Below are 72,089 nucleotides of genomic sequence, written 5' to 3'. Positions count from 1 at the left end.
TAAATTTGATTTTTTTATTCAAATTGATATTTTTATTACATATTTTCAACAAAACTAAGTTTATTTAAATTTGTTTCATATTCAATTTTACTTAAAATTGTTTTCAAATTTTAAATTTATTTGTTTTTTATTGTTACATAAACTAGTTAATTTTTCTTAAATTTATATAATTATTCTTTCTACAGCAACTAAAATATTTGTACAAAAATTATTGAATTTTACACATTTTAAAATATGCAATTATTTAAAATATAAATTCAAATAAAAAACAATATTAAAGTACGATGTAATAAAATATCAATATAATTTATGATTTTTTTTTGTTATTAGCATTATTTTCTATTAACAACTTTAAAATAATTTTAAATAAAGTTTAATGTAAAAATATAAATTAAAATAAAATTAATCTTGTTAAAAGTATCAACTTGAAATATCAATTTTGATAGGAATATTTGTGCACATTTATATACAAATTTAATTTGGTTTAAATTTGGAGAGGAACAAAATTACATCATTTTTACACAAAATGGGAATAAATTGAGATAAAAATTAAAATACTAGGACCAAATTGAGAATAGGGAAATGACACCTGGCATAATTGTGACACATGACACTATCACTACCATGTGGCACGATGTCAGTTTGACACGTGGCAAATTTTTAATTTTATTAAAAAAATTTAAAAAAATAAAAAAGAAATTCAAAAAAAATTAATAAAAAATTCAAAAAATTCAGAAACTGACACATAACACCCCATTTAACACCGTTACTACACCACTAACGGAAAAAAGTTGATTGCATCAAATTTCCCAAAATAGGGACCAAATTGAGATAAAAAAAATTGAGGGACCAAATTGATATTTTACTACGAAAATAGGGACCAAAGGAATAATTTAACCTAAAAGTTATAATACATCACTTGATCAAAATGCCGCAAAAGATCTTTTGAACTCCAATATATGTTGATGGTGATAAAAAATATTCATGGCAATTACATTAAATTTTTATATTGTAGTAAATAAAAGTTATTTATACAATTATAGTGAAAATATTATAGTATGATTGATAATGAGTTAAAAAATAAAAAATAATTAGATAAATATATCAAAAGAGTATTCTACATGATTAAAATAAACAACAATACAAGTATTAAAAAAATAACAAATGTCCGTCTTATAAACAATTTGAGAGTCTACTGAAAAAAATCGCACAAAGGAAAATAAATGTATAATTAAGGATATGATAAGATGAAAAATACCTTAGATAACTATTTTTTTTTTCAAATATCAACATATATACTCAATTGGTCAATAAATAACAAAAATTGTTTTAGCGAAACAAAAAAAATTATTTAAATGAAACAAAAATTATTAATAATAAGTAAAGATTTTTTTTATATTACCTTGTAAATGAAAGGTTTATGCTATTGAACACTTAAATTGAGAGTATTAAACATTCTCATGTGTAAGGAAAATATACAATAAATAAAAATATTAAAAAATAATATAAATATTGAAATGTGAGACATAAAGAATTTTAATTACATACATCATTTTAATATAATTACATAAAGATTTATGATAAGATGAAAAATATATTGGATACGAATGAGTTTCATACAAACCAAATAATTAGAAGAAATAAAAAAATATAAAGTATATATATATAGTTACTTAATTAATTATGAAAATTTTAATAATTTAAACGGGAATGGAGATATGGCGGGGACGGGTATTATGGCGGGGATATGTACATCCCCATACCCATCCCCATACCCAATTGAAAAAGTCGGGGATTCCCCATACCCATACCTAGTCAATGCGGGGATTCCCCGTCAAACCGGGGACGGATTCGGACAATACCCACGGGGACGGGTTTATTTGCCATCTCTAATTAAGAGTATGATAAGATAAAAAATACCTTAGAGATCTAAGAAAACTTTTCAAATATCAACATATATGCTCAATGGTTGAGAAATAACGAAAACTGTTTTAGCGAAACAAAAGTTCTTCAAATGAAACAAAAATTAATAATTATAAGTAAAGATTTTTTTTTTATATTACCTAGTGAATGAAAGGTTTATGCTATTAAACACTTAATTTGAGAGTATTAAACATTCTCATGTGAAAGGAAAATATACAATAAATAAAAATATTAAAAAATAATAAAAATATTCAAATGTGAGACATAATTTTTTTTAATTCAAATACATTATTTTAACATAATTACATAAAGGTTATGATAAAATGAAAAATATATTGGAGATGCGAATGAGTTTCATGACAAAACAAATAATTAGAAGAAATAAAAAAATAGGAAGTATATGTATATATATATATATATATATATATATATATATATATATATATATATATATATATATATATATATATGGTTACTTAATTAATTATTAATATTTTAATAATTTAAACACAGACTGAGATATGACGGAGATGAGTATTATGGCGGGGATATATACATCCCTATACCCATCCCCATACACAATTGAAAAAGTTGGGGATTTTCCACACTCATACTCAGTAAATGTGAAGATTTCCCGTCAAAACGAGAACGAGTTCGAATAATACCTACGAAGACGAATTTATTTGCCATCTCTAGTTGGGATGGCTTACTATTGAGAGAAGTGAAAATGAGAACCCTAAGGGTCTGCCACTTCTAAAGAAAAACATAATTAATGGGTCCAATGTTATTCTTTCCCTGCACCCCCAACTTTACTATTTCACACTTTCACATTTTCATAATTACTTCAGGCCATAATCTCTTTTTACACTCGCGTATTGAGCCATTGCACCCCACCCCTTATGTGGGTTTTGGATCTGTTTTCTTCGTGCACCCCCATCTTAACAACTACACGCCATTGTTTGGTAGAATAGATTGTGTCCCTTTTCCTGGGATAATTACTTCATACACCCCCATAATTCTTAATCCCACATTCCATGCGTTTGTTTTTGAACTTGTTTGTTATTACTGTTTTGCAACCCTTGTTTCACTCTACATACACTTCCCATTAATTGCCTACCGCACTACATTTTTACTATCTTACACACATTTTTTATTTTATTTTTCCTTTTGATCCTATTTTCGCTTTGGGTTTTCTATTTTTATTTTTATTTCTATTTAAAAACACTTTTCATACTTTCACCTCACTTGTCTTTTTAATAATAATTCACTTTCTCTCACACTAAATTTATGTTTTCATAATATAAAAAATAGTAAATTATAAAATTATAAAATTTTAAAAATGAAAAAATTGTTTTGTTTCCTTTCTCTTTTAGTGTTTGTTCGACCGCTCGCATCGTATGACACTGATTCTCAAATCATTTAAAAATACCAAAAAAATATAAAATTTTCAAAATATAAAAACAATAACATTTTCAAACAAAGAGTCTTTTTTAAGAACTACGTGATCCTTGATTCTCCACTGTGAGATACGTAGGAGCAAGATCAGTCCTTATTAGGTTCACTTCCAAAAATCAAATATTTTTCTAAATATCTCTAAAGAACTACGTATCCATGATTTCTCATTTTGAATGAGAATACGTAGGACCAAGGTCAATCCTTGTCGGACCCAGAAAAAACAAAAAAATATTTTATTTTCTTTTTAGTATTATTTGTCTTATTATTTTTGGGGAAGATGAACATTTTGAAAATCACATCAACTTTGCATATTTAATTAAAGGTCACGCCCTCGAGAGCGCGTTGTGTGGAAGAAGCATTTTGCAATGGAAGATAGAAGAGGATAGATGGAATAGAGGTTGGCTTCATCAAATCAGGGGGAGATTGTTGACATGAGAAGCCAAGGTGGTTTGCTTCTTGAAGATTTGATGAAGATTGAATGAAGCTCTTTTGAACTATCTTGAAGCCATAAACATTGGAATGAAGCCTACATTGATGAAGGAAAGGAGATTTGATGATATCCATGGTGATCAAGGCTGAAACATGTGCTCTCCATGTAATTACATCATTAAGAAAGTGTACTTGTAGTTTGTAATTCATGTTGTAGACCTTAAAGCATTAATTAGATGTTGTTTGGTCTTTGGTGTGTTTTTAATCTGTTGAATGGTTTTTCAACAGGTTAAAATGTCTCTTTTAATCTGTTGAATGACTTTTTAATAGGTTAAAAGGTTGGCTGCAGTAGTCTTAAACTGCAACAAATTCAATCAATTGATTTAGTTTTTAATCGACTGATTTCACTTAAGTTAAGTGAAATCAACCAATTGATTTGAAAATCAACCTGTTGAATTTCGTAACAGTTTGACTATAAAAGCTGTGATTTTCGAAAGAGAGGTCTGTTGATCATTTTAGAGCACGATTTGGTTCTGGAAACGTGTGGAAAATCTCTCCTTCGTGATCATAGGTGTTGCAGCTGTTGAAGATTGATCTTGGATCAATTCTTGAAGCTTTTGGCTTGGTTTGAAGCTTGGAGAAAGTAGTTTGTGGTAGGCAAGGCTGTGCTACCACTAAGGTTTGATCTTTCTCAAGCTTTGTGTGTGTGCTTGGTGGTTTTCCAAGTCTGCAAGAGGGTTCTTGCTGTGCTGGTGTGATTCAAGAGTCTTTTGTGGTGTTTTTGCATATTTTGGAAGTGTAAGGGTGGATTCTTTGTAAAAATTTTGAAATAGTGCAAAGTCAACCTCAGGTTGCCTTGACAAACTGGATGTAGCTCAGGTTTGAGTGAACCAGTATAAAAATTCGTGGTGTCCTCTCTTCTCTAACCTTTCTCTCTTGCATTTTCATTTTAAAGTTTCAAGAACTTGTGCTTTAATCATCTTTTTCATGTTCTTGCATGTTTTCAAGAACTTGAGCATTGTTTCTGGTTTAAAATTCAAATTCACATTTCTGCATTTTTCCTAGTATTTCAGTTGACTGTTTTTTAGTTTCAATCGATTGATTATACCAGAACAGAATTTGTTTAGTAAAATCAATCTGTTAACTCTGTTTTTGATCGACTGAAAGTGTATAGTCCAGTACTGTTTGCATCCTAACTTGGTGATCTATTTGATTCAATTAAAGGAGGTTTTTAGCTTGCAAAAATAGCCTAAAGTTTTTAACTAGCCAATTCAACCCCCCCTTCTTGGCTTTTCAACCATTTCAAAACTAACAATTGGTATCTAGAGCAAGGTACTTGAAATTTGATCAAGTAAGGTCCTAAATCTGTTTTGAACTACTTGAAATGGCTGAAAACAAGTTACCCTTTGGTGAAGGTGCCTCAATTCATAGACCCCCTATGTTTAGTGGCATTAACTACCAATTTTGGAAAATTAGGATGAAAATCTTTATTGAGTCAATAGATCAAGGGATATGGGATGCAATCATAAATGGACCATATACTCCTAAACATATTGTTGATGATGTGCAGGTTAATAAGCCATGGACTCAATGGGATGAGGAAGAAAGGAGGAGAGCCTAATATGATTGCAATGCAAAGAATATCCTCACTTCATCTCTCAACATGGATGAGTTTTTTCGTGTTTCACAATGCAAGAGTGCCAAGGAAATGTGGGAGGTTCTTGAAGTGACTCATGAAGGAACCAATGATGTTAAGAGAGCTAGAAAGCATGCCTTGATTCAAGAATATGAGCTATTCAAGATGAAACAAGGAGAATCCATAGCGGATGTGCAAAAGAGATTCACTCACATAGTCAACCATCTCATAGGCTTGGGTAAGGAATTTGACAAGGAAGAGTTAAACATCAAGGTGCTAAAATGTCTTGATAGATCTTGGCAACCAAAGGTCACGACTATCTCAGAAACAAGAGATCTATCCACTTTGACTACAGCCGCATTGTTTGGTAAGCTTAGGGAGCATGAGATTGAGATGCAAAGGCTTAATGAGCTTGAGTCAAGTGAGAAAAAGGTCAAGAACATAGCCTTGAAGACTAGCACCAAGAAAAATGAGGAAATTGAGGATGAGGTGGCTGATTCAAGTGAAAGTGAGAACTTGAATCTTCTTGTCAAGAGGTTTGGTAAGTATCCCAAAAGGAAAGGTATCAAAGGTAATCCCAAGAGGTATACTTCCAAACACAATGAATCAAACCCTTCTAATTTTACATGTTATAACTGTGGAAAACAAGGACATATCAAGATTGAATGTCCAAATGCTAACAAAGAAAAGGAGAAGAGTGTTGATAGGAAAAAGGAGAAGAAGCCAAAGGAGAAACGTGCATACATTGCATGGGAGGACAATGATGATTCAACAACAAGTGGCTCCTCACATGATGAGAGTGAAGAAGCCAACTTGTGTCTCATGGCCGGTTATGAGTCATCTTCCTCAAGCCAAGTAAGTTCTATAGACTTAAATGACTATAATCAATTGTTGCATGATTTTGAAGAGTTGCATAATGAAGCAAACAAGATTTCTGCATTAAACAATCGGTTGAAAGGCTTAAACAATTGGCTGGAAAATAAAGTCAGTCAACTGGAAAAAGAAACAACTGATTTAAAAACTGATTTTGAACATTTGGAAATTATTTACAGTAATTCAACCGACTGTTTTAGAAATCAGTCAGCTGAAAGATACTGTGAAAACTGCATAGTTTTGAAAAATCAAGTGAAATACCTTATAAAAACCTGTGCAAGGTTCACAAGAGGAGAAGCAAACTTAGAGGCTGTTCTTGGTTCACAGAATTGTGTGTTTGGCAAAGCTGGACTTGGTTTCAATCCTTCTTTTCAAAAGAAAACCAAGAAGTTCTCTAGTTTCTTTTCTAAAAGCATGCCAAGTGACATGTCATTCATTTCATGCAACTATTGTATGCAAAAAGGTCATGCTATTAAAAATTGTCATGCTAGAAAATATGATGTTCCTAAAGGGATTATGAAATGGATCCCAAAAGGATCTAGAAAGGCATAACCATGATGGACCCAACCTATCAAAGGGTACCAAATAATCCAAATCTGTTTTGCAGGTCATGAAAAGTGATAAGAAAGATTTGTGGTACCTTGATAGTGGCTGTTCAAAACATATGACAAGAGATAAAACCAAATTTGCAAAGTTGGAGTTGAAGGAGGAAGGGTTTGTAACCTATGGAGACAACAACAAAGGAAGAATCCTTGGAAATGGAGTCATAGGCAATGGATTCTCTTTCAACATCAAGAATATGCTGCTAGTTGAAGGACTCAAACACAATTTGATAAGTATAAGTCAACTATGTGATAAAGGTTTTAAAGTCATGTTTGAACCAAATAGTTGTTTGATATATGATGCACATGGTAGTATTGTTTTGATAGGCAAAATAGTCAATAATATATATCTACTTGACTTGCATCATGCATCATTTAACATCCATTGTTTGCTTACAAAAGAGGATGATACTTGGTTATGGCATAGAAGACTTTGTCACATACACATGCAGCATTTCAATCGGCTGAATAGAAAACAGTTGGTTGAAGGACTACCAAAACTCAAGTTTGATAAGGATAGAGTATGTGAAGCATGTCAAAAAGGAAAACAAACTAAGGTCTCTTTTAAACCCAAAAATGTTGTTTCAACTGAAAGACCTTTAGAGATGCTTCACATGGATCTATTTGGTCCATCTCGAACCATGAGTCTTGGTGGCAATCTTTATGCATAAGTCATTGTTGATGATTTCTACAGGTACACATGGTCTTTGTTCTTAGCTGCCAAAAATGACACTTTTCATGCTTTCAAAAGACTTGCCAAGATGCTTGAAAATGAAAAGAGCTCCAAGATAGTGTCTATTCGAAGTGATCATGGTGGGGAATTTCAAAATGAAAAGTTTGAACACTTTTGTGAAAAGCATGGTATCAACCATAATTTTTCTGCACCAAGAACACCACAACAAAATGGTGTTGTTGAGAGGAAAAATAGATCACTTGAGGAGCTAGCTAGAACTATGTTGAATGAAAACTCACTACCTAAGTACTTTTGGGCTGATGCAGTCAACACTGCTTGCTATGTCTTAAATAGAGTATTGATTAGGCCAATTTTGAAGAAAACCCCTTTATGAGCTTTTCAAAGGGAGAAGGCCTGTTTTAAGTCACCTAAAAGTATTTGGATGTAAGTGTTTCATCTTAAATAATGGCAAAGAAAGTCTTGGCAAATTTGATGCAAAAGCAGATGAAGGTGTTTTTCTAGGCTATGCTACACAAAGTCATGCATATAGAGTCTATAATAAGAGATTGATGACTGTTGAAGAGTCTATGCATGTTGTATTTGATGAAACTAACCCAAAATTTCAAGATCAAGTGTCAAAGAATGCAGATGAGGAAGATATACTGCAGGAGCAGATTTTTGCTGCAGAAAAGTGTGCTGCAGGAAATCAGTTGGCTGAAAAGGAAAAACAGTCGACTGAAAAAGCTGCAGACAGCAAATTGCCCAAGGATTGGATCCAGCCTAGAGGTTTATCAAAGGACAACATCATAGGTGATATCAAACAGGGAGTATCTACTAGACGTAGGATTGTATTTTGTGAACATGTTGCATTTGTATCTCAAATTGAACCTAAGAATGTGAATGATGCTTTGAATGATAGTAATTGGATTGTGGCTATGCAAGATGAACTCAATCAATTCACAAGAAATGATGTGAGGTTTCTAGTGCCTAAAACTAATGATATGAATATAATTGGAACCAAATGGGTTTTTAGAAACAAAATGGATGAAGATGGTAATATAGTAAGAAACAAAGCTAGACTAGTTGCTAAAGGTTATAATCAAGAAGAAGGCATTGATTTTGATGAAACTTATGCACCTGTAGCTAGGCTAGAAGCTGTGAGATTACTCTTAGCATATGCTTGCATGTGTAACTTTAAATTGCATCAAATGGATGTGAAAAGTGCATTCTTGAATGGTTTTCTAAATGAAGAAGTGTATATATCACAACCTCTTGGATTTGAGGATCATCTCTATCCTAACCATGTTTCCAAATTGAAAAAGGCCTTATATGGTTTAAAACAAGCACCAAGGCAATGGTATGAAAGGCTAAGCAATTTTCTCTTATCAAAAGGTTATGCTAGAGGTGCAGTGGATAAAACACTCTTCATTAGAAAACATGATAATGATGTTATACTTGTTCAAGTGTATGTTGATGATATCATCTTTGGTTCAAATAATAACACATTGTGTGAAGAGTTTGTTGCAGCAATGCAGGGAGAGTTTGTGATGTCCATGATGGGTGAGCTTGCCTACTTTCTAGGGTTGCAAGTCAAGCAACTCAAGCATGGAACATTTTTAAATCAATCAAAATACTGTTTTTGACTTGTTGAAAAAGTTCAAAATGGAGGATTGCAAAGAAGCTGCCACTCCAATTGCAACAAATTGCCTTATGGATGCAGATGAGGCTGGCCAACCAGTAGATTCAACCAAATATAGAGGGTTGATTGGGTCTTTGCTCTATCTTACAGAAAGTAGGCCAGACATTTAGTTTGGAGTATACTTATGTGCTAGATTTCAAGAAAATCCTAAGGAATCACACTTTAAGGCTGCAAAAAGGATTCTAAAGTACCTCAAAGGAACAACCAATGTTGGTTTATGGTATCCATGTGATTCTAACATATCTCTTAATGGTTTTTCAGATTCAGACTATGTAGGGTGCAAATTGGATAGGAAAAGCACAAGTGGTACTTGTCATTTGCTTGGATCAAGTCTAATCTCATGGAATAGTAAAAAGCAAGCTTGTGTGGCACTTTCCACAGCTGAAGCTGAATATATTGCTGCTGGACATGGTTGTGCACAAATCATATGGTTGAAACATCAACTTTTGGACTATGGTGTAAGCCTAAGTAAGGTACCTTTGTATTGTGATAATACTAGTGCAATCAACTTAACAAAGAATACAATACAACATTCTAAAACCAAGCATATAAAGATTAGGCATCATTTCATTCGTGATCATGTTCAAAAGGGAGATTGTGAAATCAAATTTGTTAAAACTGAAAATCAATTGGCGGATTTGTTTACAAAACCATTGGCTAGAGATAGGTTTAACAAGCTAAGAACTGAACTAGGTATTTTAGACATCAAGAATGTGGTCTGATGTGTTTGTAGCATGTTAATCTTATGTACTCATGCGTTGGTTTCATAAAAATCTGCTGCAGTATGCAAAAATTAAAAACTGTCATAGTCAACCTGTTGATTTTGCATTTCAACGTGTTGATTTCACTTAAATCTGCCTCTGTTTGCAAAATTCATGATCTGTCAATCTGCTGTTTCTGTATTTCAACATGTTTATTTCACTTAAACTGCCACTAGATTGTGAAAAATTGATCTGGTATGATTTTTGATCTGCTGTTTTCATAATTCAGTATGTTGATTTCATTAAAACTGAATCTGGAAAAATGAAGTTCAATTTCACGATTTTTAATCGATTGATTTTCAAAATTAGTCAGCTGATTTCACTTAACCAAATTATATTTTTAATCTCTGATACTCTGATGCTGTTTTAGTCGACTGATTTTATTTTCAACGTGTTGATTTCACTTAAACTGTGCTTTTACTCACGAATTGAATTGTTAAGCTGACTCAGTCAAAACAAGCATCTTTTTGTCAGGTACTATATGCTCTTAACTGCCCATTTCATCAGCCATGTGTTACTTTTACTGATTGTTTGACCAAAAAGCATTCTAGTGTACAAATTCCAATGTGCATGCAGCTCACATGATTTGAACTGATTGATTCTCTCATAAAAACACATTGAAAACATCATGAATGCACGAGATACTATTTTGGACTGCATTAAATTGATTTGGGTAACATAAAACGAATTAATTAGAAAAATCTGCACCATTTAATCAACTATTTCTGAAAATCAGTTTGTTGAATTATAAATACTGGACTTGTATTGCTGCATTTGCATCATACATCTCTTAGAAACAGCCATACCAATACTCATCATGCCTCGTCGTTCCCAAAGAGCTACCCAATCTGATGATGAGCACTCCACTCCTCCTACTCCAAGGTCTCCAAATCATGAAAGTCATGGGAGAATTGAAGCATGGTTTGAGGATCATGAGGACAACATTCAAGTGTTACTCATTGAGATGAACAAGAAGCAGATCAGTATTCCTAAGGTGCTGAGGTTCTCATGGCTAAGGACTGAAGGCTTTGAGAGCCTATTCCAACAACTAAAGCATCAAAAGTTGAAGTCCTTCCTTGAACTTTCAGGGAAAATATATCCAGACTTGGTGAAGGTGTTTTTCACTAACTTAGAGTTCAAAAATGATGTCCTACTGTCCAGCATCAAGGGTGTTCAAATGGAGATTAACAAGAGAGCTTGGAAAGATGTGGTTGGACTCAAACCAAGGGGTGTGCAAGTGAGAAAAGGTGAAACTGGGGCTGTTCCAGAATTCAACAAGATGTAATACTATGGCCAATGCTTGAGGAATCCTATTGCTGAAATCAAACACTTCCATGTTGGTGGTCTCAAGGTGGATCAAAGGTTACTTGGTATGATTGTCACAAAAATCCTTGTTCCACGTGGTAGCAACCATTCAACATTGAATGAGGGAGATTTGATACTCATGTACTGCATTCAACACAACATTCAAGTGGATTGGATCTATGTGTTTCGTGATCACATGCTCAAGGCCAAGAGGCTCAAGGCCAAGAGGCTCACGGATTTTAGACTTCCATATGTGGTTTTGGTGTCTAAATTCATTGAATACTTTGGTATTGATGTAGAAGATGAGCTAGAGGAGTCAACTGGACTATTGAACTATACCTCCAACCAAAATCTACACAAAATGGGCTTTATCAAGGTGGGAAATGGATGGACAACTGCTGGAGCTGTTGTTGGTTTCCAAAAAATGGAAGAAGCATTTTGCAATGGAAGATAGAAGAGGATAGATGGAATAGAGGTTGACTTCATCAAATCAGGGGGAGATTGTTGACCTGAGAAGCCAAGGTGGTTTGCTTCTTGAAGATTTGATGAAGATTGAATGAAGCTCTTTTGAACTATCTTGAAGCCATAAACATTGGAATGAAGCCTACATTGATGAAGGAAAGGAGATTTGATGATATCCATGGTGATCAAGGCTGAAACATGTGCTCTCCATGTAATTACATCATTAAGAAAGTGTACTTGTAGTTTGTAATTCATGTTGTAGACCTTAAAGCATTAATTAGATGTTGTTTGGTCTTTGGTGTGTTTTTAATCTGTTGAATGGTTTTTCAACAGGTTAAAATGTCTCTTTTAATCTGTTGAATGACTTTTTAATAGGTTAAAAGGTTGGCTGCAGTAGTCTTAAACTGCAACAAATTCAATCAGTTGATTTAGTTTTTAATCGACTGATTTCACTTAAGTTAAGTGAAATCAACCGATTGATTTGAAAATCAACCTGTTGAATTTCGTAACAGTTTGACTATAAAAGCTGTGATTTTCGAAAGAGAGGTTTGTTGATCATTTTAGAGCACGATTTGGTTCTGGAAACGTGTGGAAACTCTCTCCTTCGTGATCATAGGTGTTGCAGCTGTTGAAGATTGATCTTGGATCAATTCTTGAAGCTTTTGGTTTGGTTTGAAGCTTGGAGAAAATGGTTTGTGGTAGGCAAGGCTGTGCTACCACTAAGGTTTGATCTTTCTCAAGCTTTGTGTGTGTGCCTGGTGGTTTTCCAGGTCTGCAAGAGGGTTCTTGCTGTGCTGGTGTGATTCTTGTGTGATTCAAGAGTCTTTTGTGGTGTTTTTGCATATTTTGGAAGTGTAAGGGTGGATTCTTTGTAAAACTTTTGAAATAGTGCAAAGTCAAGCTCAGGTTGCCTTGACAAACTGGATGTAGCTCAAGTTTGAGTGAACCAGTATAAAAATTCGTGGTGTCCTCTCTTCTCTAACCTTTCTCTCTTGCATTTTCATTTTAAAGTTTCAAGAACTTGTGCTTTAATCATCTTTTTCATGTTCTTGCATGTTTTTATAGCATCTGAAGCATTGAGCATGTTTGTATAATCATTTAGAACTGATCTTGATCATTCTTGAGCATTGTTTCGGGTTTAAAATTCAAATTCACATTTCTGCATTTTTTCCAGTATTTCAGTCGACTGTTTTTCAGTTTCAATCGATTGATTATACCAGAACAGAATCTGTTTAGTAAAATCAATCTGTTAACTCTGTTTTTGATCGACTGAAAGTGTATAGTCCAGTACTGTTTGCATCCTAACTTGGTGATCTATTTGATTCAATTAAAGGAGGTTTTTAGCTTGCAAAAATATCCTAAAGTTTTTAACTAGCCAATTCAACCCCCCCTTCTTAGCTTTTCAACCATTTCAAAACTAACACTTACAACCTCGATTAGTTGTCCACCTTCAATTATGCACCGTACCTACCACACCATTCTCTGTTATGGTTGGAAATGGTGACTGCCTTCATTGCTCCACTTTTTTCCCTCAAGTTCTTGTTACCATTCAATCCCAACTTTCCAAAATTTCATTTTACCTACTATCTATTGAATGCGCTGACATAATGTTAGGAATGGATTGTTTACGCTCATTAGGTCCCATCCAAGCATATTTCTCCACTCCTCAACTATCTTTTACCCATGGTGGCTCCGACATTACCCTTAAAGGTACCACTGATACTGAACCTCATCCAACCTCTTTTCATTAACTTTCTTACCTTATACATACAAATGTCATTACATCCTTCCATATACTCATGATTCAAGATACACCTTCCACCCCCTCGCCTTTTATTGGTCAACCCATCCCCAAAGAAGTTCACCACCTTATCCAAAATTTTGACACTACTTTTTAATCCTTCACGGATTACCCCTAACCACCCCGAGAACCATCATATTCCTCTCTTTCCCAAGCCATACCAATTAACATCAAACCATATTGTTACCCTCATGCTCATAAACAAGCAATGACCTCCCTCTTCCCCACTATGTTGGATGAAAGCATCATTCAATCCAACACTAGCTCCTTTTCTTCCCTAGTGATTTTGATAAGAAAAAAAAAGGACGACACTTGGAGATTTCGTGTCAATTATAGGGCATTAAATTCCATTACCATTAAAGACAACTTCCCAATTCTTACTATTGAAGAGTTATTAGCTAACTACAACTCGTGTTTTCACAAAATGTTCTAGCTATCACCAAATCAGGGTGGCTCCTGAAGATAGTCATAAAACAGCCTTCCGCACCTTTGATTGTCATTATGAATTTCTAAGCAGCCATGAATGACTTGTTCAGACCTCACATTTGTCAATTTGTGCCTATTTTTTTATGACATCCTCATTTACAGTACATCAATGATGGATCATCTTCATTAGTTATTCTTTAGTTGCTCAAAGAAAATCAATTTTTTAAGGAATATAAGTGTTCATTTGGTCAATCTTCTATTTCCTATTTGGGCCATATTATTTATCAAGGCATAGTGTGCATCGTCCTAGATAAAAGTTAGATTATCTAGATTGGCCCACACCTAATTCATTCACCACTCTACGAGGGTTTTTAGGTATTACGGGATTTTATCACAAATTTATACGCGGTTATGCCACTCTTGCCTCTAACTTACGAATATCTTTAAATTATCAATTTTTACATGGTCTACAAAGGCATAAATATCATTTACAAAATCAAAAGAAGTTCTCATCCAAGCCCATATTCTTCAATTTCCAAATTTCTCCCTTCTGTTTATTGTAGAAACTAATGCCTCTAGAGGAGTCATTTGTGCAGTGTTATCCCAAAAGGGACATTCGTTGGCTTTCTTTAGTAAGAAGCTTTGCCCCAAAATTCAAGCTGCTTTTGTTTATGTTAGAGAATTTGTTATAACCTAAGCCACAAAGAAATGTTGTCAATATCTCATTGGTACACATTTTCAGATTTTAACAAACCAACAAAGCCTAAAAGGGATACTTACTAATGGATGCCATACCTTGAAAAAGGGCCACCAAGTTGTTGGGTTTCAATTTTGATATCCAATACAGATCAGGCTAACACAACCAAGCAACTGACACATTGTCCTGACCACCCCTGCTTCCTTTCTAATGACCATCTCCTCCCTTACACTTCAAATCATCCAAACTCTTCATTAATACTACACTAGTTCAGAAGGAAAAACTTTAATATCCAAATTAACTTCTTTATCTCAATCTCCATACACATTCCATCACAACTTGTTATACCATCACCAACATTTGTTCTTACCCAATATCTCCACTGTTCGTAAGACGACCTTAAGAGAATTCCATGGGGCTCCCATTACTAGTCACTCTAGCCTCAAAGCCACAATGGCTCATCTTGCAACGTCATTTTTTTTGCCGGGAATGCACCGTGACACTAAGAAGTTCATCAAAGAATGCCTACCCTGTCAATAAAATAAACCCGTTAACACAAAACCATTCGAACTACTCCAATACAATTTATCCAATTTATATCCCTACCACCTGTATAGGTCACCAAAAAACATACCATCGATACCCAACGCTCAACCACACTTGTACAAAACTTTGATTTATGCACATAGGAGAAATTCAAACACTCACACAAATCGACCTAGTCCCTCAATTGATACAATTCCCATTAATGTCGTGTTTCCAGTATCAACTATATCCAAATTACCACCCATCCATACGTATTTGCAACACCTTTCACCTTCTATCATGCGCTCAATTAAATTTCCCAATTTCCCAATGATCTCACATAATTGTGCAACCTCATAACCACTAAAATCCTAACTCAACAATTATTTGCAACAGGTCTTCACAGAATCACACAAAAATCATAAGAATCATATCATCTAGTGGATCGATAGTGACCCAGACCACCAAAAAAACCAAAATGAACAATGAACTTGCATCACTTGACGGCCAATCCTTGCTGCTAGACAGTGTTTGGGTAAAACCTAGAAAATTGGCACAAAATGCATGAGTCGCTTGGCGAGTCTTTAATGCCACCAAGCGATTTCTAGGAAAAAATTCAGAATCATGCAAAAAATCCAGAAAATGCAGAAAGAATGGCATACAAACAGTTCATGCATCACGAAATCAATTTAAATACAATCAACACAAGTCTCAACTCCCCTAACCTGGATTCCTTACTCCAATGTGCTTTGAGGATTCTTTCTTGCACCAAAGAAATTGTCTCCACTTTAAGACATCTCCTAAGCCTTGTGGAAAAGTCTCTCCACACCCTTCTTTCTAACGTTTTGGTGCTCTCAAGAACTCGCCCCGACAGCCTACAGGAATTGTATTCTCAAAACCCACTCTCCTCAAATTACCAAGCCAATGCATAACCATTCAATCAATTCATGTTTCATGACAATTCCTACACCTCTAGGATTATATTATCATGCCCCATGGTCAAACATATTATTAAAATAATAACAACAATTAAATTAACAAACTAATGGCATCCACAAGACTTGAACCTAAGTCACTCTCAACCACTTGAGCTAGTATTGTTCCTTGTCATAACTCCCCACATTAAATTCCATAAAGATTTCATTATCCTCATTTATATTAAATAATCATTTATCTAATTATTTAATTTTCTCAGTTCTTAAAGTACTAATGAAATGTTCTCAAAGAACTACGCCTGTCATCTTCGATAATGTATGTACCCCATTACACGTTAAAAGAAAGGAGAGACCGCGATCGACAAGCCTGCAATCAACCGTAGAGAAGATTTGCAAAAAGCATAAATCAGGTGCGACTACAAATAAAGTAAGGAAGGATGCCATTGTAAGCTTGACTGAATTGTTTATAGTTGATGTTATTATTTTGTTATTTAAGTGGGATGTGTATAAAATTGAACCTTTGCATCTGCCACACTCAATTTCATGAAAATAATGTGGACATCAGTATTGTACTTGCTAGTGTTGTACTGCATCCTATAATAGATCACACAGAGAACCCCTTTTCAACAGTTCATTGGACGAGCTTTATGTTGCTACTCTCTTGGTTTCACAACAATGCATATACATAAATGTCTACAACTAAAGATATTTTGAGGTACATTATTCAATTTTAGTTAACTTAAATTAAAGTCACAAGAAATCTACACCATAAATTTGATGAAAGTGTTATTTCCATGTTAAACACAGTGAGGTTAACGAAATCCTTCATTTTGGATAGCATTTTATACACCATGGCATAAACAAACAAGATGTGTGGTTCTTGTGTTTGTGTTTGTGTTTGTGAATAACATGGTCAATGATGGACATTATACCACATGGGTTGGTAGTTAGCAAGTCAGGGGTAGTCAACTATTTTAATTTAAGGTTTACTAAGTGACCCAATCACTCAATGGCAACCCTCCTCACCTAAAACTAGAATGGGTAAGTAATGTGCAAATCATATGTCATGGATTCGCAAATATGTAGCCCTTTGTAAGCACATATATGGATTGACATAAAATAGCATAAGCCAATAAATGAAATAATCCTTGCCACAAGTGTAACTAACATGGATATGAATATGAAAATCATACAACAAGGGTTTTTAATTAATAATTGATAAGTAAGCAAATAAGTTGGGTTTCAATTTTACTACAGTTGACAAGCAATCATAATCACCCTTCCTGATGTATAAGTAACATTCATATGTAATGTGCAAATTATATCACATGGGTTGGTAGTTAGCAAGTCAGGACTAGGCACCAATTTTAATTTAAGGTTTACTAACTGACTTAATGACTCAATATGAACACTCCTTATCTATCATATGTCATGGGTTCACAAATATGTAGTCCATAGTAAGGACATATGTGGATTCACAGAAGTCATCATTGCACTACTATAACTAGTATGGATTTAAAGTAAGAAAATAATACATTGTGGGTTCCTAGTTAATAACTCTAAAGTAAGAAAGTAAGTGGGTTTAAAGTACATTGTGGCGACTAACCACTCAAGATCACCCTTGCTCAAGTATAAGTAACATTCATCTCTATTGTGAAAAACCTATGAATTGGGTTAGCACTTATGAAGTTAACAATAGGCATATATTTTCATTTAAAGTTAATTAATAAGCCAAACAATCAATATGGTACCTCCTGAATCAAAATTAAAATTGCTAACTAATGTGGAAATCATAAACCATGGGTTGGCATATATGTAGTATTAAGTCGCCACATATGTGGATTCACAAATGTGGAAATCAGACACAATGGATTCGCAATTATCAACTTCTAAGTAAACACATAAAAAATAACAAGGGCTTCATTTCCTTTAGGAATGTATAATAATTGAACAAGTTTGTGAATAAGTCACATATCAATGATATGTGATATCATCAATACAATAATGTATTTAGCTAAGCCAAATAATCAATACTATAAAAAATGTATGACCTGGAAAAATTTAGAATAAATAAAAATTAATGGGAGAAATTAATGACTTGATTAAGATTGTTAATTTCTTTAATTTACTAAATTATGAAATATGAGGATAATTATTTAAGTGAATTAAGTTGTGGTTTTATTTATTTTACTTATTTTATTTATGCATATTATGTAGAATACATATGTTTATATATTAGTAGTGTGCATTAAATCATGAGATAATGTTTGGGTTCAGTGGTGATTTTATGCGTTAGTGTATATGAGGTCAAGTGTTCAAATTTGGCTGGTGTTTACAAGTGTTCAAATTTGGCTGGTGTTTACAAGTGTTCGAATTTGGTTGGTGTTTATTGATGTAGGGTTTTATTTTCCTTTAGTTTTTTTTCTCTCTCCGCTCCTTTTGTGGAAGTCACGTTGGTTTTTGTTTCTCTCTCTCTTATGTTGCATTATGTTTTCTATATTGCTACAACGAGCAACATTTATCTTTTTATATCTCTTTTGAAATCAACATGCAATATTTTATTTTTGTTGTTGCCAAACCTAAAATAAATAACGGTAAGTATATGGGTTTTGAATATTTTGTAAATCTTAAACGAAAAAGATAAGAAGATAGGTTGTTTTGATTCTAAGGTTTAGGTAGAGGAGGTAAAATACTCTAGTTCTAAGTTCTCATGGGTGAGGAAGGAGAGAGGAGCACATGGAGAAAAAAAAAGATTAGAGAGAAGTTGTGGAGAAGGAAGGAAGAGATTGTGGGAAGCATAAGCCCTTGAAGGATTGCTACAAGAGGTAGGGGAAGTTGACATTGTTTCTATTTTTAAAGCTACACCTTGTTTCCGTTTTCTTTTGTTTTCTTGTTGCTTGATTAATAAAGCTTAACCTTTTTTCTCATTATTTTTATTTGATTGATGTATGAAAATTTGAGGAGTGTGCATGGGTACATGAAATGGTGATGAATGTTGTTATTGTCACTGTTTTCTTTTTTCTCTTGGATTTTCCACTCCAAGTGTAGGTGAGCCTTCATGTTAATGTTGTGTATGCCATCAATTTCATTCTTCATGGTTGCTTGATGTTTCTGGAAAACATACAATCTATATGGTTGTTTCACGTTTCATAGTGCATTAGTGTGATTCTATTTTCGGGTATTAGCTCGGTACGTTTACGTTGTAGCCACTCCTTTCTTAATCGTTCCTTTCTTTTATGCGTGCAGTGGTAAAATGGTTTGTGGGTGCATTCCTTCTTTGTGATTTGAGCATTAGCATCTGCATGCGAGTTGTTTCATTCGTTGGGAGCAGTTTGAGTGCGTGAGTGATAGTTGGGGGTTCTTTGTTAGGTGCAAGAAATATAGGTTAATATGTATAGGTGCTGCCAACATTTTACATGGGAGTCAGTCTGGTTGCGATAGCAGAACACATCGAACCATCTAGATGTTGTTGTGGGGTAAAAGGCAAAAAAAAAAAACCAAAGCTTGATTATGATTTCTACGTTTAAGAATTCTAGATGAATGTGATAGTCTGTTTGGTTTGGCATGGTTGTTTGGATTTTTGGGGTTTTGTGTTAAAACCCAAACTTGATTGTGATTGTAATGCTTAACTGTTTTACTTGGATGAGATATTGAGTATTTTTTTTGTCATGTTTATTTATGAATTTCTTTTATATATCATTGTTTATGGTTAGCTTACTCTTATTTATTTGTTTGTGTGTTTGTTGTATGTGCAATGATCGTATAACACGTGTGTTATACGTGAGCATATGACAATGCAGTTGCTTTTGGCATGAAGTAGATTGACGAGAGGCAGGGGTGGACTCGGGAGTTCTTATAATTTATTTAGTTGTTTTAAATCAGATACTGAAGACGATGTAATTTTTTTTTGCAATTTTTATTTGAATTTTTTAGACAAATTGACATTTTGAATTGCGTAATTTAAATCAAATTAAAAGTTTTTTATTAGTACATTTTCAATGATAATCCTTTTCTGCCAAATGCGTTCATTTTCTAACTTTTGGTGACATCCCAAAATTGGGGTGTTACAAAAAACATCACACACGTGATTGCGTTCGAAGCACTTTCTAATGTTGTCTCTCCCCTCATTCTGAGCATTGACCAAGACAAAAATTAGGGGAAAACTACTTCCACCATTAATGTCTCCTAACGAAAGACGTCTTGCTGCCCAAACCTTCGAACATAAAACCATAATTAATATACGTCAAAAGCAAAACATAAGAACCTATATTGAAATTAAAAAACATTTACCTGAAGCACAACTACTGAAATAGAAACAAATATCGTGTGGTCATTTAGCATTTCTCTTAAAACCTTGGATGACCAATTCAAAGAAGATATCAGAAAATTGTGTACAAAACTCGCCCAACTCTATTGGAGGTTATCAAGGTTATCTAATAACCTAAAAGACATATTGGTTATAATTCTAGAGGTCCTAGGGAAATACAGTACAACAAAACATATCAACACATAAAGATGGCAAACACTATCAACATGCTCATCTTCACTAACCAACAACTTTATCCTTTCGATGATGTCTTTAATCGTGATGTCCTTGTTAGAGAACAATGACCAAACTTCACCACAAACATCATTGTAAAAAATAACCTCTTCTCACCAGCTTCACTCAACCCAAAACATATGGACATATCTAAACAACTTAATTTCACCAAGTGCTTCCTAATTTTGGTAAATTCCTCATATAGAACCCATCGACTAAGAACCTCTCTTAGGAGTGTACAATTTATGTTCAACTCCTTCTACAACTTCAAGCACCATGTAAAAGGTGTCAATTCAATTCTCGAACAATGGGTAGTTATCAATACAACAACATACTTTGTTTGACATCGATGTTCAATACAAACCTACAATATATGCAAACAAATAAACAACAAATCATAATAATCTACAACATATGAAAAAACAAAACTAATTCATTACTACAACGCAACATTTGACTCACATCCTTCTCCATTGATGCTTTCACTATATTGACCAATGGTTTCACTTTACTCACTAATGCTTTCACTTTACTAACTACCTTTTCCACCTTTTTGCACTAATGAATTGCGTTTACGTTTACCAGCCATTTAAGGAAATAGTAATCAACTAAATTATGCACCTTCATGTCAACACCAACATGACAATGGAGTCAGGAATCAATTTTTCTATACTCAATGAAATATTTTGCTACAACAACAAACAAAAGGTTAACCCTAACTGAAACAACCCACATTCCCAATAACTTACCTATTTGGCTTAATCCAACAACAAATGTTGGCTGGAGCATTTCAGAATAAAAAAAAAACCAAAATAACAACACCAAAAGGTTAACCCTAACCAAAACAACCTACATTCCAAATAAAAACTAATCTTCGACCAACCCTTTTATAGAAGTAATAATCACAAGCGAAACACACAAATAAATATAACTTATAACTTACCACCAAGAAGCTTTCGAATAAGTGACCTTAATTAGCTTCGACGACAAAGATGAAAGCCACAAAGTAACACCACTACTATCACCACGCCATTACAAACTACAACAAAAACGACTTATTTCAACGCCAATGGATAAGGTGGACGAACCAATAGAGCTTTCGTGCAATGGGTAAACCACACCGTTGTCATTAATTACAAGAACAGGAAACGAAGAAGAATAGGGTTTTTACAATAATAAAGGTTGAAGATAAACAACACAGATTCAACAAGAAAATCACCGGTTGAAGAGCAACATCAACGATTGAGGATGACGAACAAAATGCTCTCTAGTTCAACAACGCCCACTCACGGTTTATGCCTTTGTGCCTTCCGCTATCATTCAAGCAATGCCAATGTGCAAATGAATTTCAATTAAAAAAAATTATATACTCACCTGCCACGTATGGTTGTAAGATAAGTTGTCAAAATATGTGTCACTATATCATTTTTTATGTTTTTAACGCTTACTAAAATTTAATTTATAGTTTTTTTTTTATATTTTTTCCCAATTGTATATCTTTATCTTAAAAAAATTACTGAAATAAACTTCCCTTAATCGGAATATAGTCCCACAGTAATTACTGAAAAACATCACTCTAACTCAAATATTCACTAGTGTAGAATATTGCTTTTAACTCATCTTATATGCCTCGGTTATCAAAAAACCGAAGCATATAATGGCGTGATGGCATTTTTGCAATTCTATCCAACTTTTATGCCTCAGTTCGCAAAACACCCAAAGCAAAAAATAGTTTTATGCTTCGGTTGATAAAAAATAGGTGCCAAAAGCTAACATATGCCTTCATTGCAGAGACCCGAAGCCAAAAACTTACACATTTGGCCTCGGGTGACAGAGGACTGGTGCCAAAACCAATGATATGCCTCGGTTATTAATTAAACCGAGGCCCTATTTTATTTAAGGTTGAAAACGCGAACCGTTTTCTTTTTTTTCTTCCTCGTCACTCTCAATTTCTCTCTGAAACTCCATTTCTCTCTTCTCTCTCCCTGCAACTCCAACTCTTCCACGTTGCACCTCCACGCCCTTGGAGAAGGGGCTGAAACTAGGGGAGCAATTGTGAATTTTGGTGACGGCGGCGGCGAAACAGGTGGCACAGTTAGTGTTAGAGAGGTAGTTTCTGCATTGAAACATAGCATATACATGATCTGTTGTGGTGGTTGCTTGTGCGGTGGCAAAATGGTTGGTTTGGTTGGTGAGCTGTGCTCGCAGATCTGCAAAAGTTCGGAGATGTAGTTTCTACACTGAAACATAGCATAGACAAGATCTGTTCCGGTGGTTGCTTGCGCCGTGACAAAGTGGTTGGTTTGGTTTGTGAGCTGTGCTCGTAGATCTGCGAAAGTTGCATTAAGGGTTTTGTTGAACTTGGATAAGTTGGGTGCCATGAATCTGCTGCAATCCCATTTTAGTAGAAAGGTTTGAGGGTCTCCTTCTACGCCCTCTTCGCCTCCACCATGCTCACCTAGACGCACGAGCGCGGCGGTTGCTTGACCTACTATTACGTCACCGACGACGCTACCGATCTGCTTGGCGAGAAGGACTTGGATTCGATCTCCATGTTGTGTGGTATGCTCGTTTCTCGGACTCTAGCTTCTTCCATAACAACGCGTTGCAGCGCTGTGTAGAACAGGTCTCGGTTCAGGCAGGACTCGAGGCAGAAAAACGCGTTATGGCTTTGGTCCACACCCGAGGCCAAAAGCCACCCCTTTTGGCCTCACCCCAATATGCCTCGGTTCAGGAATCGAGGCAGAATATAAAAAACAACCGGAGCTAAAAGCCCTTATTGCACTATGAGTATCTTTTTTTTTAAAACAATAAAGAAGAACATGATATACAAATATTAAAAATGTTTGTTGAGTTTTTAAATAATTTAATAAATTAAATTAAAATAAAATATAAATAATAAAATAAAACTATTAAGAATAATTAAATATCAAGTTTAGCGTAATAAAATAATTGATGAAAATTTACTGAGAAATGCTAAAAAACTTAACAATTTAACAAAAATTATAGAAAACAAGTGTTAAAAGTGCAAAACCTAGAAGGTGTTGTAAGAATTTAAAAAAAAAATATCTAGGAGATAATTGATATAATAATACAATTTAAGAAAAAAAAATACTAGGAGATACTACATGAGTTAGATGGACACTACATCGGTTCCTCACCTAATCGATATAATATCTTTTCGTACTTCTTTGTTTTAATGATAGAATATTCCAAGTAATCTACTTTTATTTTATTATTATTTTTCTTGGTAAAAAAATATAGTTAATGTAGTTCATATATATATATATATATATATATATATATATATATATATATATATAACAATTTGAATTATAATATGTTCCTGTAGAGAACAAATAAGATGAGTTAGGCACAAGTGTCACCTTATCATGTAGTCCGCTATCTCTTCAGTTGGTCTCTCCCCAGTTGATACATGTCAGCTTGAACCCAAGAGGGGTTACCTGTAGAAGAGTCTCCCAAGCTCAAGTAAGTCAAAGCTCTCAGAAAGTCAAATCAGTGATTAATGAATGCGTACCTTTAATTACTGGGGTCCATGCGCATTTATAGAGCATTAATGATGTCTGGTTATCCAATGGGCCGGGCCTTGGCTTGGGCCCTAGTTTGGGCTATGAGTGGGCCTAGGTCCTAATCCAGGCTCTTAAGGCCTATTGAACGCGGGGGCTTCCATTTTACCAAGCCTTCAAGAGCGGTCTGATTCGTTTACTTCTTGACTTGTCAGATGTCATCCTTGGCCGCATACTATCCGTGTTGGCCACTTTGTTGTTACTTTAGCCTTTATTCAGTTAAGCTCGGGACCATAGCGGCCCAGGTCGTGTACTTGGGTTGTCTCTGGCATGTTCGTGAGGGTTATCATTTATATGGTTAAATTGACCTGGTCCGGTACAAGTTAGACTGATCGTCCTAGGTTGAATACTTGGCTGCCTTGATGCATTGTTTACTTATTTGTTTGAGTTTGGTTAGGTGTGGTACACCAGTCCCCCAGCCTTTAAGTGTGATAAACAGTGTTAAGGCTAAAAAGTTGTAACCGCCTGAAGGTAGGTGAAGGGGTGTCAGTGGTCAAATCAAGAAGTTTTGGCGCCATCGTTTTTTAAGAGTCATATCCTTCGCAATGATGGTGTCGATTGGTCTGGGGCATTATTTTGGCGGGAAGAGTTTTCGTCGTTTGGGACCGTGGACTATAAATATGGGTTTGAAAACGGATGAGGGGTTACTTGGTTCATTTGCGAGAGTTTTGAATTCAGAGATCTTGTGCGCATCATACTGTCCGACTAGTTCCCAAACTCAGCCGACATCTTCCCGTAAAAACGAAAACAGGTATGTCTAGTAGCGATAACATATCGTTATCTACGTCTAGTAGTAGTGAGAGTACTGAGTCGGAGAGAAGTAATGGTAGACAATTTGACGAAGAGGGTACAAGTTCTGGGGTCGTGACAAGTGGGATTCCAATGGAAACTGTGAGGGAGGTTCGAGAGGATCCCCCCGAAGAGTTGGCGGAAAGCAACTGGCCGGCGAAAGGTGGCTACGGGTGGGCGGCTGCTGATGTTCGTAACCAATCATCTTTTTTTAGATGGTCCTGTCTACTGAACTCTTGGTTAAACTGCAACATCTCTAAGGGTGTCAGTGGGGACATTGTTTCTCTAGAGAGGGTTAGTGCCATCGACCGGGTATGCCATGGGCAGGAGGGGGCTACTGAGAAATTTTTCTACATGTATATGTGCCACTTTTCTCAACTTCATGTGCGATTGCCGTTAGACGATTTTACTATAGGCGTATTGCGGGCATTGAATGTGGCACCTACACAGCTACATCCGAATAGTTGGGCCTACTTGCAGGCCTTCCGCATCCTGTGCCAGTCCTTATACTTGGAGCCCACTCCTTATGTTTTTTTATATTTTTACGATACCAGACCCCGGCGGCCAGCCACTTGGCTATCTTTGATAAGTCGCCCCAGCATCAGCAGACTAGATGCATTCTCCCAGTCTTTCAAGCATTTCAAGGATGGGTACTTCAAGGTTGTCGTTAAAGAAGGAGGAAAAGCTCATTTTTTGAACGCAGATGGGAGCACCAAATTTCCTTTTAGTTGGACAAGCAATCCTTCTCAGTATAAGGACATGGGGATGGATGAGTTGTCGGCTAGTGATAAGGAGGTTGTGGGGATCTTGTTGAAGTTTGTTGATAAGTTGCCCACTAAGGGCCTAGTTAGAGTTTATAATTCAGTGCATCCGATAATAGATATCGAAGGTATCTGTTTATTACTTAAACTGTGTTAATAATTCTAAGTTGTTTTGATCCGAGTTGTAATGTATTATTGTAGGGCATATGGCGTAGTCTGGAAAGAAGAACTTAGCGTTTTTTCAAACGCTGAGGAAGGAGATGGCCGCTAAGGCCAAGGCGGCTGGGGTCGGTTAGAAGGTAAGGGCGGCCCTGCTCCGAACGGGGTCGGTTAGTGGAGCAGGATCGGCCAGTGGCGAGAAAGGGCCGGAATCTGGGTTGATCGAGCTGCCGAAAATATCTGTGAGGAAGGACATTTCAATTACCCTCCCAGAGGACAATGGTGGAGTTTGGGAGCAAGACTTTAGTTTTGAGCCGGCACGTGGGGTCCCTTTATAAGAGGGAAGTGAAGGAGGGGGGCCGGGAAAAGGTGGAGGAGTTGCAGGGGAAGGTGGATAAGTTGGAGGAGGAAAAGGTTGCGTTGGAGAAGGCAAAGGAGAGTTGGGATGCGGAGAGAAAGCGGTTGGCGACATGGATGGTTCGTTGCTTGGATTCTAAGGAGAAGTTGAATAAGAGGATAGGGGCATTGGAAGAGGACTATGAGGACTTGAAGAATAAATATGATGGAGCTGTGGGCGAGCTCGATGATCTGAAGACTAGCATTATACAGGAACACATCAATGGTTTTGAAAAAGGGTTGCGTCAAGTGGCATTTTTCCACAAGGAGATGGATGTTACGGACGTCAAGTTTGATGTCAACAAGGATGTTGTCGACGGGAGGCTTGTGAATGAGGATGATGGTAGTGCTAGTGAGGAAGCGGATGTGAGGGTGGAAGAGAAAGTGGCTGAAGAGGTTATCGAGGCGGTTGATGCTGGGGAAGTGGGGGCTGACGCGGCAGAATAGGACTTTAACTTTTATTGTTATGAACATATTTGAGCCTATGTCTATAATAACGGGTACAGTTACGTTGGTATACTTTGCGTTTATGTTTAATGCGATTAATGTTCTATATGTTATTATGTATGCCGAGTTGTGATAATATGTGGTGTATGCGTGTCGCGAAAAGTTTTATGTTAAGGGTGTTCGACCCAGGCCGCTTACTTGGGGTAAGGGTGGGGAACTTAAACGAATTAAGCACAAGATAAGGGTGTTCGACCCAGGCCGCTTACTTGGGGTAAGGGTGGGGAACTTAAACGAATTAAGCACAAGATAAGGGTGTTCGACCCAGGCCGCTTACTTGGGGTAAGGGTGGGGAACTTAAACGAATTAAGCACAAGATAAGGGTGTTCGACCCAGGCCACTTACTTGGGGTAAGGGTAGGGAACTTAAACGAATGCAAAGGAAAACACATGGAAAGTCGTATAGTTGGGAACCCTTCTTTTTATTTATTGAATAGGGGTGCCTCGTTAAAACCTCCCTGGCCAAAACCCTCCTTAGGGAAAAAAGACCAGGTGAGGAAAAAGAGTACATCCGGGGTTACAAGTATTGGCTCGATTACAATACACATTTAGCTGAAGTAGAACTTGAGGTGGGATACATTCCAAGTGTTGGGAATCTCTTCCCTAGATAATTGTTCTAGGCGATAAGCTCCTCCTCCTGCATCTTCGCGTATGCGGTACGGGTCATCCCAATTGGCGGAGAACTTGCCATCCTTCTTTCTAGCACTGCTGGCCATTCTCCATAATAGGTCCCCGATGACGAATGATCGTGGACATAGATTTGCATTATATTTCCTGGCAGCTCGTTGTTTGGCAGCTAAATTGCGTATCTGGGCTTTTTCTCTGAGTTCGGGTAGAAGGTCGAGATGTAAGGCCATGTTTTGGTGATTGTGGGTTGGGTCGTACAGTTCTCGGCGCAGGGATGGTTCGCCAATTTCTACTGGTATCATGGCGTCTACGCCGTAGACTAGGCTGAATGGGGATTCGTTTGTTGATGATTGAGGGGTGCATCTGTAAGCCCATAGTACTTCTATTAATTCTTCGGGCCATCAGCCTTTGGCGGTATCCAATCTCTTGCGCATCTCCACGAGGATAACTTTATTTGCCGTCTCTGCTTGTCCATTGGTTTGTGGATGTTCTACAGAACTTGTGATGTGCTTGATGCCTAGGCCAGTGTAGAATTTGGCTAACTCTATGTGGCACACCATATCTGCATATAATGTCTTTCCACACAAATTGTTGAACTTGTTGGGCCGTGATGGTAGTTAGCGGCTTGGCTTCGATCCATTTAGTGAAATAATCGACGGCTATAATTAGGAATTTTACCTGCCCCTTGCCGGGTGAAAAGGGACCGAGAATGTCCATTCCCCACTTAGCGAATGGCCATGGGGATAGTATGTGGTGTAGTTGTTCTTGTTTCTGGTGAATAAGGTTGTCATGTTTCTGACATGGCTTGCATTTCCTGACATGATCCTGGCAGTCTGCTTCTATGGTCGGCCAGAAGTATCCGGCTCTAAGAACTCTGGTAGCCATGGTGCGTGCATCGGAATGATAACCACAAATACCTTCGTGTAGCTCTTTGATAATATATTAGGCTTGCTCTGCCGTGACACACTTAAGGAGGGGTTGACCATATCCGCGTTTGTAGAGGTCATCGCCTATCATGGTGTACCTGGCGGCCTTAGCCAGCCAAGTTTTGTCCGCGTCTAGGGGGGGTTGCCGGTTTTGAGGTATTGGATGTAGGGGGTGGTCCAGTTGTGGCTTTGGGAGGGGGTGACGTTGCTAGCCGGGGTGTGGGTTAAATTTTGACAAGTGTGTGTGATGGAAGGTGTTGATAGTGTTTGCTGTAGTAAGGATCGGTGACGGTTTTTGAGCTTGGTGCTGGCCAATTTGGAAAGGATATCGGCCCTTACGTTGTCGGTTCTTGGAATGTGTTCGACGCAGACTTGTTCGAAGGCGGATTGAATGACTGCATGGACCAGATGGTAATACTGTAGAAGGATGGGGTCTTTGATCTGGAACTCATCATTTAGATGACCTACAGTAAGTTTGGAGTTGGTTTTGCACGTTAATCTCTTGACGCCTACCTCGCGGGCTAGGGAAATGCCGGTGAGGATGGCTTCGTATTCGGCTTGGTTATTTGACGTTTTGAAAGCAAAGTAAAGGGATTTTTCAATGAGGATGTCGTTGGGGCCTTCTAAGACGATGCCGGCGCCGGCACCCCTTGGGTTTGAGGAACCATCTACATGAAGCGTCCACTGGTCCTCTAAGAGACACTGGGCTTTGATGGGGCCGTGGGGTTCATAGCGGATGTTGAATTCTGATAGTTCCACGGCCCATGATGACATGCGTCCGACTAGATCTGGTTTTTGTAATATTTTTTGGATTGGGTAGTCGATCTTAACGGTTATGGTGTGGTTTTAGAAATATGGGCGTAGGCGGCGTGCCGCGTGGACCAAAGATAGGGCCAGCTTTTCTACCATTTGGTATCTAGTTTCAGGATCTTGTAACGTTCTGCTCACGAAATACACAGGATGCTGTGTGCCTTCTATTTCTTGGACCAGTGCGGCGCTGACTGTATAATCGGTGGCTGTGATGTATACGAGCAGGGTTGATGGGTGTCCGGCTTGTGGAGGATAGGTGGGGAGGTTAGGGTTGTTTTTAGTTTTTGGAATATTTGTTCACAATTATCAGTCCACGTGAATCGGGTGGATTTCTTTAGGAGTTGGATTATGGGTTGGGTTTGTTCGGCTAGTTTGGGCAGGAAACGGGAAATGGCTGTGAGACGGCCAATGAGACGTTGGACCTCCTTAATAGTAGTGGGGCTGCGCATTTCGATGATAGCCTTGCATTTTTCGGGGTTGGCCTCTATGTCGCGTTAGGTTAACATAAAACCAAGGAATTTACCCCGGTCAACGTCGAATACACATTTGTCGGGGTTGAGCCGGAGGTTGTATTGGCACAGCGCGGAGAAAACTGCTGACAGGTCTTCAGCGTGTTGGTGATGACTTGGGGACTTGACAACCATATCGTCGACGTATACTTCGACACAGTGTCCCATTAGGTGGCTGAACACCTTGTCCATTAGCCGTTCGTAAGTTGCTCCGGCATTTTTGAGGCCAAAGGGCATGACCCTGTAGAAGTAGTTGGCATCGTCCGTGATGAAGGCGGTTTTTTGCATATCTGATGCGGCCATGGGGATTTGGTTATATCCTGAATATGCATCCAAAAAAATAAGCACCTTGTTCCCTGCCGCGCCGTCTACAAGTCGATCAATGTTGGGTAAGGGGTAAGCGTCACGAGGGCAAGCCTTGTTCAAGTTTGTGTAGTCTACGCACATCCGCCATTTGCCATTGGGTTTCTTCACCAAGACAACGTTAGAAAGCCAAGTGGTGTACTGAGCTTCTTCTATAAAGCCTACACTCAGTAGCTTGTCGGCTTCAATCTTGGCTGCTTGCCGACGTTCTTCGCCAAGCTTGCGTTTTTTCTGGGATACATAGCGGGCTTCTTTATATATGGATAGTTTATGGGATGCCACCTGGGGGGCCAACCCAGGGAGGTCGGCGGCCGACCAGGCGAAAAGATCGGTGTTGTTGATAAGGATGGGTGTGATGGTAGTACGCGCGTCAGAGTTTAAACCGGTGCCTAGGTTAATAGAGTGACCATTGGGAAGCTCTAGAGGAGAGGTGTCCTCAACTGGTTCGAGGCGAACATCCCGGCCTATTCTAGGGTCAAGGTCTTCGCTGGATAGGGCTATGCTGGAGCCAGGGGGTCGTTCGATATGGTTGGTTTGTTGGATTGGGAGTTGTGGTCACAAGTTGGCCATGTAGCATTCTCGTGCCAAGCGCTGGTCGTAGTGGATGGTAAGGATGTCGCCGGACGGGGCGGAGAACTTCATGGCCAAGTGAGGGGTGGAAACGACGGCGCCAAGGGTATTGAGGGAAGGACGGCCCAGGAGGATGTTGTAGGATGTTGGCGCGTCGACGATAAGGAAGCATATTAGGATGGTTTTAGTTTGGGTTCCCTCCCGAAACACGGTGTGGAGGTCAATGTAGCCCCTGGTGGATACATGTTCGCTAGAAAAGCCATATATTGGCTCGTCATATGGGACCATGGCGGTGTCGGGAAGTTGAAGTTTCTGGTAGGTGGCCTAGTAAAGAATATCAACAGAGCTGCCTTGATCAACGAGGACTTTTTTGACAACGTAATTTTCGATTTCAACAGTGATAACCATGGGGTCATCTTGTTGATGGTCGAGGCCGTGAAAGTCGTCGTGTGTGAAGACGATGGGAGGCATACGACTTCTGTGGTGGGAATGGGTGATGTGGTTGATAGATTGGATATGGCGGAGGTGTCTTTTTCTGGCAGAGGAAGTGGATCCTCCGCTGGCAAAGCTACCAGAGATGGTGTTAATAGTGCCACGTAGGGGAGGGTCGGCAGGGGCGATGTCGGTGCGGGTCGGCTCCGGTTCTTGGTTGGTGGGTTGGGCGGGGTGCCTGTCGTGACGGGAGTCATGTGGTGGACGTCTGTGATCGGATTGAGGGGGTGGCGGGATCGAAAGGAGGAGGAATGGTCGTCTCTACGGATGAAGCGGCGAAAATGGCCAGCACAGACCAGTTCTTCTATTTTATCCTGGAGTGCTTTGCATTCTTCTGTAGTGTGGCCATGGTTGCGGTGGTAGCGGCAATATTTGGTCATGTCGGCGTTGGGGGTGTGGTTGTCTTGCATGGTGGAGGGATTAGATCAGCTTGGAGGGCTTCGTCGAGGATGCGGGAGCGGGCTACGGTAAAGGGGGCGTATCTGGTTAAGCGAGGTTGGCGGGGTTCGCGTGGGCGGGTGTCAGGACGTGGGTTAGGCTGTGGGGTGGGGTTGACGGGGGTGGCTGCATAGTCATTGCAGAATTTGGTGTGAAGGGTTTGCATTTCCTCCATGCAGACATAGTCAGCTGCACGCAACTTGAGCTCGTGCATGGAGGCAGGTGGGTGGAGATAGACGTTGTTGGCGAAGGGGCCGGGTTGTAAGGTAAGGGCCATACACTGGAGGATCATCTCCTGATTGAGGTGTGGTGTACGAAGGGTTGCCTTACTAAAGTGATATATGAACGCTCTGAGTGGTTCGTTTTGTTCCTGTCTGATGCCTAGGAGGGATATGGTGGTAGTTTGATGTGGGCGGCTGCCGGCGAAATGGGTGGAGAACATGTGGGAGAGGACGTCGAAACTGTCGATGGAGTAAGGCGGAAGGGTTGTGAACCATTCTAGGGCAGGGCCCTTGAGGGTGGTGGGGAAAGCTTTGCAAAAGACTGCGTCTTGGGATGTGTATAGGGCGACATGGGTGATGTAGACTTTAAGGTGCTCGTCAGGGTCGGTTTCGCCAGTATAGTGATCCAGGGTGAAAGGTTCCCATTGGGCCGGAAGGGGGGTGTTGGCGATAAAGTCAGTGAAGGGGTGACGTCGCCTAGGCTGGTGGGGAGGGAGCAAGTGAGGTGGGATGGGATGGTTGATCATAGCGGGGAATGTGGAGGTGAGGTTGTAAGGGGGGATGTGGGTTGTCGGAAGGTATTGTGGGTTGTATGGTGGAATATGGGTGGTGTGTAGGGTAGTGGGTATGTTGTAGGGGATCTGGGTGGTAGGGAGGGTAGCGGCGGGGGTTGGGGGTGCGGTAAGCCCCAGTTGACCAGATGGGAAGTGATGGGGATGGGTAGAGGTAACGGGTGTTTGTTGGGTGGTGGTGAAGGTGTGAGGGGTGGGGTTATACTCGCTTTCTTCCTCTGTGGGCTGGAAGGCCGGAGACTTCACAGCTTCAGAAGTTTCTTTGGCTTTTCCCTTTAGATTGGGATCAGCTTCGATCCTTCGCCTCAGGCGAGAGTTCTCTTGCCGTAGCGCCTCCATTTCATTAGCATTGCGTTTCTTCAAATCCGCGAGTTCTTGTTGCATCTTTGCTTGGCCGTCTAGGATGGCAGCCAGATCAGGGTGATGCTAGGAGGTCCAGAGGGACCAGCATCTGCCTGCTTGTTCACTCCAGCTTTGCTACGAATGGAAACCATCTTCAGAGAAAAATGGGTACTAAAGGTTTTCGTCTCGTGCCCCACGGTGGGCGCCAATTGTTCCTGCAGAGAACAAATAAGATGAGTTAGGCACAAGTGTCACCTTACCATGTAGTCCGCTATCTCTTCAGTTGGTCTCTCCCCGGTTGATACATGTTAGCTTGAACCCATGAGGGGTTACCTGCAGAAGAGTCTCTGAAGCTCAAGTAAGTCAAAGCTCTCAGAAAGTCAAATTAGTGATTAATGAATGCGTACCTTTAATTACTGGGGTACATGCGCATTTATAGAGCATTAATGATGTCTGGTTATCCAATGGGCCGGGCCTTGGCTTGGGCCCTAGTCTGGGCTATGAGTGGGCCTGGGTCCTAATCCAGGCTCTTAAGGCCTATTGAACGTGGGGGCTTCCATTTTACCAAGCCTTCAAGAGCGGTCTGATTCGTTTACTTCTTGACTTGTCAAATGTCGTCCTTGGCCGCATACTATCCGTGTTGGCCACTTTGTTGTTACTTTAGCCTTTATTCAGTTAAGCTCGGGGCCATAGCGGCCCAGGTCGTGTACTTGGGTTGTCTCTGGCATGTTCGTGAGGGTTATCATTTATATGGTTAAATTGACCAGGTCCGGTACAAGTTAGACTGACTCATCCTAGGTTGAATACTTGGCTGCCTTGATGCATTGTTTACTTATTTGTTTGAGTTTGGTTAGGTGTGGTACACCATTCTAATCACATTATTATTTTCGTTGAAGGTAAACACAATACAATCATATAACTATTATTATCTCAATACAGTTAGTTAAAAGAAACAAACAAACAAAATATGAGTATATATTTAAATAAAAAAATATTTAAAGGTGTGCATATATTTAAATGCACATAGAACTGTATCTAGGTTGGTGCATCATATAATATGAATGCATATAATGCCAAAAGTGTTGAAGACATAACATTAATTTGGTAGCATTTATAAGTGAAATATAAGCATAGTTAGAAAAAGTTGAATAAACTGATAGGAAACATGCACATAGAATTGTTTTTAAAGGTGCGTATATATTTAGAACCAACCCACATATATCCAACTAACCATCATAACACTCACTCACTCACACTCCTCCAATTATGTGCACCTCTCTTTTCATTCTTTACCTAAACCCTTTAAAAGGCAAATGACTGTCTTCCAAGAAATAACGTATGAATCAACTTTTTGTGTTACCTTTTATAAGTAGATGTTGACATCTAAAGCCTTACTTTATTATTTTATTTTGGAAGATAAAAAGTTTGCAACTCAGGTTTATCAAATATTCCTCACTCTTCCTCCTTATTAATAATGAGGTTTAATTACTCGAATAATACTCATTTTATTAGATAGAGGTGTGTCAATTTAGTATCCACTTTTAAAAAAATGTTAATTGTGTCACGTGTTATTTTGTGATTATTTTTTAATGTTTTTTTTTTTGCAAAAAAAAAAGTTATCATGTGTCATGTCCCTAGTGTGACACATGGCATTGTCAATGCCACATGGCAGGGCAATGCCACATGTTGGTGTCACTATCATATGTCATTATCTTGATTTCAATTTAGTCCCTATATGTGTCTCATTCATTCAATTTAGTCCCTACTTATGTGTCTCTAATCCAATTTTGACCCAAGTATAGATATTTTTACAAAAATTAAGTATTGATATTTATAAGTCATTTTAATTAAGTCATTTTTAATAAAAAAACAATATAGTATAACATTCATACAAATAAGAAATTGGTTTAAAATTAGTGAGAGACAATATTGTTCTATTTTGAAAAAAATAGTAATAATTAACAAAACATGAGTTAATAATATACAATCATGTAATATGTTAAAAAGTCACTTTTAATAAAAAATATTAGTATAACATTTATACAAATAATAAATTTGGTCTGAAATTGGAGAGAAACAATATAAATATGAGTACTTAATATTGTAAAAATATTTATAGAAAATGGATTAAAAAAGTATTTTAAGTTAATAAAAATTGGACAAAATTGAATCAGAGATACATAAGTAGCGACTAAATTGAATAAAGAAGACATACATGAAAACTAAATTGAAATCAACAATGACATTTGATAGTGATACTGACATGTGGCACTGATAGAGTGCCATACGTCACACCAGGGTCGGGTCCTGACACGTTGATTTTTTTTTTTTGCAAAAAAAAAAATTAAAAATTAAAATAATTTAACAAATAAAAAAAAATTGTAGGTTGACATGTGTCACGCTGTTAATAGCGTTAGTAATTTTTGTTTGAAAGGAACCTAATTGAAACATTTTTTCGAAAGTTGAGATACAATTGACACTTTTTTTAAACGTGGATACCAAATTGACACATCTCTACAAAAGTGAGTATCATCCCAATAATTAAACTTAATAATAATCAACCAATATGCTTTTATGTTTTCTTTTTTCTTATCAACACGAATATGCTTTTATGTAATTTTATAATAATATATGTGATATTAATTAAAAGTGTGATAATAAATAGATATTGTGTGAGATAGGAGTTAAGAAAGGTCACAACTCAGAGGTTATACAATCACATATTGGTTTACGTGTTCTTCCAACACAACTCAAACGTTGTACAATCACATATTGAAGCAAGATATTATATCTTATTATGCTATGCTATGTCACACCCCCAATATCCCTTTTAATTTCTTTCTATCATGCTATGTTATGCTATGTCACCCCAACACCCATCTCAATTATTCTGCATGTCTATGTATATATGTATGGTAAACGAATGAATTGAATTGAATGATGATCACAAAATTGTAATGATTACCACGATGACTTGTGGCTAGTTGGCTAGACCTTTGAAAACTACTAGTGTGATGTTTTTTTTTTAGTCGGCAAAAATATGTATATTTATATAATAGAGTACATGGGGTACTCTAACCCTTATACACACAGACTTACAAGATTACCAAAATACATAAAATGTAAATGAAAGACCTTAAAGTTTGTATTTAAACAATAAGTCTACAAAACTACCCCCCAACTATAGTATATAATTAGACAACCTACCAAGAGGAGAATACAACACATTGAACAACTAAGATACTAGAGTAGAACATAAATCTTCCAGTAAAAGCTCACTTCACAAAATCTGCCTCCGCACACATGCCTATATAGGGCATGAATAATGTTGTGTCCATGAAACGTATCCATATGCGATTCTTCCTTGGTAGAAACTGAACACTACACCTGCAACAAAAACAAAACACTTTAGACCACAAAGTCTAGGTGATAAAAAATAGATATCCATTACAAATACCATATTATTCTTCCTAACTCACGAATGCTCTATTCCTCTCCCATGCTACACCTTTTAATGTAAAGCCTCCCTATGGTAAAAACCCCTCAAGACTAAGTACATTCCTACTTCCGAAGATTCAAACAACCTAGGTGTGTGATGAGTGCCTACCTATTGATCTTAAGCAATGTATGAGACAAAAGCACCAATCAAAAAAAGAAAAGGTTACATTTGCATTTTTATGTTTCAACCATGCCCATACTTTCACTTGGGCCAAACGGAAGATTTCATCTAGATTTGGTAATTCTTTCCTAAAAACTACATGATTCCTATGATTCTAGAGGTTCCACACTATAGCAATCCACATCCTCCTCCATAACATATTACCTTTATGGTTGAGGTCCAACAGGTGAAAATGTTCAAAATGTGCTTGTACCTGATTATGACATACCCCCAAAGTCCTTGTCCATCTATTGCACATGTTCCAAACTTTGGTAGCAACTCTGCAAGTAATGAATAAATGACTTATGCTCTCTTCATGCTCACCACACATAGCACAATTATCATTGTTTAGGTTGACCCCTCTATGTCTTAAATTAACCTTTGTGGGTATTCCATTTAGAATAACTTGCCACATAAAAAACTTCACAGAAGGGATAACCTTTATTCTCCAAAGGTAATCGAAGAAGTGTTGTTGATCCGCAACACTTGCTTCTTGTAACTTTTGATATGCTGATTTAACTGTATAAACCTTATCTTCACCATCATTCCACATCCAATAATCCTTTCTTTCCCTAACAAGAGTTATCTTATGAATGTCTTCTGAGAACATTTTAATTTGAGGTCTCTCCCATTCAAACCATTCTCTTCTTCAAGCCAAATTCCATTCCCATTTGTCGTTATCCCATTTCCCACATTCACTTATTGTTTTTTCTTTCTTATTAGAGTTGGCATATAACCTAAGATAAGATTGTTTAAGTGATTTATCCCCTACCCATATGTCTTCCCAAAATAAAATCCTAGTTCCAGATCCCACTTTCCAATACACACTCTTGTCAAACCAAGTTTTGTCCTCATGTCCTCACTAGAACCACAAATCTTTCTTAAATCTTTCCACCATTTAGATTCTCTTTGATCACTCTTTCTATCATCCAGGCTTTTCCAAGACCCATACTTAGATTCTAATATATTTTTCCATAGCCCCTTTTCCTCTATACCTAATCTCCATTTCCACTTAGCTAAGAGTGCTTCATTGAACAATTTTTTATTTTTTATACCAAGACATCCCTCCCTCTTTGATTTGCATAGGGTTGTCCACTTTACCCAAGCTATTTCCCTCCCTTTTGCCCCCCACCCCTAAAGGAATTTTCTTTGTATTTTCATTATCTCCTCACTAACTAAGACTGGCATTTTAAATAGTGACATGTAGTATAGTGGTACATATGTCAAAACTAATTTGAGTAAACATATTCGCCCTGCAAAGGACAAGAACCTTCCTATCCACCAATTTAATTTATTCTTACTTTGTTCACTATAGGTTGCCAAAAGGGTTTCCTTCTAGGATTTCCCCCTACACATATACCTAGGTATTTAAAAGGAACATTCATTAATCCACAATTCAAGATAAAGGCACTTCTTTTAAGTTCATCGTCTCCAACCCCCACGCCTCCTAACTTGCTCTTGTGGAAATTTATCCTAAGCCTTGATGCAAGTTCAAAAAATATTAGGATACTTTTAATGACCCCAACGTTATTAAGGCCTGGCTTGCAAAAGAACAAAGTGTCATCTGCAAATTGCAACATATTAACTTTAGTCTCATTTCTTCCTACACTTATTCCTTCAAGCATATTCTTAAAATTGGCTTGTCTAACTAAGCTCGACAAACCTCCTACAACTAATAGAAATAAGAAAGGCGCTAATGGGTCCCCTTGCTTTAGTCCTTTGGTTGGATTGAATTCTTGAGTTGGACTACCATTTACAAGAACCGATATTATGGATGATTCTAGACAGGCCTTTACCCAGCTTATCCATTTAGTGCTAAAAATGTGATTGTGTGTGTGTTTAGTTTGATTAGGTGATAAGTGAAGAAGAAGAATGGTTGAGGAAATAATATGAAGCATGTGATACATACATAAAGGAGCATATTAGTGTATGGTGGAGCCTAATATGAAGAAAAGAGTGACTTTTATGTTGTACTTGGTGCATCTATATCCCTAATCACGACCAAGGTGTTAGGTAAATAAACATTCACTTTGCTTCATTCACTTCACTATTCTTGTTCGATTGGTATCAACAATTGACGCAAACGTTTTCCCGCATTACCTCTTTCAATGTACATGGTCCCCCATTTTGGTATACACCAACTTTATAATCCTTTTAAGGACCTCACAATTTTTTTCTTCATCAAAGAGTATTTATCTCTATCTGTTAAGATTACTTCTAGTTTCTCATAAAAATAGTATTTTTATAAAAGATAATCCCTGAGAATGGTAGCATCCCCAATTCTAGGGAAGAGTGTTGGATGGATGCCAACAGGTTTTTTCTTAGAGAGGAAAATATGTTTGAAATGAATTACTAATGGGAGTGGAACAACAATTGACTCACAAAATATGATACATTGCAACTACATATTAATAAAACTTCAAAAGGATAATTAATATCTCCACATTATCCTAAACATCCAAGCCCACTAAGATGAAATCCACTTTACTGTGTTTTGGATTGGATTCATACCTTCGTCTTTGTCTCTCTAATTTACTCTACAACCCATCATTTTTGACCCCTATTCTTTAATCTTAAAAGGTATTTTCGCAACCAAAATCGCAACGGGACGACGAACCAAAAAATAAAATTTGTAAAAACAGAGTTTGGAGTCGCCACCATAGTTATTATAGGAAACTATGGAAAACCATAAAAAAAAGCAAGGTCTGCAAAAAACCAGAATTTGGGTCCGGGAGTCGGTTACGCGTGGGGAAGGTATTAGCACCCCATAACGTCCATCTTAAGACGGTACCTTTAATTAAATGTGCAAAAGTTTTGTGGTTTTTCAAAATATTTAATTTTTCCCAAAATTAGTAATAAAAGAATGTACAAAAAAACAAAACTATTTTTTTGATTTTTTGGGCCCGACGAGGATTAATCCTCGATCCTACGTATCTCCATGTGAATGGAGAATCAGAGTTACGTAGTTCTTTTGAAAAATCTATTTGGAAAATTATTTGAAAATGATTTAATTTGTTTTATAATTTTGAAAATCTTTTTATTTAAATTTTAGTATTATTTTAAAATTGGTGTCATGCGATGCGAGCGGTCGGATAGACACTTCAAATAAATTCTTTTTTTTCTAATCTTTTATTTTTTATTTTTTTAATCATTTATAAATTTTTAATATTTTTTTAAAGTTATTTTAGAGTAGTTGTGGATTTCATTGCGACGTGAGCAACCAAATAGATATAAAAGAGTAAACAAAGAAAGTTATATTTTATTTTTAGATCATTTGTATATATTTTGTAGAAAAAATAAAAGTCTAAATTGGATGTCATGCGACGCGAGTGGCCGGGTAGACTCTAAAGAAAAGGGAAAAAATATTTTTTATGATTTCAAAAAAATGAAAATTGAAAAAACTAAATCAAAAGATGAAAGAACTAAAAGTGACGTACCTTTTCTCTATTCTTTTTTCTGGCTTCCTTTTCTAATATTTTTGTATTTGTTCTTCCAATAAAGATAAAAATAAGAGGTGTCTATGTGGGTGGTAATGAGAGAAAGAGAGTGGAGAGAATGTTTTCTTCTTCTTCTTTTTTTTCTACCTCCTTCGATATGTTTTTTTTTTTTGTTTTGAAAGAGAGATAAAAAATGGGGTGTGTATGTGGAAGTGGTGACGTGAAAGAATTAGAGAAGTGTAAAGAATTTTTTTTCGGTATGACAGAGTACATATTTATATTCACAACTTGCAATGTCAATACAATCTCAGCCTTAATTGTAACGAACAACATAAGGAAGGAATTGGTCATGATAATAGCAAATTATGAGTATCAAATCGCAGCAAATCAGAGCACAAAATCAATCATCATCAATAAGAAATCAGAGCACAAAATTAATCTTAATTAATAATATTGATTCTTACCATTTGAATAGATATTGCTTCTAATTATTATTATATAATTAATTTCTCTATCAGGAACAAAGGTAGAAAATATTTGAGTTATTGGGCTCATGAAAATTAATAACAAATTGGCCTCTTCCTCCTTTTTTTTTCTTCTTTTTTTTTCTCTCTTTTTTTTCTTTTTTTTTTCTTTTTTTTTTCTAAAATTAAAGTTTGAAAATATTTAAAGAAAATTTTGTTTCACCTTATTTTTTACTTTTATTTTTATTTTTTGAAAATAAATCTATTCATCCGGACGAAATTGGGTGTTGACAGGTATGTATCATGCTAATTTTAATTAACTAAAATTACCATGTCAACCCACTTTCTTAAATCATCCCCCTTATTACTTGATTTTTTTAAATGCTTTCAACAACCGCTTATTAAATTAGCACGACTTTATAGTCATTGATTCACCGTAGATTGGGATTCGAGGTGATTTTTGTTGGACTTACATTTGCAATATAAAGCTTCATAATAAGAGAAAAAAAAACAGAATCTCACAAAAAGAAAAGATCAAACAAGCATTTGTCATGAAAATTGGCAGGTATGAATAACAACATATTTAAAAATTATGCAGAAAATTTCAAAGTAAATGAACTAAACAAAAAACAAGTGTTGATGCAAACACATAAGTCATAAACTAAATAAATTATACATGACAATACTAATATTTATGAACATAAATGCAAACTACAATAAGAAACTACCTCATATTTCCTCCACAAGTAATATCTTGAAAAAGCCCCAAGCCTTGGTTAACCTCACAACCAACTAAAGTCAAATTATTTACAAAGAGTTATTATGGGAGAACAACAAATCATACGACTCCAAACATCAATTTCAAACACTAAAAATCTAACGGAATATCTATTTTGATTAATTGATCAAAGGCTACGACAAATTTCAGGTTTGTAGTGGAAGATTAAAACCTTGGATATCGATTTAACGACGCCATGAGTTCTTAAACAAAAAAGTACTGTCATGAGTGAGTGAAATATTGAAGAAGGAATAGCAAAGAGAAGAACATGTTACCAATTTGGAGCAGGAGAACCCACAATGAGAGGTGGAACCAACAGTGAAGATAATGAGAAGGTAATGCGATGATAGGGAGATAAACAAAGGCACACTCTACATTTTCTTCAAGACAAGGTGACTAAGGTGATGCAAACATGAGACGAAGGAAGACATGTTCTATATTTTCTTCGATGAGCGAATGAAAACCTAAATCAAATTTTCCCCACAATGCTAATTAAGTATCTACTAGTCAAGCATTTCCATTGCTAATTAATTTGTTTAAATATTATGAAAAATTAAAACTTAATAATTAATTTTTTCATATTATTATCTATTTATATTATTAATATTTTTAAATGTATTTTATTCATATAAAAATTAATTTTATTTATTTATTAATTAAAAATAATTAGTGACAAATGTATATTCTAGCAAATTTGTAGCTATTTTACTATAAATTAGCTATAATTTCATTCCATTGCAATTTTCTTGCAAATTAGAGAGAAATTAGTAAAAAAAAATTGTAGCTAATTTCTCTAGCAAAATAAAGAATTTCTTTAGTGAGTAATGGGTTCGTCTAGTAACACTAAGATTAATGGCTGGGAACTTAAATAATGAGTTCAACCAATACCACTTAGATTAGTAGCTCAAAACTAAGTAATGAGTTCGACCAATATCACTTATATTATTGGCTGGGTACTTAAGAAATGGGTTTGACCAATACCACTTAGATTAGTGGTTGGGAACTAAGTAATGGGTTCGACCAATACTACTTAGATTGGTGGTTGGAAACTAAGTAATGGATTCAACCAGTACCACTTATATTAGTGGTTGGGAACTAAGTTGATGAAGCCAAAACACAGAGCAATGGGATTTTGTGGTAACCCTTCTTTTACTGATGCTATAGGTTTCCCGACTAAAACCCTCCTTAGGGAAAAAAGACTAGGTAAGGAAAGAGTACTCCAAGGTTACAAGTGTTACATTGTTGTATTGGACAAAACAATTATCTAAAATAAAACTTCAGATGGGATAGGTTCACCAGATAGCCTTCCAAATTTGTATGCGTCGTTACCGATATCTTCAAGTATCCAAAAAGGTCCTTCCTAGTTTGCTGAGAATTTGTCGTCAAGTTTCATTGCATTACTTGCCATATGCCAGACTAGATCGCCTTTATGAAACAATCTCGGATGCAACTTTGAGTTGTACTTTCTAGATGCTCTCTGTTTAGTTGTCGCTTCCTATATTTGGGTTTTTTCTCTCCTTTCTACTAGCAGATCCAAGCTGGTATTGAGACAATTGTCATTGAGGTCTTCGTTGTAGTAGACTGTTCGATTTCTACTAATATCATGGTGTCTGTGTCATATACTAGATTGAAGGGTGTTTCTTTTGTTGAGGATCGGAGGAGGTGGACCTGTAAGTCCATAAGACTTGAGATTTCTTTTGGCCACTAGCTCTTGTCGTATCCAACCTCTTCTTCAATTTGACTAACATGATCTTGTTGGCAGTCTCTACCTATCCATTGGATTGAGGATGCTGTACTGAACTTGTTTTATGATTGATTCCAAAGCCGTTATAGAATTCGGCTGAACCTTTGTGGATGAATTACTTTCAAGTAATGATAGACGCCATATTTTTTAACTATATGCTTTGGTTTAGGAACTGAATTCACAAATCTACCTTTTTTACTTGGTTTGCATAGTGAAATTTATAGCATGTCTTAGTAAATCTTAATTATTTTACTACGAAAGAATTAGACCAAACTTAATATTTATTTATTCTTAATAGTTTTATTCTATTATTTAGGTTGGTTTTAATTTATCACATTATATAAAGAATCATAAATATAATCATATCGAACATTTTTTATTATTTATTTTTAAAGATAGAATAACTGAGTCGGAATGGTGTTTTTCTGATAATGATAATTATCGCGAGACTAAATTCTGTTAGCTGAGGGAAGTTTATTTCAGTAGTTTTTAAACATAAATATATATAATTAAGAAAAAAAAATGTCAAAAAAGCCGTAAATTATTTTTAAAGATAGAATAACTGCAACTTCAATTATTTTATTTAGTCATGCAATTATTAAACAAAGTGGTTCCTTTATTCTTGTCTCTCACTACGAGAAACTATACACATGAGTTTTTAGGGGCATTAGTAGTTCACACAGTTGCAGTTGCAGGTGATAAGTTAACTCTCTGAAACTGAATCGACATGGCAGCCTTCTTATCTTGAGTCACCACCAAACTCCTGTTTTTTTTAGAATCAAGATCAACTCCAACATAGCCACAAGAAGTATCCTCAGGACAGAACAAGAGGTTGTAGCCCCGAACAATGTCATTCCGAACGCTTCTAATTCTAAACCCACCAGGTACTGTGTTGTCGTAGCCAGAAAGTTTAACAGAGAGCCCCCCTTTCACACCCTTCACAACTTCCCACCAAGAAGGAGTGGGAGCACACGGGGATATAAAAGGGAACCCAATGTCCAAATTAAGGCCTTCTGCTATATAAGGGATAAATCTTAGGGTTGAAAGTTTTACCGGTAGGCCGGAAGAGAAAGGACTGATATTTTGGACAACACTCAAAGGGCAAGTTTCGTTTCCGGTTGCAGCAAATTCTACTCCACCACCATTTCCAGTTGTTATAAAGTATGAGCCACCATTTTCAATAAGATTACCATCAGTGTCCACCAGATAAGCGGTGCCTGAAGGAAGGTATGAGGTGAAGCCACAAAGTAGAAAGAGAGAGAACAAGGTCGTAGACTTCATTTTTTTGCTAGGGTTTACAAAGCTTATCTTTAGTTTGGTTGAACAAACAATGTAGGAAGCATCTATTTAAAGACGTGCGACTATAGAGACACAGGGACCGGCACTAGATGTTTTACTATAGGCACCATAAGCAAAATAGGGTAAACGTAGAAAATAAGAATTTTACGGAGAATGAATCAAGTCATAGAGTATATAGAGTACATGCTGGTGATATAAGCTTCTCTAAAAGTTTAAACATTTGAATGAATCAAAGTTGTTGATGGACAATTAAACAACATTTTGTTAAAAGTAAATTTTACATATTTTACATATATAGTAAGTTTAGTTCAATTGTCCTTTAAATTTATTTCACCATTAGAAGATTGGATAGCACCGAAATTGATTTGATAGAACAAATGGAAGGCTATAGCATTTATTCCCAGACTACAAGTGGATGACATCACTGCATGTAGGTTTCTCTATCCCCTTTCAATTTTCAGAAAAAAGATCATCTTCATTTTTTTTCTTATGTTTAATATATTCTTGTCAAATATGAATCAGACAAAGACACTGATTTTAGGGTATATTACATCTGTTTTCAAAACCAATGTAGATCCATCAAACATATTTTATAGAAGTTAACTTATAATCGATTTAATATTATAAAAAAAATTGCTCGCCGACAAAGTGTTGTACCATCTTGGAGTGGAAAAAATGAGCCTCGCTCAGGTTCAGAAACTGGACTGGTAGGTTCACTTGCCATGTCGCTGTTTGGTTTCCTCGAAATGGTGAGTGCAACAACAGAAGCGTTAAAGTTCAGATTCACCGTTTCGATAAGGCTCCAACACTCAATATGTAAGACCCCTGAAATTGTATTGCATAAATATAACAAATGAAAAAGGATGAATGCTGTAAGTAGTGGACGTTAGGTATGAGGTCGAAACGATGACTATTTTTGAAAATGTGAACATTGAACGACCGTAATAATAGAAAGATTAGATTATTGTTAACATCTTTAGTCGCGTAGAAGTTACACAATCCCAAAGTCTCCCTTTAATCCAAGTAAACCCCAACTTTCGAGTTAAATTGTGTTATGTTATCCATGAAAACTAAAGCACATGATGGGAGAAACATAAAAGACAATATTTACTCTAACACAATGCAATAAACTCTAGAAAAGAAACAAAACATGATGCAAACAGATGTGCAATGTTGTAACAGGTTCAGTTTTAAGAATGATGAATTCAATGCTCAAATGATGTAATGTGAATGGTTTAGATGCAAAACAATATGAATGTACGAATGAAATGTGTGGTCTGGGTCTTACCTATAACAGTGCAGAAATGCATAATATGAAACTATTTGAAAAAATACCTCAATGAAATTCTAATTTTCACCAAGAATTTGGTGAAATGCCTGTATGAGATAAAATTGTTATTTATGCAAAATTTATGAATGGAACATATTTCAATGGATTTATGTATGCATAAGATGTCTTTAGAAACTATCAAACTACTCGAAAAACTCAATTTCACTATCTAAACTAAGATATGACAACAAATGTACAAAAATTGGTTCATCAGTAATGCAGATTTCAACAATCGCCTCTCGCAATATTTTCGTAGTAATCAACAACAAGATCACCTTGTTGTCGCCTGGCTTCTTGCGTCGATGACAACACCCATTCTTACCAAGATGGTAGGATATCAACACCCATTTCCTAGCCACCTACTACGCAACTCAGACTCAAAAATTCAGCTGCGCCAACCCAAGAAAGCTACAACCGTAACCTCCTATCTTCTTCACATCAAAAAGATAATACATATATCCTTCGGACTAGGTAAAAATAACTTCACTGTACTCATAGTTAATTGAAAAAGTATTAAACTTGAAATAACTGAACAATAATAGGAAAACTGAACTATATTATTCATTAGTTTAAGTTTAAGTTTTGAATAAACTGATCCCATAACAGTTAATTATTCACATATTTGCTTTGAACTCTTCTTTTATTTTTCTATTGCTGTAACCGCGGAACTGACACTTGATTCTCATGGAGATTCAGTATTACCCACAGCAGCACGGAAACATACGCTTTATCGTAAACTGAATATTTTTGTTTTAACAATATTATCCAAAAAAAAGATTATATACCTACTAAACCACCATCTTAATTACAATGGGTTATTCACTACCCGAATTTAGCTATTTAGTTTTTTTCGATCAATTTAGAATTCAGTTTGGTAGACCTGAATTTGAAATAGAATTTTTGTTTTTTAAGTTTAATATAATTAAATTTTAATGGTACTTTTTGTTTTCAAAGAAATTGATATTTGAAAATAATAATATTCTTTCATAAATTGATTTTGGTTAATACATTGTTTAGTGTATATTTAATTTACTGATAAAAGTTGTTGATGTTGTGAACAATTGATTAAGTTATTAAAGGAATGACATATATAGAATAATTATAGAACAATATAAATATCAGTATACTCTAACATCAAATAAATGAATTTAATAGTAATATATTTTTAAAAAAGCTGTTTATAAAAGAATTACAACTATCACCGAGAATTCAAATTTATTTACAAAGTAAATATAATAAAATTATTTTTTATTTATATGAAATTAATAACACACTATAAATATATAAATATGTTATATTTAGAAATAAAATTATAAATATATTATATTTTTAAGAAAAAAAAAGTGAAAATATAAATTTAAGTCATATTTTTATATTTAGTTTCCAATTTAATTTTAGTTACATAAAATATAAAAGTTATTATATTTTACTCATTTTTAGTTAAATAATTAATTTTTACTTACATAAACCTATCTATTAAGATATATTATTTTGATTTTGGTGTATTGAAATATTATGTTTGTTTTCGATAGGATTCCTTAAATACAAAATTTATCATGTTATGTAGGATCTTGTAGTTTTTTAAACACTTTCAAGTATTATTTCATAAATACTTTCAAATTATAAAAGTTAGATTATTATTCGGTTAAAATATTTTTTTTATCCCAATTTTCTTCAAGTTTTGTCAAATAAGTCCTAATTTTGGTTGTGTTCAAATAGGTCCTAATTTTCGTCAATTTTATTCAATTGAGTCTTGTTTTGCTAACACCGTTTGAATCATTAACGGCCATGAACAGTGACTGCCACGTGTCACTTCATGGTTTTTTTGAATTTTTTGAATTTTTTTTAAATTTCCATGTGTCAACCCAGTAGCGTGTCACGTGTAAAGTCAATGTTCTATATTCAATTTGGTCTCTATATTTGTTATTTTTTGTTCAATTTAGTCCCAATTTGGCCACACTCGTGCCGCCAGGCGCTATACCAATAGCGCATCAGCTATTGTTTTAGCACCCAAACCAGATTATCCTACAATCTTCTAATACCTCCAAAGGTATTAATGTATTCTCATCCATTAGGGTCTAATTCTTGGCACCTTGTCACTCCATCCATGATTTCATTACCTATAAATTACACTCCCAAATCCCTCTATTCAAGACATAAAATTCTTCTAGTTTTTCTATCAATATCCAATGGCCTAATCTAACTTATAAAAGTGACGCACAATCCAATATTTTTAGAGTATACAATCTGCTTATATCCCCTTGCAACAGTACCACATATTCTTCTCACATACCTCCCAATCAATGCTACACAATTTATGATTTATACATCAACCCTATTAAGATATGATTGTCTAACATCCCAACCCAATCAGTACTCTACATCTTTTATTCTTATTTCTAACAAATGAACCACCCAAGACAGAATCCATACTCATTACAAAGCCACTTTCAACATAGCACACTATCCTATTTTCTCCAATTGACTATATCACAATGAATTTTTGTGCACTAACTCTTCCAATTTTGTTGACTAATTTCTCTAGTCCAATTAGCTCCAATAACCTCTCTCACACCTAACCATTTAATGGCATACATGTGCCTCTGAACCAGTTGTCGCCTGGCGGCAAGTAGGGTGCTGCCAGGCGGTACACCAGCACCTGGTAATATCTCAGGTTTTTGTACCTGCGAAGAACATCAAATTCTCAGAATTTGATCCAGCTTCCAATTGCAACAGAACACAATAATTCATACATGATTTGTCAAACCCATTCCCAATAATATTATCCTTTACGCATCATACAACTTCCAATCACATCTTAATCATCCTTAAATCCATGATTCAGAATAATCCTTTGATCTTAATATGAACCCTTCATGTCCACATTCCAATTATAATCACAAGCACCCCAAACAATTGGAATATCATAGTATTATGCAATCACACAAACATAGGAATCTAACTATAAGTTCAGCATATCATAAAATTCACAGAAACACAGCGTCGCCTGGCGGTTGCGTCTCGTCGCCAGGCAGTTCGTGATAGAACCCAAAAATTGGGTTCAAATTGTTGCGTTGCCTGACAGCATACCCATGCCCGCCAGGTGGTTTCTGGGCGAAACTCTAGAAACTTACGAGAATTTACATTATATATGATAGAAAACACACGAAAACAACTTGAACCTAAGAACTCTCACATAAACAAGTACCCTCAACCACTTGAGCTAGTACTATTCCACGTCATAATAATTTACATTTAATGTTATAAAGGTTCCTACCACCCGCATTTATTAAATAATTATTTATTTAATTATTTAAATTTCTTGGGTCTTACACACACATTCATATTCTTGCTGAAATTCATGCTTTTTATACTCTAAGTTTTTTATTTAACCTAATTTTTCAATGGATTTAATGATTTATGAATGGGTTTGTTGATGATAATTGGTCATTGATGGGTACTGATGGCATGGAAGATGTGACTGTAGTGATAAACTCTTCTCCAAACTAATTTTTGGGGTCCAATTTAAATGATTCGTGTTCCCAACATTTGGAGGTGGGGTTTTGTGTGCCAAGGCATCAACGCTTATGTAGGTACTTTAGAAGCATATAGTTATATGTGCAATTCCTCTTTCTCCTAATTTTCTAAGTATCTTCTAAATGTTGATTATAATATGCCCTTGAACAATGGTTCCTAGCGAATGTTCCACCTGCTTTGTTCATTTTTTGAGAGAGCATCGATCAAAATAGGTTGGTTACGGGTATAGACTTGAGCAAGTTAAGGCTTTGGAGAGGGTCTATGCTAAATGTTCGAAGCCAAGTTCTTGGCAAAGGCTGCAACTAATCAGAGAGTGCCTCATCCCTTCCAATATTGAACTAAAACAAATCAAAGTTGGATTTCAATATAGAAGGTGAAATATTGTAATTTTGTTTATAATAAAAGGTCTAAACATTGCTTAGTGAAGCTTTAATACTGGACTAGCCTTCGTATGCCTTGTAGTTTAAAGATACTCGAGCAAATTTTATACACCAGGGAGGTAAATTTTTATTTGAATATGTTTTTATTCTTAACAATATGAAGTCTATTTATGGTGGTATTTATTTGTTAAGAATAATATTTATATATATGTTTGTTCATGTGGATGAAATTTCAATAGGAAAAAAAATTATAGTTTTAAGCATTGAAAAATGTTTAGATTTAAAAGGCTACATTGCCAACTTGGATGGTGTTTGACTATATTGCCATTTTGCATTATCAGTTCAAAAACGAGACATGGCAAGTTGCTAAACTATAAATTTGGATATGCTTCTACTTTACGGTTAACTATTATATTTGCAGTAAGATTTGTTTCTGCAAATATTCCCAACGAGGGAGAGGGTTGCACCGTGGAAGCCACATAAGGCATGGAAAAGAATGTGCGTGAACATTTTGAAAGGTTGATTATTAGGTGGAAATGAAAGCAAAGGTTTCATTAGCATAGTCAAGAAATAATGGGCATTATATGGAAGAAGGTTCTATAGATTAGAGGTTAAGTAGTTTTGGCACCACTAACGTGGACTTTATGGGGGCAATGCATTGTAATTTTGTTGGCTTTGAGGGGTTCTAGCCATTAATGTCAGTGGGTGCACTCCGTATTTAGCTCAATTATCACTCAAGTGTTAAATATAGCAATAAAATCACAAGTTTGGCAATAAAATCCTAAGTTTAGTTTCTCCCTTATATTGAATTGAGATTTTATAAAAGTATATGTTTCACTTATCACTTTTTACTGTTTTTATTTTATTTTATGAAAAGCAGTTTTAATAAATTATGAGGTTGTAAAATACTTGAAATAATTTTGCATTCAAATTAACAGAGTTCAAAACGTCATATTATATTTCAGTATAGTGAAAATAATGAGGTTTTTAGGTGTTGTTTTTTGCATTGGAATGCTTTTAAATATAAACAAATTACAGTGATTTTAATTACCATTATTTGTATAGTATATTAAATGGCGGGTGTTACGACGGTTTTCATGAGACAGTCATATTATACATTGTGACGGCATGATTTATGGCGGTATGCGGACCTGCCACATGTCTGTTCAATATATGACATTAATTTTGACTTATTGAGGATGTAAAACAAGCTTTCACACTTTATATTTTATAGAATAAGTTGGCCTACTTAAAAACTCTTGTGTTTTGACATAATAGTAAGTTTTGGATACAATGATAATTAAGCATGTGACTTGATCATAGGATGATGAAAACGAAGAAGAGAAGGCTGTGATAGGATTTTGGAGTGCATTTACTTGGTTGGTTGGTATGGCACTTATCATATCTCTGTTTTCTAAATATGTTGTTGCAACCTTTAAGGTTTCCAAAATTGTGGGAAATGTTGTAGAGCATGCTAGCTCAATCATTTTTGCTTTCAAGAACAAGTTGGTATGGTTTCCACGTCAATCATTTTGTTAAAGCATAAGTTTCAATTTTGCAGATAAGATTAAGCTTGTCAACTGTCTTTGACTTAAAATCTATTAATGTTGCAGGACATGTCATTGGGTGTTGTAATGGGATCTGCAACTCAAATTTCTATGTTTGTGGTGAGGCTAAACTATTGTTAAACGTATCCATACCATGCTTAAAAAATGTTAGCTTTTTTTTTTGGGCTTAATTACTTGGAACATATCTAGTTTAGTTCCAAAATTTTAAAATGCTATCCAATTGTAAGTTTGTTTCAATTTAGTACCCAAATTCGAAATTGTGCATCAATGCAGTACACACCGTTAATTTTTCGCAAACGCCGTTAACGGCATGTCACGTGTCAGCCTCTAGTTTTTTAATTTCTTAATTTTTTTAATTTTTTTAAAATTGCCACGTGTCAAATCCTTGTTGTGACACGTGACATTGTCAGTTATAAGACCCGTGAAAATTAATTAATTAATAAATGTGGGTAGTTGGAGCCTTTATGGCATTAAATTTTGACTTGTGTGACGTGGAAAAGTACTTGCTTAAGTGGTTGAGAGTACTTGATTGTTATGAGGGGATTTAGGTTCGAGTCTTATGTATGCCGATTATATGTTATTTGATTGATTATTAATTTTAATAATATGCATGATCATGTTGAATGATAACATAATTATAGAATTATAAGAATTGTCATGAAACATGATATGGTTGAGTGGTTTTGCATTGAATTAGGCATTGGTATGGTCATGGGTTCAAACCTTTGTGAACCAAATTTAACTCCATTTTTGCTAAAAATTAGTGTCACATGAATATGAAAAGGTGGAAAAAAACCCTAGCAGAAGGGGCCAGCCAAGAGGGGCTAAAAAACAACTACTAAGGGCCTTGAATAGCAATTAACTTCCCCATTAAAACTCATTTTTCATTTTAGCACATTAACCTAGCATTAAGGCGCTTTAAAAGCCAAATTGTGAGAGAGAAGAGTTAAAACTCATTTTTCATTTTAGCACATTAACCTAGCATTAAGGCGCTTTAAAAGCCAAATTGTGAGAGAGAAGAGGGGTTTTGGAGGCTGTTTTTCTGAGAGTTTGGGAAGATGTGCGAAAATTTAGAGTGAATAGTGAGGATTGGGGCAATTGAGAGCTAGTTGGGAGAGAATCAAAGAGATGGCATTGGTGCTTCCGGGGAAGATGCATAATTCAAATTCTAAGTAAAGGAAATTCTAGGTTAGGGGAGCTGAACCTGTAATTGTATGTTTTAGATAATATTGCATGATTTTGCTGATTTTATGACATGAATTTCGTGCTGCATATGAGGTGAATTAGGGGTTTGGGTTTTTTGGTACTATTATATTAAAATTCTTACCCAAATTTATGAGTGTGATGGGCTTATGCATTGTATATGTTGTTGATGATTTCAAATTCGATTGTTGGGGACTAATTTATGTCTACATTGTGTTCATATGTTTATTGCATCGTTTTCAAATGATTGGTATGAATTGAAGTGTTATTTGGGTATGTTTGTTGGTGTTGGCGTGCATAACAGTGTAGGAGTCTGCAATTCTCGCTCAAGCAAACCAGGCTCGCCTGGGCGAGATTATCAGAGACTCGAACATTGTTTATGCTCGAGCGTCTCGCTCAGGCGGAGGATTCTGGTCTTGGGCGACAAGCCATCTCACTTAGGCGAGGCACACTCGCCTAAGCGAGAACTCGTGAGTGTTGGGTGATTTTGCTTGGGTATCTCGCCCAGGCGCGAAGCCCTATTTTGGGCGAAAAAGTGTCTCGCTCAGGCGAGAGTACCTCGCCTAAGCGAGAATTCGAGGAATGATTTGATGTTTTGCATTGAATTGGGCATTGGTATGGTCATGGGTTCAAACCTTTGTGAACCAAATTTAACTCCATTTTTGCTAAAAATTAGTGTGGCATGAATATGAAAAGGTGGAAAAAAACCCTAGCAGAAGGGGCCAGCTAAGAGGGGCTGAAAAACAACTAATAAGGGCCTTGAATAGCAATTAACTTCCCCATTAAAACTCATTTTTCATTTTAGCACATTAACCTAGCATTAAGGCGCTTTAAAAGGCAAATTGTGAGAGAGAAGAGGGGTTTTGGAGGCTATTTTTCTGAGAGTTTTGGAAGATGTGCGAAAATTTAGAGTGAATAGTGAGGATTGGGGCAATTGAGAGCTGGTTGGGAGAGAATCAAAGAGATGGCAATGGTGCTTCCGGGGAAGATGCATAATTCAAATTCTAAGTAAAGGAAATTCCAGGTTAGGGGAGCTGAACCTATAATTGTATGTTTTTGATAATATTGCATGATTTTGCTGATTTTATGACATGAATTTTGTGCTGCATATGAGGTGAATTAGGGATTTGGGTTTTTTGGTACTATTATATTAAAATTCTTACCCAAATTTATGAGTATGATGGGCTTATGCATTGTATATATTGTTGATGATTTCAAATTGGATTGTTGGGGACTAATTTAGGTATACATTGTGTTCATATGTTTATTACATCATTTTCAAATGATTAGTATGAATTGAAGTGTTATTTGGGTATGTTTGCTGGTGTTGGCGTGCATAACAGTGTAGGAGTCTGCAATTCTCGCTCAAGCGAACCAGGCTCGCCTGGGCGAGATTATCAGAGACTCGAACATTGTTTATGCTCGAGCGTCTCGCTCAGGCGGAGGATTCTGGTCTTGGGTGACAAGCCATCTCGCTTAGGCGAGTGTGCCTCGCATAAGCGAGAACTCGTGAGTGTTGGGTGATTTTGCTTGGGCATCTCGCCTAGGCACGAAGCCCTGTTCTGGGCGAAAAAGTGTCTCGCTCAGGCGAGAGTGCCTCGCCTAAGCGAGAATTCAAAGAATGATTTGATGTTTTGTTTAATTCGCTGTCTAGGCGAGAGATTTGAATTCTGAGAAAAGGGTGGTCTCGCCTAGGCGAGTAATGCTCACCCAAGTGAGAGTTCAAGGTTTGTTTTGTGCGAGGTGCTTGCTCAAGCGAGGTAACTTAGCTTAAGCGAGGAAGGCTTGGGTGTTTAGGCGAGGGCTTCAAGCTTAAGCGATGATGGAACAATTTTGTGTTTCAAGGCAATTGTTTATGTTGTATTAGATCGGTTGGTGTTGGAATTGTGATGCGTGGTCTATAAGGCTTCTAAGATATCTCAAAGGTTGGCTCGGGATAGCGGATGAACACGAGGAACTCTTGAGTTGTGGCTCGAGTTGGCAAATGTTGCCGGTGTGAGTGTGCTGGCGTGGCCAGTACGGATGGGTCCAGATAGATTGTCCTCCTCAGTAAATAGCTGACAAGTTTGGTAGTCTTGGGAAGTTACGGACTATGTTCATATTGAGAACTCCACTTGGCGTTACGGTGTGTGATCCATAGCATGGTTTCTCGCACATGCTTTATCGGTTGTGGTCGATAGGTAAGGCAGCAAGGCATCTTGAGGTACTCACAAGAAGATGTAGAACACGGTCAACATGGTTATGGCCATGTGGAAGGAAAGTATAAGATTCCTTTGTTATTTTTAGATATCAAATCATGATTGTGGCAATGTGAGATCAAAGGGTGATTTTCCTTTGATGTGCTTATTATCAAAACATGGTTGTGGCCATGTGGGATGAAGGAAAGGAATTTTCTCTAGTATAATTAATTGGATATATATATTTGCTATATATATATATATATATATATATATATATATATATATATATATGATTGCTTGATATTAGCTCACCCTATCTGCTTGTATTTGGCGATGATCGTGTACGCAGTACACGGGAGCAGATGATATTGCAAGTGGTTCTGGTAAGGCATAGGCTTGGAGCATCGGCTAGCGTGGGAATTTATCAGAGTTTTAATATGTTTTTGAATAAGTTGTAATCTATTAAATTATTAGACTTGAGTTTTGCAATTGAAGTTATAGTTATGGTTTTCTTGTAATAAATTCTAGGTATTAAATGTTTAAATTTCCCGCGTTTTTTGGGAAATGATGAGTTATTAAATGAAGTTATGCATAATTTCTTTTTTATATTAATTAAACCCATAATATCTGGTTGGGATGTTACATCAGTGACACATGGCAAGGTACCGCCACGTGGCAAGGTACCAAGTGTTATTGTCTTCATTTCAATTTAGTCCCCACATGTGTCTATTTGTTTCAATTTAGTATGCATATATGTTTATTTGTTTCAATTTAGTCTCTGCTCTATTTGTTTGAATTTTGTTCAAGTATTTTTTTTTCAAAATAGAGAAATATTGTCTCTCTTTTAAGACAAAGTTTATTATTTATATAAATGTTATATTGATATTTGTTACTAAAAATGACTTATAAAATTAAGTATTGAAATTTATATTAAAGTTAATGGTAAAAGTCATGAATAACAGATTTACCAAAACTTTGTTATTCTTGAGTATAACATTGATATTTTGTTACATTGACATAACAGATTTATGTTTTGTTACATTGATATTTGTTGTACTCATGAATAACAAAGTTTTGGTAAATTTGTTATTCATGACTTTTATCACTAAACTTTAATATAAATTTCAATAATTAATTTTATAAGTCATTTTTAATAACAAATATAAATATAACATTTATATAAATAATAAATTGTCTTAAAAGAGAGATAATATTTCTCTATTTTGAATAAAAAAAATATTCGGACAAAATTGAAACAAATCGAGCGGAGACTAAATTGAAATAAATAAATATATATGGGTACTAAATTGAAACAAATAGACATATATGGGGACTAAGTTGAAATCAAGACAATCACACTTGGCAGGTACATTGTCACGTGGCGGTACCTTGCCACGTGTCACTGACAATGTCATGTGTCACACAAAGGATTCGACACATGGCAATTTTTTTTTTAAAAAAGAAATTCAAAAAGAATTAAAAAATTAAAAACAAAATTAAAAAAATTAAAAAAACTAAACGGTTACACGTGACACGTCGTTAACGGTGTTTGCGAAAAATTAAGGGCATATACTACATTGATGCACAATTTTGAATTTGGATACTAAATTAAAACAAACTTAAAAGTGGATACCATTTTGAAATTTTAAAACCAAACTGGGTATGTTTCGAGTAATTAAGCTTTTTTTTTTATAAACTTATCCATAACTTTAGTAAATATAAGTTAGATGTAACGTCCCATTTAATTATTAAGCGTAATTAAAAGAAACGTCACACACAAATAATACAACAGTGCAGTCCTGGGGTCTTAAACACAACCCGTACAAACCTAGGCACACCACGATGCCAAAAGTAAACTAGTTAAAAAGTATAACAGAAGAAGATAGAGTATTAAAGAGTAAAGCAATACATGGGCCATAACCCTAACAAAAAGCCCAAACAAAATGCGATGTCCAACCCAAAGGGACTATACAGCGGAATCATCTCTTCCCGGTTGACCTCGAGTGCTTTTCGCATCTGCTCACATCAATAAGTTGATTATCATTGCAAAAGTAGAAGGACAACATACAAGACAATCAAACAAGCAACAGGGTAAGCTAGAGCCATAAAGATTTCATCAATACAATCAGATATACTTTCGCAGTCCAATATACATACATCACCCAAACATGTTATGACCTTCCCAATCAATACACTAAGACTCGACTCATCTTGATACATATAACTTGGTTGGATTCAGCAGATGCTTGCACTTGTGGTGGATACCTCTGCTCACCCCCGAGCTATGTGTTACAAGTGTTACAATGAATCAAATGGTCTAATATATTTAAATGGTCTTTAGTATTTATTAATTTGTTACTTTGACCGTTGTTTTTTATATTTAATTAATTTTTAATAATTTTTACTACATTTTATAATGATAGTTTTTTATTTGATTTTTCTATTTTAATATTTAACTATTGATTCAAATGTTATTTTTTAATTTTAATATTTATGATAAAAAAAAATAAGACCTTTGATTTTATATATTAATCTATTTCAATACTTTTCTATGTGTTTATTGATATCTACATGTGTTTTTATTTACAAATTTTAACATCAAGTTGTTTTTATTTTTTACGGGACCATATTTCGATTATGTACATATTTTCAAGATCATATTATTATTTGAATTAATATTAACAATAGTATTAGTAACGTTATTATTATTATTGAGATTATTATTATTATTATTAGTGGTAATGTTAGTATTATTACTATTATTATTAGCATTAGCATTGATATTAACATTATTATTATTATTATTATTATTAGTTCAAATACTTTTATAAGTCGTCAATTTGAATTGACATGAGAGTTAAACTTTTAACTTAAACTTTATATGTGACTGTTATGTTCTAACATTAATTTCATGTTGCATTTATTTTGTACGAGACCATATTACACAATATACTTACAAATTTTTATATTTCATTGTTACTTAAAATAAAACTATGATGATTGAAATTTAATTATGAATAAAATTTTGAAAATGTCGAGAACACCTTTCTAAACACATTTTCCTGTAATTGTTAAAATTTATTTAAAATATCGAGACTATTTTATTTTTTTATATTTTTTATTTTATCTATTATTATTTATTCAATATTAAAAATAAAATTAATTACTATAATACTTTGATATTTAGTGTATTATGTTTAACTTTTATTATAAATTTAATGTCTGCGTTGATCAATAACATCTACATGTATTTTTGTTTAAAAATTTTAGCATTAATTTTAGGTTACTTTAATTTTTTTTTAATAGGGAGCATATCATCTCACAATATGTTTGTATTTTTTTATTTTTCTTTAAGTTAATTATTCATATGTGGTGAATATTTTTGCACGGGACCAAAGTTTACAATATACCAACATTTTATTTTAACAACGATATGTACATATACATTTTATTTTAGTATAATATATAACAACCAACTCTACACGTGTGTACACATTAAACAATTAACTGAGACTCCATGTCTACATTGATAACAATATCTTATGTATTTTTTTTACTTTAACAAATTCATGTTAAATTTTTAATAAAGTTACATTTCACAATATATTTGCGCTTTATTCATATTTGTATGTTACTTTTTATTTAAAATAATTTAAGTTTAACTTTTTTTTTCTAATTCCATAAGTCAATATCTTTCAATATTATTTATCTTTTAATCTCACTACATAGATGTACTTTTATTTAAAATTTTAATATTAGCTTCTATATACTCTTAACTAATTTTTATTTTATTATTTAAATATCATATATGTAATTATAATTATAAAATATAATAATATAACCCACCGATCTCATACTAGTTATTTATAAAATCATGTCAAACATTTTTGTTATTTATTTTATTTTTGATCAATTATTTCGTACAACTCCATTTTTATTGTTTTGAAAAAAAGAAGAAGTGGAAAACTGAGCCAAAACCAATCGCAGTTAACCCTTTAAAATTTGACTAAATGCACATCGAATTTTGACCGTAATGACTAAATACGTATTTGTAAATAATGTTAAGAAGAACTTTATTTGTTTAAACCAAATTAAGAGAGAGCAGGATAGATAAGTACTCTGAAGGTATATACACTTTAATTATTATTTACGTGTGGTGATATTTTAAAATAAATGCATTGACATCTTAAAATATGAATATTTTATTTAAAATATGAACGGGCTATTTTCTTAAGAGTGTCCAGTCTTATTATATTTAGCCATGCGCCAATTTATTACAACGAAATAAGCATTATTTAGTGCTTAGATTATGTTTCTAACACACCAGGAGAAACTACGCATGACATTTTAGTGTAACAGTGGTGGTTCATGCATATGCAGTTGCAGAAGATGCCGCTGAAACTCTCTGAAAGCGAACCCATAAAGCAGTGTCGGCATTCTGGGTGACGACCAAATGCCTGTTTCTAGCAGCATCAAACTGAATCCCAACGTAGCCACATGAACTACTATCGAGGGGACAGAACAAGAGGTTGTAGCCCCCAATGTCATAAGGAACACTCTTAATCTTAAACCAACCGCGTACTGCGTTGCCGTACCCATTAAGTTTAACAGAGAGTTCCTCTTCCTCACCCTTCACAGGAATCCAGAAAGACGGAGTGGGAGCACACGGGGGCACAACAGTGAAACCAAAGTTTAAGATAAGACCCTCGTATATATAACGGATTCTGAACGGTGATGAAATTTGTACCGGTAGGCCATTAGAGAAAGGATCGGGATTTTGGATAACGGACAAAGGACAAGTTTCGTTTCCGGTTGCTGCAAATTCTACCCCACCCCCGTTTCCAGTTATTATAACTGGCCTTAAAAAGTATATCCCACCATTTTCAACAAGTTTACCGTCAGTGTCTACCACATCAGCGCTGGCTGAAGGGAGGTTCCAGGTGAAGGCACAAAGTAGAAACAGAGAGAACAAGGTCGTAAACTTCATTTTTTGGGAGGCTCTCTTTTAAGGCTTATCTTCTGGTTGGATGAACAAATTATGTGAGAAACATGTATTTATGGACGCGCGAGTATACAGACAGAGATCAGCACAAGATATTTCACAGTTTGAGTGAACAGTTTTTTCTCTATTTTATGTGGTTCAAAGTTTTTCCGTATATAAATCATAAGCAAAGTAGGTTAAACGTGGGAAGTAAGAATTTTATGCAAAGTGCGAGAGTTCCAGAACCTTTCTCTTGAATCGAGATTTGAAAATGACGTCTTTATTTCTTATGATTTTGTATTAGATTGCACCGGTCATAAACTTTCCTCACGTTGTGTTTGTTTGTGCGGATAGCACTCTTAAAACATATTTGGACAAACAGATTAGTATATCAAATTGTGTACCTTTAGAAGATTTGTAACAAAGAGCACAGACATATATGCGAAATGATAACATATTTCGATCACGCCTAAAATAAAAAGATTTACGCGGATACATTCGTTTTTTACCATTTTCTTCTTATATTTTGTTATTATCATATTAGCATAAATTATATATATATATATATATATATATATATATATATAAAATAAATTATAATAATAAATATATATATATATATATATATATATATATACAATTATTATTATTAATATATATAATAATTAATAATAATTCAAATATCTATAACCATCTATAATAATTAAAATAATATTAAAAATATAATGATTAATATATTGATATATAATATGTATAATAAATAAAAACTAAAATATTGTTAAATAATATATATATATATATAACAATTAATAATAATTAAAATATTGTTAAATTTTAATATTTTTAACTCATCCAATAATAATTTCATTATATTTTTATGATTAAGAGTATTTTGGTAATCTTCAAATTCTATATATTAAAAGAAAAATTTAATCTATCACACTACTCAAATCACTCGCTAACTTTCACAAAATTCATCTCCAAACTCATTCACTTTATCCTTTAAATTCACTCAAAGAAACAAATATATTCATCCAATCAAATCCACACAAATTCATTTCTAAAAAGAGCACAACCTCAAAGTTGAATCACGTCAATGAACTAAAGTTGTTGGTAAACAATTTATAAGCAGAAGAAAATAGTTTGGAGAGAACAAGAATTTTTGAAAATAAATTTGACCTATTTAAATAATTTATTATAGCAATTTTTTATTTTATTTCAATTGTCCTTTAAATAACACTACTAAAAAAACTCATACTTCTTGTCAATTTTATTTTGAATTTTTTTTTGTAAGAAATACTTATAAATTTTGTTATTGAAAAACAATTTACAGGAAATTCATGAAAGAATTTCCTACCAATTAAAATTATTAGAAAAAATAGTAGAAAAAAGTCTTTTCTTGCAAATTCTTTTAACAAATTTGCAAGAAAATTCACATATAATATGAAAATTCTTTTGGTCTCTTAGCTTTAAGTGAAGATTGGAATTAGTCCATCTTTGAAATTTTAGTGCAATTTAATCCTCCAACTTTAGAAATGTATAAATGTAGTCATTTTAACCAAATTTTGTTAAATTTATTTAACATTTCAAACATGTTTCATGATAGCATTTGAGTTGGTTACACTATTTGACATATTTTCGCTTCACTGTTACTTGAGAAACGCATTTAAAATGTCAAATAAATTTTACAAAATTTGGTTAAAATGACTAAATTCATGCATTTTTAAATTCGGAAGACTAAATTATGTCAAAATTTTGAAGAAAAACTAATTTCAATTTTCACTAAAAGTTAAGAGAAAAAAAACATATTTAACCCTAATTTTATTTCTCCATTAGAAACAACAAAAGGATAGTTTGGATCAAATTAAGATTTTCTTGAAAAGAAATTTTACAATTTTAAATAATTTATTATAGCATTTCTTTTAAGTTACTTTCAATTGCTCTTTAAATTTATTTCACCATTCGAAATGAAAAATGATAACTCGGGTAACAAAAGTTCTTCTAATAAAAATGTTTAGGAAATTTATCGACGAATCAGGGATATATTATGAAAAGAAAACTGATTCATCATCATATATATATATATATATATATATATATATATATATATATATATATATATATATATATCAAAGTCCTGTTTTCACATCTCCTCTTTTTCCTCTCCTTCTTTTTCTTTTTTTCTATTTTTCTTCACAATCATCTTTCCTTAATAAATGAAAATATCTTATCAGACTGTGGCAAAAAATTATCACCTATTGGAATGATAGATTTACAAATGAAAGAATTCGTTGGTAATAGAAATTTGAAATTATTAACTATCGGATACATTATCAACAAAATTTATTAACAGAATTGGTTCTTCTTAACCAAAGAAAATATTTGTCAGTGATACAAATTTTAATTATTGATGAATCTAAGTGACAAATTTACCAACAGATTAATTACTAGCCAAAATATTTGTTGATAATTTAAATTTTAAAACTCATCGGTAATTTTTGGTTTACTGACAAATTTACTTTCGTCGGTAATCACGAAAATTCTTGTAGATGAAATAATCCCTCCGGTAGATATCCTCAACTCAATAAGAAAAAGATTGTTGTCTTAGTACTTGGATAATGATTACCCTCGATTAGGGCTGGTCAAAATGAACCAAACTGTACTGTATTGTTAAAAATTGCACTGAACTTCAGAATAGTTCGCTTGAACTGAATTGATCTGAAAAATAGTTCAAACGAACTGAATTTCATTATTTTTAAACTGAATTTCATTATTTTTTAACTGAACTGCAATATTTTTGAACTGGACTAGTTGTGTATTATTTTTTAATTGCTTAACTAAATTATTCTATTACAAAGAGATAAATGATCAATTCCATAAATATATTGGATTAGAGTGTCTAGAATTTCTCACAATGTTCAAATAATATTTATTTTACTTAGACCTATTTAATATTACATTTTCTTTATATGTACATGTTGCACATTAAATAATTTGTTTTAACAACTTTAGTTTGATTTAATGTTATATTTTATTTATATGTAATACATGTTTTATATTAAGTAATTTATAAGATTAAGACTTGTATCAGTTAACTATTTTTTTTTTCTAAACAAACTTAATTTAATTATTATCTATTATTTATTTTTATTCATGAATACTAAAATAAGTTACATGAAAACGTCTCAAGAATCTCATAACTTGTTTTTTCTCTATTTTTAATTTTTTTTTCTAATGATTTTAGTATAGAACAGTTTTCGTAAGTTTATATATACTTAGAAACATATTTTCGAAGAAATATCAAAAATCAAATTCCAATAATTATGAACTACTTTACTTTATATATATATATATATATATATATATATATATATATATATATATATATATATATATATATATATATCCTTCTTCTCTTTTTTTTTTCTATTTTTTTTCTCAATCATCTTTCTTTAATAAATTAAAATATCTTATCAGACTTGGCAAAAAATGTATCACCTATTGTAATGACAGATTTACAAAAGAAAGAATTCATTGATAATAGAAATTTTAAATTATTAACTATCGGATACATTATCAACAAAATTTATTATCAGAATTGGTTGTTCCTAACTGAAGAAAATATTTGTCACTGATACAAATTCTAATTATTGATGAATCTAAGTGACAAATTTACCAACAGATTAATTATTAGCCAAAATATTTGTCGATAATTTAAATTTTAAAACTCATCGGTAATTTTTGGTTTATCGACAAATTTATTTTTGTTGGTAATTACGAAAATTCTTGTAGATGAAATAATCCCTCCGGTAGATATCCTCAACTCAATAAGAAAAAGACTGTTGTCTTAGTACTTGGATAATGATTACCCTCGACTAGGGACGGTCAAAATGAACCAAACTGTACTACACTGTTAAAAATTGTACTGAACTTAAGAATAGTTCGCCTGAACTGAATTGATCTGAAAAATAGTTCAAACGAACTGCACTGAACTCTTTTTTATTTTAAAAAATTGAACTGCACTGAACTTAATTGAATTACAATATGAATTGAATTGAACCTTCTTTCCGAATTTCAATTTTGGGTCAAAGTTCAGGGACTAAAAACATACTTAACCCACTATTTTTAATCGAACTGTACTATTTTTAAACTGGATTTTATTATTTTTTAACTGAACTGTAATATTTTTGAACTGAACTAGTTGCGTATTGTTTTTTAATTGCTTAACTAAATTATTCGGTTACAAGGAGATAAATGATCAATTCCATAAATATATTGGGTTAGAGTTTCTAGAATTTCTTACAATGTTCAAATAATATTTATTTTACTTAGACCTATTTAATATTATATTTTGTTTATATGTACATATTATTGCACATTAAATAATTTGTTTTAACAACTTTATTTTTATTTAATGTTATATTTTATTTATATGTAATACATGTTCCGTATTAAGTAATTTATAAGATTAAGACTTGTATCACTTAACTATTTTTTTTTCTAAACAAACTTAATTTAATTATTATCTATTATTTATTTTTAATCGTGAATACTAAAAAAAGTTACATGAAAGCGTCTCAAGAATCTCATAACTCGTTTTTTCTCTATTTTTTTTTAATTTTTTTCTAATGATTTTAGTATAGAACAGTTTTCGTAAGTTTATATATACTTAGAAACATCATTTTCGAAGAAATATCAAAAATCAAATTCCGATAATTATGAACTACTTTATATATATATATATATATATATATATATATATATATATATATATATATATATATAGGTATTTAATTTCCGACTCATGAAACTTTCTCTTTTCACATAAATCTTGTAAATAGTAAACATACAAATCAACGTATGATTCACAGAAAACTTAAATCTTTAGTTTTTCTGCTATCTCAAAAGCTCAAGTAATCAGATGTCACATATTTGTACCATTTTGCACATATCGTGGTACTCAATTTTATTGTTTTACTGTCTTAACTTTTAAAAAAACATTTTCAAATAGTTAACTAGTTAACTGAACCGTAAACATAAAGGGTTCAATTTTCTTTAATTGAACTTGAAAATGGTACAATTCAGTTTTTATTGAAAATAGTTTAATTTTTTTAGTATAATATAGTGTGGATAATTCATAGTTCAGTATAATTAAGTTTATTTTATCCAACTCTATCCTCGACACATGACAATTGTGTAGAGAATGGTCCATATTTCAAGACGTGAAGGTCAAGAAAGGAGGAAATCTAATTCAGAGAAGATGATCATGGAAGGATAATTGGTACTGACCATGTAAGTTAGAAACCTTTGTTGTATAGTAGTAAAGTTATTTGAGTTGATGGTTTGAAACACAATCTTCTAAGCATAAATCAATTATGTAGTAGTGGGTCTTGTGTCATGTTTAATAAAGATCAATGTATAGTTAACAACAATGAACATCGAGGTTAACGAAGAAGTGCACGATATGACTAGAGGAGTTCGCAAATGGCAAGTAATTGCATGAACAAAGACAGTAATCTCAAATTGTGGGAATGATAGTTTGATACTAGTGTTCACCAACGACACCAACAATAAGTGAGAAAGGAAATAACAACAAGGGTGCTAACAATGGCAGTAGTGAGAACGACGAATGTGAACAAGGAGAGAGTGTAGTGAAAAATAACGGCAGGAATGCGAAGTGGCAAAAATAAAGGGACATACAATGACGATTGTACATGCAACCATCGTTAAAAGTGCAAAGGGGAGAAACAACAGTTATTCCAAATAATCGTCATTAAAAGTGAACAGGGAAAAAAACAATGACAATTTTAATACATTTTTGTTGGTGACAATCGTTAATTATCGACATCGAATGCACATTTTGCCTAGTGCCACTAATATAGTCACTTAAAATTATTGTAATTAAATTAAAAATATTACCTATTAGTGATCGAAAATCATGCATCGCTGTTGGAACTGAATTAGTGATCAAATTATTTTCAAATTTAGTAAAATTTTTCCATCAACAACCAAATTATCAACCATTTTTTTTAAAATTTAACAAATGTTTTCTACTAGCAGCCTAATTAGTAACTAATTTATTTTTTAGAATTTAATTACCTAAAGCAAATAATTCAATAATCTTTTAAACTTTACAATTAGGGTATTTTCTACCATACATTTATTTGTTATTTTAATCGATAAAGATTTTGCTATCAGGTTAAGCATTTTAGTTACCAAAATTGGTGGTAGCTAAAATGCAATTTTTTTAAGTGATCATGCCATGCATCTGCCACCACACCATATCATTATCGTCATGTCTCCTCCTACTTCTCTTCCTCTTCCTTTTTCTTTTTTTTCTCTTCCTCTTCCTCATTCTTCTTCTCTTCTTCTTTACTTATTCTCACTTGTCTCCTCTTAATAGGCTAAAAAAATTTAAACTTTACAAGAAATTTGTCGCTCATTTTTCTAAGGAATTTACCAACAAAAACATTTGTCGATAATAGGAATTACAAATTATTGAAGAATTTAATAACGGAAGAGACCGATGAAAATATAACCGATTGAAATATCCATCAGTAGTATAATTTCTAATTTATCGACTGATCACACTGAAAGGATTTACCAACAAATTCGTTATCGGCAAAAATATCTATTGTTAATTTAAATTCTAAAATATTCGTCAGTAACATGTATCGATAAATTTAAATTCTACAATTATAGATACATTTTAATTCTAAAACATAGTACCATGAGTCAATTAAACTAATATACCCATCCTCAATTTGGTCCTTAATTACCCAAAATTATCAACTTACAACATAACAAAAATGATCAAGAAAACAATCAACAATACTATGGATGATAAAAAATCAGAGAAATTTTTCACATGATCGACTTGACAAATCACAATAGAATAAAACAATCAACTTAAATAGATAACTTTCCTTAGTTAACTTTGAGCTACTTTCTTAAAAGGTTCCATAAACTCTATCTCATATAGGATACTTTACCTGTATAAAGAAAACTCAAATTAAGGAAATACACCTAAGCAATCCTACTCAAAATCTTAAGCCCCTTTTGACACATGTAGTAACCCAACACCCCAATGCAATAAATTTCTCAAAGAGACTCATGAAAAGGATAAAAGATGACACTGCAAAATAATCCTCAATTAGAAACCAATTTTAGAAATAAAAAATAGTTAGTCATTATAGTGACCAATTTATATACTCATTTACAAAATTAAAAAGTATTGGTTACTAAAATAGTCACAATTATAAATATAAATTATAATTAGTCACTAAATTGATTACTAATTAATTAGAGACTAATTTAGAAACTAATTGATTTTGGTAGCCAAAACCTAGATAGCTAATTTTTAGTGACTAATTTTCTTTGGTAACCAAAACCATGACACCTAAATTTAAAGACCAATTTATTGACCAATTATAATTTTGCATTCATAATAGTCACTATTTTAGTACCCAATAATTTTTAGTTTTGTAAATTGGTATATATATTGGTCACAATAGTTACTAATGATTATTGGTCACTAAAATTAATCAATATTTAAAAGTTTTTGCGTATTGTGAAGTTACACTGATTTTCAGATTTTGATGGGTAAGATTGTAGTAGTCTATGCATGTACTCCTATAGTGCACTCCGATTTCAAACACATAAATTAAATTGAAGAGAAAAAAATGGAACACTTTTAAAGAAATGATAACTTTATAAAATGAAATTCAATTCACTTATTTTTTGTTTATAACTTGAGTTTTATAATAAAATAATTGAATTTCACTTATAAATTTCTACTATTATTTTTGTAAGGCCCAGTTATTTTGCCCCAATATTTTAGGGTTATCTTAAGCCAGTTGGGCCTAAAGGCTGGCCCATAGGGTGCCAAGGCTCCTAAAGTAGCCAAGGTCTCTCATTCAACTCTCACTTTGCAAACATCCCCTTCTCATACGCTCTTTCTTTCTTTTCAGAAGCTCTGCTAGGATTTAACCACAATCTTGGTCACGTAACTCAACCTCGTTTTTCTACTCCATGTAAGTATCTTCCCATCTCATACTTGTTCCCTTTAATCACCCTTCGTATTTCCAGTCAGGGTTTCATAGTAACCCCATTTCGGTTCTATTTCGTTATTTTTCCAGCTCATTATTTTGTTCCTAGAGCTGTCGTGCTCCATTGTTCAGAGTTGAGGCCTTTTCTAGCTACTTCCAGGTAAGGGAAGCTAGGGATTTCTTGTTTGATTCGATTCTTGCTTATTTTGCCATTGTTTCCATGATTGTATGATTGATGTGCTACTATAAATGTTTTGATGGAATGGTATTGTTGTTTGGGTATGAGTATATGGCTATTGCAGGGAGGACAGTTGCGAGACCTAACGTTTTCGCCCAAACGACCTTGTCCCGCCTAGGCGAGACTTGTAGGAACAGGTCCAAGTTCGCACTCGAGCTCTCGCTCAGGTGGAGAGCTCTCGTTTTCAGCGAGGTACTATCTCGCTTAGGCGAGAGAAGCTCGCCTAAGCAAGAACGCATGGGAACTTGAGGCACGTCATTGTAGTTGTAGCCCAAGCGAGGAACCTCACCTTTGGGTGAGGGGTGGCCTCGCTCAAGCGAGGAGGGCTCGCCTAAGCGAGAACTCACGAGTCTTGCAGGGCTCTCTGTTAATAGTCTTGCCTAAGCGAGAACCTGTAGCTTGAGCGAAAGACCTCTTTCGCGTGAGCAAGGGTCCCTAGCTTGAGCGAGACTAGCGCGGGGATTGCTCCATGATTATTCTTTCTATGCTTTTGGGTTGTTGATTGTGAGCTTGGTTTAGATTTCCTTAATTGAAGTATGAAGCATATGAATATGCATGAGTGAAATGGTTTATGGGTTGTGAATGATAAGTTTAATATGATCCTGGCATGCGATTTTTACGGAATGGTTGGTTATCAAAATGGCATGGTTTTGGCATTATAAATGATTCTATATTGGTTTATGGAAACATGATGATGGTTTGGTTAGACGTAATCCCACGATAGTTTCGTTGTGGTGCCTCATTGGTTAGGGCGTAATTCCATGAGCCTCTAGGTGAGACCTCCTGGTGATGCCTCAGTTGGTCGAGACGTAATTCCATGACCCCTATTAGTGGGAGTTCATGGTGGTTCCCCATCTATATAATTTAGTAAGGATTCTAGGTAAGAATTGTATCCTGACACTCTAAAGAGTCAGTTAGTCTCACATAGAGCGTACTAACTCTAGTGGTGAGAGTAGCAGGAGGCTTGAAACCCATTAAGGGCTAACCTTGTGTGTGGGGGATGAGATATTGGAACAATTAGCTCGGTAGAGCAGTAAAAGCCATCGCAAGTGCAAACATTCGCTGAATCCGACTAATTATATGTATCCGGATGAGTCATGTTTGAGTTTTAGTGTATTGTTTGCAAGTCATAATATGATGGGTTGACATATGCATCTTGAACTATGAAATTGTATGTAACTGTCTGATAAACCATTTTTCGGCTCTAGCTTACCCTTTCGTTTGTGTATGTTCTGTTTGTGTGGTTTTCTTCTTTTGCGATGATCATGAATTTATTGATGTGAGCAGATGCTAGAAATCCTTGTGATCAACAGGGAGATGGTGATTCTGCTGCATAGCTTGTCTAGGCTGGATTTCGTTTAATTGGACTTTCTCTCAGGGTTACGACCCATGTATTGACTTGTCTTTTAACTCTCAATTTGATTACTGTTGAACTTTATATCTTGTCTTGTTTTGGCATCGTAGTGTATCTTAGATATTGTAAGGAGTAATGTTTATACTCCAGGATCTTGTCTCTATATTATCTGTGTGACATGTCATTTAATTAAGGTATTTATTCAAATGGGGTGTTACAATTTTATTTATATTATATTTATAAGTATATATTATATATAAAGAAGATTATTTTATTTGTGTCCACAATTATTACTTTTATTTTTACCTTTTATAATATTCATTTTTTTAAAGACTAATAGTTATTTTTACATATTTTCTACAAAATTATTTTAATAGTTATTTTCTTTTTTTTTTCTCCATTTATCAACAAATTTTTTTCTTTAATCGATTCATTCTACTTTGCTCTTAATAAATATAATTTTTCTTTATATATTAATTAAATAACATTACAATATTATTATCTGTTAATATAAAATTATATATATTTAAAAAATAGATTCGTATAGGAAATAGTTTCTATTTGTCCCTCATAACGATAATAATAATTGTTGTGGTGGAAGTTTATTTCAGTAATTGTTTTTTTTTAAATAAGTATATAAAATTAAGAAAAAAAAACTATAAATTAAATTAAAATGAATCGCGTAACATAGTACTGTGCGCGGAAGACATAAACTTAAATTATTTAATTTAGTCATATGCAATTATTTATTGAAGAAAGTGGTTCCATTTTTTCTTGTTGTCTCTCACTATGAGAAACTGCACATGACTTCATAGGGGTAGTGGTAGTCACGCAGATGCATATGCAGATGCAGTTGCAGGTAAAGCATATATAGCTCTCTGAAACCGAATCCACAAGGCACCCTTCTTACTCTGAGTCACCACCAAACGCCTGGTTCCTGTAGCATCAATCTGAATTCCAACATAGCCACAAGAAGAACCATTATCAGGACAGAACAAGAGGTTGTAGCCCCCAATGTCAACTGTAACGCTCTTAATTTTAAACCTCCCGGGTACTGGGTTGTCGTACCCAGCAAGTTTGATAGAGAGCGTTTCTTCCACACCCTCTTTCACAGCAGTCCACCGAGATGAAGTGGCAGCACACGGGGCTACAAAACGGAACGCAATGTCAACAAGACGACCTTCCTCTATATAAAGGATTTTCAGTGGGGTTGAAATTTCTATGGGTAGGCCGTTAGAGAAAGGACTCGGAACTTGGATAACAGTTAAAGGACAAGTTTCGTTTCCGGTTGCAGCAAATGCTACTCCGCCACCGTTTCCAGTTACTATAACTGGCGTTATAAAGTATGTGCCACCATTTCGAAGAAGATTGCCATCAGTGTCCACCACAATAGCAGTGGCTGAAGGAAGGTATGAGGTGAAGCCACAGAACAGAAAGAGAGAGAACAAGATCGTAAACTTCATTTCTTTGGGAGGGTATTGAAGGATTATCTTCAGTTCGGGTGAACAAACAATGTAGGAAACGTCTATTTAAAGACGTCCTAGTAGAGAAACAGGGACCAGCACAAGATATGTTATAGGTTGAGTAAACAATTTTTCCTCTTTTTATGTGGTTCATGATATTTTACTACAGCGAGCATGAGCAGAATAGGTTAAACGTGGAAAATAAGGATTTTATGAAGACTGCATTGCAAGATTTGTAGAGCAGAACCTTTATCTTAAATCAAGATTTGAAATTAAGGTTTGCATTATCTACTATAGTTTTGTAGTCCGCACATCATATTGTGCTCGTGATAACATTGTAGAAAAATAATCTTTAGTAGCCGTTATAAAAGAAAACTTCATATAAATATTTATAGTCGGTTTAAAATTGGTGATATTTTTTAATATGTATTTTACTTTTCTTTGTGAGTAGTACCATGAAAATAGAGCAGGTGAATCTTACATTTTCTTCTAGTTTTTATGGTATTTACAGAATTTTTTCTAAATCATCTTCGCTTTTCGTTCTTGTTTCGCACTCACATCATCTTTTCTTCTCTTTCAAAGCATCTTTCAAAGCATTTTCTCAGAAGCCATACTCGTGTTCACCTCATGAATTTATCTGTTCATAAGGTTTTCTCTCTGCCTGTAAGTTGATTTATTCTGCTCGTTCAAGTTTTAGGAGCACATAACCAATATATATATATATATATATATATATATATATATATATATATATATATATATATATATATATATATATATTACTCCTATTTTCTTCTTTGCTTATTTCACTTTCGTTACCATGTCCGAGACTATCATGTTAGAATTAATTGACGAATTAATTTTATTATGGGACTTATTTGAAATATTATGATGAGTCTTATTGTGATTTAATAAAATATAAGGATCTATTGGTTATTATGGATAGTTGTAATAAAATAAAGGTATAATTAGTCGCATAGTACCCAGTTTGGTACTGAAGTTTCTAATTGGTACCCGATTTAAAAAAAGTCTCAATTATGTACCCAAATTAGTTTAAGTGCACCAATTGAGTCCAAACCGTTAAATGTTCCGAAACGGCGTTCAGAAAGTGGTGAGGTGGTAGTGCAGAAGGGATACGTGTCAAATAATAAGACATGAGTGGTTGAAATTATAATTGTACAGTGTCCACGTGGTATTTACATTTGAAGGAGATTTGCCCCATTTTCGTTGTCTTCTTCCTCCCGTATCTTCTGCCCTAATCCAGATCAGTTTTTTCTGCATCAATATCCGCACAGTAAGTGCTGCCCTAATTTGGTTTGTTCTTCCACTCGTTTTCCAATTCCGCAATGTCTCGTAAAGAAGGTTGTTCGTGTTCTTCGTGGGGTTCACAGCAGCAGAGCGTCTCCTCCCCTGGTGGTTGGAATAGGGGTTTGGGTGAAAGACCAATGTGTTATTGTGGGGAGGTAGCTGTGTTGAGAGTTGCGAAAACTATTAGGAATGCTGGAAAAGAGTTTTGGGGCTGCCCCAACTTCAAGGTTTGTACATTGATTTTAATTTCTTTTTCATTCATTCTGCAGTGGTGGATTGTAATCAGAGGTTGTGTGTTTTTGTTTGTATTTT

At 34.6% G+C, this 72,089-nt stretch overlaps 3 protein-coding genes across 3 annotated transcripts; all 3 read right to left on the bottom strand.

The window, feature by feature from the left end:
* Positions 1–43,447: 43,447 nt before the first annotated feature.
* Positions 43,448–44,228, bottom strand: LOC114184226 (trypsin inhibitor A-like). The gene has a single exon (XM_028071509.2). It carries the CDS (start codon positions 44,167–44,169, stop codon positions 43,564–43,566), a length of 606 nt encoding a protein of 201 aa, XP_027927310.1. The 5' UTR covers positions 44,170–44,228; the 3' UTR covers positions 43,448–43,563.
* Positions 44,229–58,610: 14,382 nt separating this feature from the next.
* Positions 58,611–59,429, bottom strand: LOC114184212 (trypsin inhibitor DE-3-like). The gene has a single exon (XM_028071492.2). The coding sequence runs from the start codon at positions 59,370–59,372 to the stop codon at positions 58,752–58,754; it is 621 nt and encodes a 206-aa protein (XP_027927293.1). The 5' UTR covers positions 59,373–59,429; the 3' UTR covers positions 58,611–58,751.
* Positions 59,430–69,715: 10,286 nt separating this feature from the next.
* Positions 69,716–70,522, bottom strand: LOC114184274 (kunitz-type trypsin inhibitor KTI1-like). The gene has a single exon (XM_028071562.2). The coding sequence runs from the start codon at positions 70,467–70,469 to the stop codon at positions 69,834–69,836; it is 636 nt and encodes a 211-aa protein (XP_027927363.1). The 5' UTR covers positions 70,470–70,522; the 3' UTR covers positions 69,716–69,833.
* Positions 70,523–72,089: the final 1,567 nt, after the last annotated feature.

The sequence above is a fragment of the Vigna unguiculata genome, chromosome 5 (assembly GCF_037176805.1).
Source record: "Vigna unguiculata cultivar grain cowpea cultivar isolate G323 ecotype 2 chromosome 5, ASM3717680v1, whole genome shotgun sequence".
NCBI lineage: Eukaryota > Viridiplantae > Streptophyta > Magnoliopsida > Fabales > Fabaceae > Vigna > Vigna unguiculata.
The sequence above is the reverse complement of the archived record's forward strand: the minus strand, read 5'-3'. Positions and strand labels throughout refer to the sequence as shown.

Excerpts from the sequence above, each read along its gene's own strand:
- LOC114184274 (XM_028071562.2), bottom strand. The coding sequence starts at position 70,469 with ATGAAGTTTACGATCTTGTTCTCTCTCTTTCTGTTCTGTGGCTTCACC.
- LOC114184212 (XM_028071492.2), bottom strand. The coding sequence starts at position 59,372 with ATGAAGTTTACGACCTTGTTCTCTCTGTTTCTACTTTGTGCCTTCACC.
- LOC114184226 (XM_028071509.2), bottom strand. The coding sequence starts at position 44,169 with ATGAAGTCTACGACCTTGTTCTCTCTCTTTCTACTTTGTGGCTTCACC.